General features: G+C 39.0%; 4 protein-coding genes, 1 non-coding gene and 1 pseudogene across 7 annotated transcripts; 5 read left to right on the plus strand and 1 right to left on the minus strand.

The window, feature by feature from the left end:
• The first annotated feature begins 1,207 nt into the window (after nt 1-1,207).
• Nucleotides 1,208-3,822, plus strand: LOC119537035 (annotated as a pseudogene).
• An 8,757-nt stretch (nt 3,823-12,579) lies between these two features.
• Nucleotides 12,580-38,874, plus strand: LOC119537737 (tripartite motif-containing protein 5-like). Of its 3 annotated transcripts, XM_037840276.1 has the most exons (8): nt 12,580-12,624; nt 21,451-21,934; nt 22,524-22,619; nt 23,243-23,473; nt 35,034-35,056; nt 36,301-36,401; nt 36,696-36,722; nt 36,982-38,874. In XM_037840276.1, exons 2-8 carry the CDS (start codon nt 21,512-21,514, stop codon nt 37,575-37,577), a joined length of 1,497 nt encoding a protein of 498 aa, XP_037696204.1. In that variant the 5' UTR covers nt 12,580-12,624; nt 21,451-21,511; the 3' UTR covers nt 37,578-38,874. The 3 variants fall into 3 exon arrangements, 1 of the variants encoding a protein (XP_037696204.1); XR_005217456.1 differs by lacking the exon at nt 36,982-38,874 and having other exon boundaries at nt 33,483-35,056; nt 36,696-36,721; XR_005217457.1 differs by lacking the exon at nt 36,982-38,874 and having other exon boundaries at nt 33,546-35,056; nt 36,696-36,721.
• Nucleotides 38,875-41,057: 2,183 nt separating this feature from the next.
• On the minus strand, nt 41,058-41,162 carry LOC119538900. The gene has a single exon (XR_005217686.1). It is a non-coding gene; the product is annotated as a U6 spliceosomal RNA (small nuclear RNA).
• Nucleotides 41,163-56,379: 15,217 nt separating this feature from the next.
• On the plus strand, nt 56,380-56,997 carry LOC119538280 (olfactory receptor 52H1-like). The gene has a single exon (XM_037841152.1). The coding sequence runs from the start codon at nt 56,380-56,382 to the stop codon at nt 56,995-56,997; it is 618 nt and encodes a 205-aa protein (XP_037697080.1).
• Nucleotides 56,998-66,028: 9,031 nt separating this feature from the next.
• On the plus strand, nt 66,029-66,979 carry LOC119537623 (olfactory receptor 52H1-like). Its single transcript, XM_037840155.1, has one exon. The coding sequence runs from the start codon at nt 66,029-66,031 to the stop codon at nt 66,977-66,979; it is 951 nt and encodes a 316-aa protein (XP_037696083.1).
• Nucleotides 66,980-70,457: 3,478 nt separating this feature from the next.
• On the plus strand, nt 70,458-71,357 carry LOC119537036 (olfactory receptor 52D1-like; the record flags this gene model as incomplete). Its single annotated transcript, XM_037839665.1, has 1 exon — nt 70,458-71,357. A coding segment is annotated over one exon (900 nt), but the record flags the coding sequence as incomplete, so codon positions are not given.
• Nucleotides 71,358-72,089: the final 732 nt, after the last annotated feature.

Genomic DNA, 72,089 nt, shown 5'->3' on the forward strand with positions numbered 1-72,089 from the left:
TTATCTCCAACTGCTTTAGTGATGGTTATGAAAATGAATATGTACATGAATATTATTACCTGCAAGCCGCTGGTATTGTTAAACTAAAGATTAAGTTATAGAACATGAAAGGGCAATGGCCCTGGAAATTTTTATTGTTTTAACTGAACAAAAAGATAATAGTAGTAGGCTCATGGATTGAATGAGCCAAGGGGGCAAATGCACAGTGCATTTCACATCTTCTAAGAGAACCCTGGTTTAAATCGGTCATATCCATCCATACTATTCAGCACTAGGTTGGATGTCCCTTTCCCCATCTGGATGGATAGTATTTACAGATCAGAGGAAGATTCCTCTCAACTCATATGTATGCATGCCACTAATGGTATGACCACAATTATTTACCAAATCCAATTTGAGTCTGCAAAATATTTGGGTTTAATAGGAGGAGTAATTAACTCTGATTATCAATAAGTGTTTTTGCTATTGACCAAATTAAGCGCTACCACACTTTAATGGGGAAGAGACAGCAAATGAGCACAATTTTTTTTTTGTTTTTCAGCCTATGCCCCGTTCATGCTCTGATACTCAGGACAAGAAAGAGAAAATAGAGAGCACATGATTAAATTCATGGATATAAAAGGGAGAAAATGTAAAACCAGGGAAAATTTAGGCCAATGCATCAGTATATATTTGTTGGGCACTGGGTCATGAGGATGATATTTCAGAAGTAACTCCCAAATATAATCTTAGATATAGAGAAGGATGTGCTATGTAATGGGGCAATTGTCATTTTATTAAACATTTAATTTCTCAATATTGTAATACACTGCAGATTTCTTTACTCTGATCTCTTAGTCTTCTCTCCTGGGGCAGAAAACTCATTCCTCACTTCGGTAGACAGTGCATTGGGACTCTTCACAGACTCACCTTTCATTAACGTATCTTGTCGGCAGGTCTGCAGAACATTCCTGTTTTTATTCCTTTAGCCTTAATTCACTGTATTTCCTGCACACAAACCACTTTGTGTTTATGGATAATAAAATACATGTGAATGAAACCTTAATGGGTAGATTGAAATCACCTTATATTGTTGGTAGATTGTATCAGAAAATTAATGTACATTGAGTTATTGCTATTTGGTGTTTGTTGGGAAGGGAAAGTATGAAAGTTATAAATTCCTCCTGTTTAAATTATCACCCTACATTCTATTAGGTAGAAGTCGTTAATGCTGGTAAACTGGATGCAATACCAACAGGATTATTCTGTGTTTGTGGACTTTCTGCTAAGTCTACTAACCAGAAGGCCCAGGGTGGTGGTGTCTTGCTGATATATTCTGGTGAGCGTATGCTCTATTCTGCTATTGATACACTGTGTGAAGTGGGAAACATGTGGCCCCAGTATCCTTTTAAATGTAGCTCCTATGTCTTTTTTACTTTTGCTATTTTTATTATGGAACTTATCTCCATTCCTGGAATGCTATATTCTCCATAGTCTATCAGCATACTATATGTTTATTATCTGCATCATTGAATAGACTTCTTGGGTTATTGTATTGCTAAATCAGGAACTAAAAATGTTAGAAGAATACTATGGACTAACTTGTAATTAAAATGGGTCACCAGGTAAATATTTCCAGCACATGTGCGATTACCACCTAATTGAATCCTCTAGAACAGGAAGATTTGGAACTAAATGAGTAACAATATTATATAATTGCATCTGCAACAGTACTTGAAGCTTAATTATTAGAGTGGTAATTCAACTATTAATAGTCAGAACACTCATACTCTGTACTTGTACCCATGGGATTTTATTTATGGCATTGAGGACTTCCTATTAAGCATCACGCAATAACTGAAATTCCAGGGTACAGTGTAGTGGGAGAAGAGCAACCTACTTGCAGTGGGGAAGCCTGGTTACAGTTCAATTCATTTGTCCTTTACACACATATCCATTCTTTAAGCTACTCGTTGCTTATGATAGAGGGCACATAAATTAAAAAAAACTTATAGTATCTAATGACTTTGGAAGAAGTTGTCCAACTCATACACCTATATTTGGAAGACATCAAAAATCTGTATAATAGTTTCTCTCCTCCTCTCTGCTCTACAGATAGCTGCATCTTTTCATGCATTGCCGGCCACATCCCTGGGACATGATGAAAGTTGAAATAAATGGATTTGACTAGTATAAACTCCAGCAAAATGTAGGCTGCTGCCATCAATGACCCCTTCATTGACCTCAAGTACATGGTGCATGTAATGCACTATGATTCCACCCATGGCATGTGCAAATTCAAAGGCACTGTCAAAGCTGAGAACTGGAAGTTTGTCTTCAGTGGGTATCCCATTACTGTCTTACAGGAGCCAACATCAAATGTGATGATGCTGGTGCTGAATATGTTGTGGAGTCCACTGGTGTCTTCATGACACTGGACAAGGCTAAGACTCTCTTAAAGAGTGGCATCAAAAGAGTTATCATCTCTGCCCCTTCAGCTGATGCCCCTAGGTTTGTGATGGGTATGAACCGTAAGAAGTATGTGCCAATTTGTATATATTATGCCCCCCAGAAAAAGCAATATTCTTTAACGCAGTCATGTGGGGCCAGACATATTAGTGTTGATTAGGTTGGAATCTTTTTATTGAGTGTTTCCATGGAGATGTGACTCAATCAACTGTGGGTGAAATATTTGGTTAAATTATTTCCATGGAGATATGGACCCCACCCATTCAGGGTGGATCTTAATTTTATCACTGGAGTCCTATAAAAGAGCTCACAAACAGAAGGAGCTCAGAGCAGCTGAGAGGAACATTTTGGAGGGCAGCTGAGAGAGACTTTTGGAGAGATACTGGCTGACACTTGGAGATGCTAGGAGCTGCAGACAAAGATGTTTGGAGATGTTAAGCTAAGAGACGAAGCAGAGTTTGACCCACACTATGCTAAGATAGGAACCCCAGGCACTTAGAGAGAAACATTCTGGGAGAAAGAACCAACAACACACAGGAACTGAGGAGAGGAGCTGAAACACAACTTGGGGTCAGCAAACACCAGCCATGTGCCTTCTCAGCTAACAGAGGTTTTCTGGATATCATTGGCCATCCTTCAGTGAAAGTTTTCTCTTGTTGATACCTTAGTTCAGATACTTATGGCTATAGAACTGTAAATTTGTAACCAAATTAATCCCCTTTTTAAAAGCCAACCCATTTCTGGCGTTTTTCGTAATGGCAGCATTAGCAAACTGGAACAAAGATAACAACTACCTCAAGATCATCAGCAATGCTTCCTGCACCACTAACTGCCAGATCCCCTGGCCAAGGTCATCCATGACAACTTTGGTGTTGTCGAGGGACTCATGACTGCTGGCCATGCCATTGCTGCAACCTAGAAGACTGTGGATGGTCCCTCCAGGAAAATGTGATGTGATGGCCATGGGACTACTCAGAACATCATCCTTGTCTCTACCAGTACTGCCAACGTGGTGGGCAAGTTCCTCCCAGAGCTGAAAGGAAAGCTCACTGAATTGGCCTTCTGCATTCCCACCCCCAATGTGTCCATTGTGGATCTGACCTGCCATCTGGAGAAAGAAGCCAAATACAATGACATCAAGAAGGTAATGAAGGTAGTGAAGTCAGAAGGCCCCTAAAGGGCATCCTGAGCTACACTGAGGAGCAGGTTGTCTCCTGCAACTTTAACTGTGACATCCACTCTTCCATTTTTGATGCTGTGGCTGGCATTGCTCTCAGCAATCACTTTGTCAATCTTATTTTCTGGTTTGACAATGAATTTGGTTACAGCTACAGGGTGGTGGACCTTATGGCCTACATGGCCTCCAAGGAGTAAGAGCCCTTCTAGAACACCAGCCCAAGTAGCAGCATAAGAGTAAGAAAGATGCAGGCAGCTGCTGGGAAGTCCAAGCCCAGCTTGGTCCCCCAATGCTGAAAATTGTTTGTTTTGAGAATTGTGCGTGTTTGTTTTTTGTATAGTGTTATTTTCCTTGGCTCACTCTCCGAAAGTAGAATTACTTGTCCAGAAAATACAATCTTTACTTATCTTTTCCCCCTGTTCCAGTTTTCTAAGGCCGCTTAATACAAAACACTAGAAATGAATTGGCTTTCACAAAGGGGATTTATTAGGTTACAAATTTATAGTTCTCAGGGCATAGGCGTCCAACCTAAGGCATCAACAATGGGATACCTTCACTGAAGAAAGGCCAATGGTGTCCAGAACACCTCTGTCATCTGGGAAGGCATGTGGCTGCTGTCTGCAGGTCCTTTGCTCCTGGGACATTTCTCCAAAATATCTCTTGGCTTCTGTCTTAGTGCTTCTCTCCCAGCTCCTGTGCATCCATGCTTCCTTCTCCTAGGGTGTTTCTTTCTAAGCATCTGGGGGTCCTCTCTTAGCTTCTTCAGGGCAAACTCTGGGCAGCATATCTTAGTTTAGCATTTCCAAGCCTCTTTCAGTCTGCATGTCCAAGCATCTGGGTCTGTGTCAGTGCCTGAGCTCTCTTAAGGAACTCCAGCAAACTAATCAAGACCCACCTTGGATAGGTGGGGACACACTTCTAATCAAAGAGTCTCACCCACAGTTGGGTGGGTCACATCTCCATGGAAACAACCTAATCAAAAGATCCCACCCACAATAGGTCTGCCCCCACAAGACTGCATTAAAGAACTTCACTTTTTCTGGGGTACATAATAGATTCAAACCAGCACACACACACCCAAAATTTTTTTCTGATTAGTAGATATTCTTGTTCTTACTGTTTTTTTTTTAAATAGTTTTTCTTGTCTTAAAATGGCAACAGTTTTTAGGAACATATATCCTGAGGCCACAGGCTGGTTTCTCTTAGGGTTGCTATTAACCCACCCATGTCTACTGACTTTCATATTAGTTATGCAAGAAGGCCTAGGTCAGAGATTGGCAAATGATAGACAGGCTTGCAGTCTGTTTCTATACATCCTTCCAGCTAAGAATGTTTTTTACATTTTTTACAAGATTGCAAAGTCAACAAAACAAAGACTAATATGTGACAGAGACAGTAAAATATTTACTATCTTGACCTTTACAATAAAGTTTGTTGACTCCCAATTTATGTTGGTGAGAATTGGTAACTGGTTTGGGATCCCTCAGCAATTTGTAGGTGATGTCTGATTTCCCTGATCACTTATTTTTTTAATTAAATTCAGTTTTATTGAGATATAGTCACACACCATGCAATCATCCATGGTATACAATCAATTGCTCACAGTACCATCATATAGTTGTGCATTCATCACCCCAATCTATTTTTCAACATTTTTCCTTATACCAGAAAGAATAAGAATAAGAATAAAAAAGTTAAAAAGAACACCCAAATCATCTCCTCCATCCCACCCTATTTTTCATTCAGTTTTTGTCCCCATTTTTCTACTCATCCATCCATACACTGGATAAAGGGACTATGATCCACAAGTCTTTTGCAATCACACTGTCACCCCTTGTAAGCTACATTGTTATACAATCATCTTCAAGAGTCAAGGCTACTGGGTTGCAGTTTGATAGTTTCAGGTGTTTACTTCTAGCTATTCCAATACACTAAAACCTAAGAAGGGTTATCTATATAGTGAGTAAGAATGCCCACCAGAGTGATCTCTTGACTCCATTTGAAATTTCAGCCACTGAAACTTTATTTCATTTCATTTCGCATCCCCCTTTTGGTCACGAAGATGTTCTCAATCCCACAATGCCAGGTCCAGATTCATCCCTGGGAGTCATCCTTTGTTGCCAGGGAGATTTACACCCCTGGGAGTCAGGTTCCATGTAGGGGGGAGGGCAGTGAGTTCATCTGCTGAGTTGACTTAACTAGAGAGAGAGAGAGGGCCACATCTGAGCAACAAAGAGGTACTCAGGGGGGAGACTCTTGGGCACAATTATAAGCAGGTTTAGCCTCCTTTTCAGTAATGAGTTCCATAAAGGCAAGTCCCAAGATAGAGGGCTCAGCATGTCAAGCCGTCAGTCCTCAATGTTTGTGAGAACATCAGCAGCAATCCAGGTGAGGAAGCCCAACTCGTCTGCATCTTCCCCCAGATCCTCAGGGGCACCTTGCCTGTATATTTTTATTCTCTGCCCAAATTACTTTGGGATGTGTTGCTATTTCACTCTAACCTATACAAACCTACGATATCTCACTTCCTATTCAAAGTTCCATGCAATTATGGTGTTTGAACAAACTGACTGTAGAAATTATATTGTTAGGAAATATAGAACCTGCACCAAATAAACATCTCTTCCCGTGGTCTCTCATGGATCCCTGATCACTTTTAATCCTCCTTCTTTGAGTATTGGGCATAACTGTGGGCGTCCTCGTTGCCGGACTAATCCAGCCATTCATCAAGTTGTCTTAACTGTTTGAACTGGACATGCCTTTAGCGTCTCTGTATGTGGAGTTGATGATGGTTTGCAAATATGAGTTTTGCCATTTCCTGCTGATCCCCAATCTGAGTTTCCCTCAGTAGTAGTGTTTGGCAAAATTGTAGTATAATATCATAATCAAAATATTGATGTTGATACAATCTACCAACTAATATTATTCAGGTTTCCCCAATTTTACACATACACATTCATTTATGCTTATGTAGGTGTTTGTGTGTGCATGTCTGTGTTGCATTAATTTTTGTACAATTCTGGTAACAAATTGGGTCATGTGTCATGTTATTTAATTTTTAAATGGTTTGTAGAATCACCAGTAAAGCCACTTGGGCCTGAAATTTTCTTTGTGGGAAAGTTAGTGATACAAAATAGATTTCTTAAATACATGTAAGAGTGTTCAGATTCTCCATTTTTTTTTTTGTTTTTCAACACTATTGTAAAGAAATCTGTAAATTAAATTTTCCAATTATTTGCTACTTATTCATAAAATATAATTGATTTTTAGAATCATCTTTGAGTCTTTGACCTTGTTTAATTCACTTATTAATTCCAATAGTTGTCCTCTAATTTGCTCAGATTTTCTACAGAAACTGTACTGTACTGTCATCTGATTATCCAGACAGTATTATTTCTTCTTTTCCAATATATATTTCTTTTTTTAAAACAATAGGCTGTGTTTTTTAGGTTTAAAGAAAAATTGCACAGAATGTACAAAAAGTTCGCATATATCCCTTCTCTCTCTACAGTTTCTCTTATTATGTCTTGTGTTACTGCGGTACGTTTGCTCCAAGTGATGAACCAATGTTCATACATTACTATTAACTAAAGCCCATGGTTTATATTAGAGTTCACTCTTTGTGTCGCATGGTGCTTTGCATATTTTCATGTATCCACCGTTAAAGTATCATCCAGAATAGTTTCACTGCCCTAAAAATGCTCTGTGTTCCACCTATTCATCCCTCCCCATCTTCCCCTGAAGCCCTGACAACCCCTGGTCTTTTTACTGCTTGTTCAAGAATGTCATATACTTGGAATCATACAGATGTAATCTCTTCAGACTGGCTTCTTTCTCTTAGCAATATGTATTTACATTCCTGCATGTTTTTTCATGACTTGATAATTTATTTTTATTGCTGAATAATATTCCATTGTATGGTTGTACCAGTTTATTTATAAATTCACCTATTAAAGGGCATTTTGGTTGCTCCCAAATTTTGAGAAACATGAATAAAACTGCCCTTAATCCATATGCATATTCTTCTGTGGACATAGGTTTTCAAATCATTTGGGTAAATATCTAGGAGCGCGATTACTGGATTACATGTTAAGCCTATGTTTAACTTGGCAAACTTCCTTCCAATGTGGCTCTACCATTTTCCGTTCCCACCAGTAATGAATGAGGGTTCCTGGTTTCCACATCCTTTTCAGCCTTTGGTGTTGTCAGTGATTTGGAGTTAGTTATCCTACTAGATACAGAGTGGTATTTCCTTGTTGTTTGAAGTTGTAATTCCTTAGGGACACATGATGTTTAGCTTCTTTTCATAGTTTGTTTGCCATCTGTATTTGGGTGAGGTTTCTCTTCAGATCTTTTGCTCCTTTTTAAATTTGGTTGTTTGTTTCCTTACAGTTGAATTTAAGACTGCTTTAAATAATCCAATACATATGCCTTTTACTTGTTTCTCTTGTCTTATTCTCAGTCCAGGACCTACATTTCATTGATGAATGTGAGTGGTGGGTGTTGACATGTTCTTTGACATGTTCCCAATCACAGATGGAATGCATTTTATCTTTGACCATTAATTGTGATGTTAGTAGGTTTTACTTTGTTTCCCTTTATCATATTGATATTCCTAATTTATTATTATTGCAAACTGGTATGGGATTTTGTTAAATGTTTATTCTGCATGCATTGAAATGAACATATGAACATATGGTTTTTCTCCTTTTGTTGCTCTTTTTATTTAGTTCTATTTTTTTTAGTGATTATTCTGTGGTTTACACCCTGATATTCCTACATATCATCCAGACTCTCTTCATTATTTTCAGACTGGATTGTTGTTATTGCTCTACCCTTTCATTCATTTAGTCTATCACCAGCCATTTCTGAATCACTGCTCTTAAGCCAATCCTTCTTTTGTTTTGTAATTTGACTTACTTTAGTTTTTAGTTCTAATGTTGCAGGGTTTTTTTGTTTGTTTGTTTCTCCTTTTCTGTTGACATTCCCTTTTTGCTCATTATTATAAGCACACTTTCTCTAAATCTTTCTTCCCAGATATATTGGCTGCTATTATTTCAGAGTTGGTCTCCATTGATGGTCTCTCATCTTGAGTGTGGGTCACGTTTTCTTTTCTTTGTAGGTAGAATAATTTTAGTTTGCATCCTAGGAATGGAAATGATATGCCATAGATACTAGATTCTGTATATTTCTCTCAAGAGTATTAATTTTTTTCAGGCAACTAATTTTATAGAACTCAAATTCTATATTCTCCCCTGCAGGATGCAGCAGCTGAAATCTCTGTTCAGTTCCCATAGCTTTCTGGGCTGCTTTGCATCTGTCTCAAACATGTGTAGTTCAGATATTTATGTAAGGGATGGGATTCCCTCTCTCTGGATTTCTCTTTTAGAGGTATTTTCCCATCAAATACCAGCTGCTGTGCTGGTCCCAAGTCATTCTTCTTGCTCTTCAAGCCAATAAGTCTCTAGGTGGTTAACTGAGTTTCACTGTCTCACCCAGTTCCAACTGAGGTCTGTCCTCCAGTGAAGGCATAAGCTGTGAAACTTATGCCAAGTTGCTCCTTTCTTTCAAGTTTCACTGTCTGTTATCTTGCAGTTTCTCACTGTTTTTGTCACCTTTAGTGCCTTCAGGTGTTGTTGTTTTAAAATTTCTGTCCATAGTTTATAGTGTTGAACTCTGGTCAAGGGCTGTTTTCTTTGTTAAGATGTTTGCCTCCATTTATGAAAGCGGAACCTTGGTTTTCCTGTCATGCATCTTCTTATGAATCAGTCATACAGTATGGACTTCTGATAAGGCTAGTTTCACTTAGCTTATTTTTTAATTTATCGCATTTTGTATGCATCAGTGGTTTATTCATTTTTAATGCTGAGTAGTTTTACATTGTAAGAACAGTTTATTCATTAAATTGTTGATATACACCTGCATGATTTCATTTTGGGGAGATATGAATACAATTGACATGAAGATTCTTATAGAAGTCTCTGTGGATATATGCTATCATTCTTGCTGGATTTTATGGTTTCATGTTATAAAAATCTGTAAGGTTTTGTTATTTTGTTTTGTTTTGTTTTGTTTTGTTTTTTGTTTTCTTTAAAATGGTTGCACATTTTACACTCCTATGTAGATCAGAAAGGAAATGATGGTATTATGGAATATGATGGTGGGTGAATGCAGAGATTTAAAAGGGTAGATGTATTTTTAGGTATATTCTATAATTGAAACTATATGTCTTCTTGTCATTTGGAGAGGAAAGAGGTGCTAGAATGAGAATATGGTTGTGTGGCAAGCACAGGGGTGAGACAGGGGTACTGAGGATGGTGGCCAAAGAAGATGTGCTCCCTCATCCAAAGTCTTCTTTTTGGTCCAGTGCTTCCTTTCCCAGCCCTCCCACATCCGTTTACTCTGCTGTCTTTTGAATCTCTGGAATGACATCATATCCTGGCCTCAGATCCAATGGGTTCCCTGCACACCTTTTGTGTCAGGTGTTTGCCTGAGGTTCAGGAGTTGCTAGAATGTGAGAAAGACACATGTTGGGGGATGGATGTTTTAAGAGCTGACTCCATCAAAATCCCTTATCTACAACTGCCAAGAATTCCCTTCCTTCTATCTTTTTTCTACCAATGGTTCCAGCTTGTGACTGGACACGCTTCAGGTTGATTTTCACAGGTTCTTCTTTGCTAAACATCAGTTTTCTCTGTGCAACTTGTAAATCATGCTGCCTTGGGAGTTGTCTGGAAAGAGAGTATACAAAATTCATCTGGAAAATGTGGTAGGATGATAGCAGTCAGGAGGGACTGGGTTAATGTCCTGGGAAACTTCTCTGATGCATTAGATTTGAGGAAGAGAGAAACCAGTGGAGTAATAAGAGCCTGTGAGGGCACCAGAAAATCTGGGCCAGTAGGAAACCAGAATGTACCATGCTCATATTCACACCACCACACAATTTATCCCCAGGGCTGAGCACCTTGGCATGTTCCATTCTCCTGCTTACCCTACTCTCAGTGACCAGGCAGTACATCCTCCATAGGGCCCTGCATTTTTCATCCAGTTCCCACAACTCTTACTAGAGAGGAATCTAATGAAAGATCTCCGTCTTTGGACTATGCTTGGTATTTTAACATTTCCTCTCTGAGAAAACTGTGGCAGAGTAAGAATTACAAGGTTAGAGTACGGTGGGAGAGAGGAATTCAAAAACAAAGCATTGAGGTAAGTGTCTGATAAACCTTAGGAAGAAAGCAGAGAAGATATGGAATATTGTTCATTGAAATCTTTCAAATGGTTTATATAAATATTAATACTTCTGGAATTTCAATATGTACTGCAGCAACTGTGTTCCCATCACGAACACCGATAGAACAGAAACCTGTGTTACCATCAGGATGTTCAGTTTGATTCAAATGATGTCTATTGCTATATATCTGAGTATCTATCTGTTGAACTATCACTCCCTGTGTGCTAGACTTTGCAATCAGCTTGAGACAATATGAACAAAGAGTCAAGGTCCCTGCCTGCCTTTATGAAACTTGGAGTATGAGGGTTTAGAGTGGGTTTGAGGGATTCTCAATGATAGTAATACATGATTAATAATGGTAATAAAGGAAAAACTGGCATCTCTATGAATGCAATCTGTATAAAATTGAGATAAGTAGTATCTTTAAACTTGAAAAACAGCATAAGTTTCTTAGTTGGTAGAACAAGCTTCACTTATCCTCAAGAAAGTGAAAATGACAATATGGCTCAGTTATGCAAGTAAAGTTACCAGTTCCTGCCTCATAGTTATAAGTGATTAAAAAAAAAAAAAAAAAGTTTATAAGTGAAGATTAGTTTATTATTCTGTGGGTAACAAAAAACACAAAATTATCTATGCTTTGAATCCCCTAAAGTTGGTTTCTCATTCACCTTTCATATCTCACTGTTTAATGTGTGATATGTGTCAGCCACGGACCCAAGCTACGGTTGCTCTATCATCTTGTAGCTGGACCATGGGACACACGCAGTCAGAAAAGGAACAGATGGACAATAGGGCACAACAGTATTTGTAGTAAATGTAAAACCTTTCAATTCTACTTTTTGAATGATGGTATAAAATTACCAAAAGGAGATAAAGGGGGAAAAGCTAGGAAACTATGAGCATAACTAAATAAAAAAATTACTCTTGAATAGTACCAACTATTAACATTTCTTTATCATCTGCTTCATTAGTTGCTGGAACAGGACAGCAACACAGTTGTCCCTCTCCTTGTCCAGGAAAGCCTTCCTCTTCTGGCTTGCTTTGATAAGAAGCAGAAATTGCTTTTCAAAAAATGGACTCCTAAAATACCATGATATTTGGACAAATTTACTCAAAAACTCACAAACCAAAGATGCTTTATTACTTACTTTCCCATTCACACTGACAACTGCTTATGCTACCCAAATATTAGCCCAAATTACACAGAGCTTTATAACTGATTATTTCCTCCATCAGATTCAGTGTTATAAGAGGTCAGATACCAAGTCTTTCTTGATCATTTTATCCCCAGTGACTGGTACAGAGCCTGAATATAGGATAAGCTCAACTAATACTTAGAGGATCGAATTGACATCCTGAGTGTTCAGACAAGGCTGTGGGGATGCTATAATTGTAACTCAGTTTCTTCTTATTCAAATATGCTGTCCTCATTAAAAATAACTAGCTTTGAAAATGTTAACCAAACACCTCTTAGAAGATAGGATGGAGATTTGGGGGAAAGATGGAACCCTGAACCTGAGGGGAGGTTGGACATCTTAGGGATATAATTGGGGCCTGAGAATAATTGGGAAAGGGATAAGAATGCAGTCCCCACCTAGCTGGGCCAGGAAGCAGAAAGCATTACCTCTTCCAGCACCCCTAAATGGCAAGCTCTCATTGGTTCACAAGTTTCTCTTTCAATTTCCTGCTTGTCACTGAGAATTTAACTTTCATTTCTCTTTAGCAAATCTTGGGGAAGTCTTCTGCGGAGATCAGGCTGTTGGTTCTGGTGAGTGATTCCTGACCACATTTGCCCCCATGTCCTGACTTCTGGGAGGTTTGCGGGGGGCACAGATAAGAGAATTCAGGATGAAAACACTGTATGTGCTCAGGTGAGTTAATTTATTGTCCAGAAGCTGTGCTGAAGGGAAAGAGCCAGCTTGCAGGCTGCTGCCGTGAGTGCAGACAAAAGGGCAGCCTCGATCTGGGGGAGGGGCAGCCTTAAAAGAAGCTTATGGAGAAGTGAAGGGCCTTTTTGTTTCTTGGACAGACCATTAGTTCTATAGTTTGATTTTTGCATCTTGCCAGGGGGAACCATAATCCTCCCTTTTCAGAGGCAGAAAGTCCCTTCCCCCTTCGTCTCCAGAGAAGCCTGTGAGACGGCTTTCCTGTTTCCTGTTTGTGAAAGCCCCAGCTCTGCTGACAGCCAGCAGGAAAGGGAGCCCTCTGACTCCACATGGGAGGGAACAGTGTCTCAGGGGCTCGGCCAGGATCAGTTGCTCGAGAAATGGATCCTTTCATTCCCTCTTGACCATCTATCTCTGTGCCGCTATTCACAGCCTTCCTCACAAACTTGAAGCCACTTAGCCTGCTCGGGGCGGCAGCCTGGAAGAACTGACCACTGCCCATTTCTGCAGCCTCTCCTGTGGTCACTTCTCCCTCAGAATGTCTGGACGCAGGGAACTTGCTCTTCCCTGAGTGCTCTGGCTCCCTCGTACCTCAGGAGGCTGGCATGACCCTTGGTTTCTCCTCTGCATTAGAGTTTGTTCTTCATTTTAGGCACGCTTTGCACTGCTTAGTACCTCAATTCCTTGCTGTTTCCCTTCCTCAGACCTAGGGAAAGGAGTTGGTAATATCTCAGAAAAAAAAAAAACAGCCTTTATTTCACCCTTGAGCACTTTGTACCTTGATCCTGGTGTTGTATTATATTCTGATGTGTCCTTTACTTTCCTCCACCTTTTCAGAGGTCAAGGCAACTGCTTCCCCTTGAGTCTGTGCTTTGCACCAGGACCAGGTCCATATATGCTGGACATTGATTGTCTCCTCAGGGGCTTGAACAAGGTCCAATACATTGAAAGAAACAGATTCATTTATTTTGTTAAAGTTTCTGTAAAGTTTAACTTTGTAAGGGAAAAAGCATGCTGCTGAGGTGACCAAATTGTACTTAAAATCTGTTCTGGTTTGCTAAAGCTTCTCTGAGGGAAAGGCTGATGGTGTCCAGAACAGCTCTGTTGGCTGGGAAGGCGCGTGGCTGGCATCTGCTGGTTCCTTGCTCCTGGGTTGTGTTGCTTTCAGTTTCTGATTCCAGCGTCTTTCTCTTTAAGCATCTGTGGGTCCTATCTTAACTTCTCCAGGGCAAACTCTGGATTTCATCTCTTGGCTTCCCTTGGCTCTCTCCAGGTTCTAGCTATTTCTGTGAGTCCTTGCTTAGCATTTTCTGGGGGTATTTCTGACTGCGTCTCCAAAAGTCTGGGTCTGAGTCATCTCTTGAGCTCTTAAGGACTCTAGGAAACTAATCAAGACCCACCTTGAATGGATGGGGTCACACTTTCATGGAAACAACCTAATCAAAAGATCTCACCCCTAATAAGTCTGCACCCACAAGACTGGATTAAAAGAACATGGCTTTTGTGAGGAGCATAATAGATTCAAACCAACACAACATCCTTTCAAAATACAATAAGAGATTACATTCTGGAACAGAGGTAGAGAGAAATTAAACAATAAGTAATTAATATAGAATGTAAAATGGTGGTAATGGCAATGAGATAAAATTAAAACAGCAAACAACAAAACAAAAGGGCTGAATTAAGGTTCTAGTTGCAAAGGGTTTTGCAATCTTAAATAGATTTCAGATTGAGTCTCATTGTAAGAAGGTGATTTTGAGTGGAGTCTTCAAAGAAAATGGATTTAAAGGTTCTCAGGTGGGGTTTTGTCTGGAGCAGTCAGAACCTTGGGGGAGGCCGGTGTAGTTTCCAGAGCAGTGTGCGGGGCATGGAGTAGGGGGTGGGGTCAGATGCAGGAGGCAGTGGGAGAGAATGGGCCATGTGGACGTAATTAGATGATTGCAAAGACAGGCTTCGCTTTGGAGGACATGGCTTTGAGCAGAGGAGTGATGAGATTGATGTTTATTTTACAAACTCACCCTGACTGATGGTGTGTGCACAGCGATGAACGCAGACTGCAGCAGGCCCGTGATATTGTCAGGGTGATCAGTGGGGGCTCTTCCTGGAATAAAAGATTCAGTGGCAGGGAACCAATTAGAAGAGCACCCACAGGATTTTCTGTGAGAGAAGGTGGGGAGACTAGGGGTAGCTTTATTAACATGGACGTGCGTTACAAAATGGTTTCTTTGAAATGTGTTGACCAGAAAGCTGGAGCCCTTGGAGAGAAGGTCAGTCATTCAGGACCAGATTTAGCCTTGGCCTCGGGGGGGCAGCTGCAGAGTGAGCTCTGGGTGGCATGGGGAGGAGTTGCAATGTTTCTGAGTTCTCAGGTCTCTGGATGCCAAGAACAGGCCCTACTTTCCCTCTTGGTAGCTCTTGACCCAGGGGAAGTTTAAAGGATGTTGGCTCAACCCCACACGGGACTGATTTCCTGCACCTCCTACTGCTGCCTGCTTTGTGGAGACATCTTCATTTTACTCAACTGATCTGTACAGGTACCAGATACCTCTGTATAGACAACCCGAATCCAGTGAGATAAAGGAGGCTCAGGATCTAGTTAGTCCTCATCCTACTCGGAACACTCCTACATTTCTACCATGCTCCTGAAGGGGAGCATGCAGTTTCCCTGTCTGTCTGTCTGTCATCAGTGGAGAGGATTTCAGTGGTGTCAATGCAAAGATTCATTGCAAGGAAGGTGAGCTTTAATTGGTTTAACTCATGGCAGAAGCTTATGGAAGAAGTGGTCAGGAACTGTGTATTCAGCACATACACATACTTTCTGTTGTGAGAGTTCCAGGGGTGCTTGGAAGACTCTAGCCTGATGAACATAGAGGAAGCCCAGTGGGATGCTTCAGATCTAAGGGACAGGAGGACACCAGGACACCCTGATGTCCCTGTTTCCTGCCACTCATACCATTCAATATTCTAATTCAGGTGAAACTGGCAGAAGCCTCACAGCTAGGAGGGAGCCTAGTTCTGTGCAAGAATTCTTCTGAATTCCTAGTGAGAGAATTTTAGGGAACCTATGAAGACTCCAAGGGCCCTGGCCCAGGCTTCTGGGTCAGTTGTACACAGGGCCCAGGAGAGTGGAGAGTCAGGCCTGGAGTACTCTGGGAGGAGACAGATACACAGAGGAGGGCAATAGGGACAAAAACTTTGAAGCCTGATAGCTTATTGCCTCTTATCTAATAATTCAGTTTTCTGCATGCCTCTCCACATAAATTATTTGTACCCTGGCCTGTCTGAATTTAGAAATCTTAATGGAATGATGGCTGCCCAGTATGCTGCAGCCTCTTCTCTGTTCACTCCTCCTACTACAGCCCCAAGGCAGACTCAGGGAGCTTCTCCAGTTCCTTAAAATTCCCTCACCTTGTTCATCCTTCTTCTTGGCTCATATCTGCCACCCAGAAACCAAGCTGGACTGAGAGATCAGAAGCAAGAACACTTACGAAGAATGTCGAGTGGTACTTTTACTACCTTATACATTGATTGGTGTTAATGATATGTAAAGGTGTGAGAAGAAGTGGCATGATTACAAGGTTCTGAGACCCCTGAGAGATGGGAGTTGAAACAGGATGCTGTGTTTAACGCCCCCTGCCTTCCCATGGAGGAAGGTGCAGCTGCACAGCAGGCTGACACAGCTATAAGGAAGACATCAGACAAAGCTCTTCTCTGGACTTCCCCTCACCTGAACAGTCATATTACATCAGTGTTGACTTGGTGTATTATCACTTCTGTAACATCTAGCCCATGCCCCTCCTGATCATAAGTCAGTGTGAGGCATCTGTCTTCTGAACACACACAGTACCCTCTGTCAGGCAACTTATCACAAGGTTTTAGAATTGTTTTGCTATTTTATACCTCAGTGTTTATTGTGCTGGTTTATAGAGAGTATACATTGAATAGCACTAGATGAAACTCTCCAGTATGAAATTTATTGTGATTTCATTTCCCCAGTCTATTAAGGAAGTGAGACTTTTGCCCATATATGGTCTGTAAATTGGGGCTTCATAATGTCTGGAAACACAGTTTTACCCTAGTCACAGAAGACAAAAATCTATATCCTTATGGTTGGACCTTTACCAAACCTACTTTTTGTCTTTTATTGTCTTTACTGCTTGTCTTCAGCTGTCACTTCTGGAACATTTTGAGTTGCATCCTCGTTAGCCTACATGCCAAGAGAAGACCCAAGTGCAGGCTGCAATCACCTTGGGCTAATGCAGCCAGCGACCTGCAGATTCCACTGAACTTCCCTTGTCTGTCTTTCAAAAACTGCTGTGGGGCTTTTGGGTCACTGCTTAGGCAGTGGTGGAGTCACTCCCCATGTGTGGGGGTTCTGGACTTCTACAAATCCCCCCTTTTGTGACCTTTGTGGTGGCAGCTACTTTGACATCAGCTCCTATTAGCCGCACTGTGGACATGAGATAAACACAGCCCATGTTCTTAGCAATGGGTGGATACTGAATGGAATGAGAGATAATGGGAGGCCCCACTCGCATGGTTGGCTCACAGCTTGGATCATAAATAGTGTGGACATTTTCACATGAAAAACACTGACCTTGCCAGCCATCTGAGTCTGATCTGCCCATAGTACCTGCAGCCATGAGCTCTCTGCATGTGGCTTTTGCCTGATTGTCACTATCTGAACAATTGGATGCACCCTCCAGCCCACCTTCAGCCTTTTTTCTCATCAGGTTCACTCCTTGAGTGATGAGATGAGTGGACAGTTTTTCCTGGGTCTAAATTTATCCCCCTGTAGGCTTCATAACTACCCCTGCCCTCCCTAAGTAGAGCAAGGGAAAGATTTTTTTTGGTATTTCATCTTTCACCACAAAACCTTGGCAACCATCAATACATTCATATCTGCTGATATCTTCCTTCTTTTTTGCTTTACAATTCCTTGCCTGTATTGAGTATAGGTTCTGACAGTCAGCATCACTGTGTTACCACTCTGTGCTATCCCCTCTGATGGACCACCAGCAGTAGTTTCAGTTTTGCATTACCATTCCTGCCAATGTGACCTAAAAGGGCATAAATTGGCCAGGGTTGCTTAGCCTAGCAGGGTAAACAGGACAAGAGACAGATCTGGGTAGCATGGCTGCTCATGAGCACTCAGTGAGGGTTCTTACAGTGATACAGGAGGTACTTTACCTCTCCCCTGACACAGCTTTGTAAGAAATTTGACTAGGCAGATGTGTGGGAAACTACCATAGCTTAGGTAAGGCTAGTGCTCCATAGGTAAGAACTAAGATCCCAGAGACACAGCTTCCAGGGACCAGCAAGGGTGACATTTGGTTACAAAAGTCATAACCCTCTTTTGGAAGCTGAGGTCTGTGCTTACCAGTTGGCACTGAAAGTCTATTCACAGTCTTCCCTATCCAAATGTACTTTACCCATCAAGGCAATTTTTTTTTAAATTCAGTTTTTATTGAGACACATTCACATACCATACAGTCATCCAAAGTGTACAATCAGTTGTTCACAGTATCATATGGTTGTGCATTCATCACCACAATCAATTTTTGAACATTTTCATTACTCCAAAAACAAAAAATAAAAATAAGTAAAAATAAGTAAAAAGAACACTGAAAACATCCCATTCCCCCCACACACCTTATTTTTCATTTAATTTTTCTCCCCACTTTTCTACTCATCTGTCCATACACTGGATAAAGGGAGTGTGAGCCACAAGTTTTTCACAATCACATGGTCACACAGTATAAGCTACATAGTTATTACAATTGTCTTCAAGAATCAGGGCTACTGGGTTGCTGTTTGACAGTTTCAGGTATTTCCTTCTAGTTTTTCCAATATGCTAAAAACTATAAAGGGGTATTTATATAGTGCATAAGAATACCCTCCAGAATGATGTCTTGACTCTATTTGAAATCTCTTTGCCATTGAAATTTTTTTATTATTATTTTTATTTATTTATTTTTTTATTAAATTCAGTTTTATTGAAATACATTCACACACCATACAATCATCCATGATATACAATCCACTGTCCACAGTATGATAACATAGTTATGCGTTCATCGCCACAATCTATCTCTGAACATTTTCCTTACATCAGAAAGAACCAGAACAAGAATAAAAAATAAAAGTGAAAAAAGAACACCCAAATCATCCCCCCATCCCACCCCATTTGTCCTTTAGTTTTTATCCCCATTCCTCCACTCATCCATACACTAGATAAAGGGGGTGTGATCCACAAGGTCTTCACAATCACACTGTCACCCCTTGTAATCTACATTATTATATAGTTGTCTTCAGGAGTCCAGACTGCTGGGTTGGAGTTTGGTAGTTTCAGGTATTCACTTCTAGCTATTCCAATACATCAAAGCCTAAGAGGTGTTATCTATATAGTGCATAAGAATGTCCACCAGAGTGACCTCTCGACTCCATTTGGAATCTCTCAGCCACTGAAACTATTTCTTCTCATTTTGCATCCCCCTTTTGGTCAAGAAGACTTTCTCAATCCCACCAGGCTAGGTCCTGGCTTCTTTCTGGAAGTCATGTCCCATGTTGCCAGGGAGATTTACTCCCCTGGGAGTCATGTCCCATGTAGGGGGCAGGCAGTGAATTTACCTGCTGAGTGGGCTTAGAGAGAGAGGCCACATCTGAGCAACAAAAGAAGTTCTCTGGGGGAGACTCTTAGGCACAATTTTAAGTAGGTTTAGGCTCTATCAAGGCAATTTTTACCATAAGTAATGTTGCCTAGCAGAGCTGATGACATTCCACTTTATATTAACTCAGTAAGTTTCCAGGAAAAAAAAAAATACAAGAGTAAGCCAGTGTGCTCTCTCCAGGAAGAAAGGACTCAAACCTCATGTTAACCTTTTGTTCCCACAAATCCAATCTAATTCCCAATCCTGCCACTTTTACTGGAATTTATCTCTCTCACCCTCATCTGTTTCTCTCCATTTCTTCCATTAATTTTTCCGGCAACCTCCATAATCTCTCCTTGGACAACTGTGCATGTGTTCTCAGTGATCTCCCAGGCCCTACCTTGCATCCCTCTTACCTTTCACAACTCAGGTGCAGACCTGATTACTCCTCACTCTCCTCTGATTGGAATACCCTGATAATGTCTCCTTCCTCTTAGGAAGGAGGCCATCACTTTTACATCATTTGAGAAGTGTTCCATCTGGACACTGTTGTCTCATGTGGTACCAGAGGCCTAGCCACTCTCCGCACCCAAGGCACTCACAGAAGATGCTGCGCCTTCCCTGTTCAGGGCATTTATATATGCAATTTCTTCTAGCTAAAACATTCTTCCTCTTTCTTATCTCTTATTTCCTTCACATTCTTCACCTTTCAGTTCAGCCTTTACATTTTCAAATTGGAATTCTTGAATAACTCCTTAACTGCCCCATTATTTGATTTCCCCGTAACACACACGACTGTCTGGTAGTGTTTGCCACATCTGCTCTTTTGTACATATATGACTGATTATTTAATTTTGTTGACTGTTCAGGTGACTGTTGTGTACATAATGATTTAAACCCTCTGTTTAAACTCAAATTTATATTTTGGGATTAGAGTCTAGTTCCTAGCATATAAACTATCTTCAAGGATAATTTGTTGAATGACATCACCTTATATTTTGAGACTTCTCTCCAAAGACCAGCAGCTGTCTCATCTTTGTTTCTATTTCTTAGGTCTCTGACATGTGTGATCCTAATACCTCCTTTCCCTACCATCCATATACACACACATTTTTGGGCTCCTGTCAATGTCCTTGGCTTATTTCCCAGACAAGGTGAAATCCTGCCATCTACAAACAGAAAACTCCCCAGAACCTTCCAGCTGGCCTGGATATATCCATTTCCATACCCCCATATATTTGATTATTAATTGGGCTTGTGCATTTGCCTCTGTTTGTGTTTGTTTAACTGTGTGTGGTAGGAGACAGATGTCTGAAGGAGGATCCTGAATACATTCAGTTTATCCCAGCTCTAAATATTGAAAATAAATGATGTTCATGAGTCACTTACCGTCTCTCTTTCCACATTGATGAACAGTTTACTCTTTTCATGTACACATGTATTGTCATGCATTCTGTAATAATAATAATGAGAGAAGTCATTGAAAATGTAGGGCGTATAATAAAACCGGTAATGCTGTAGATAAGGTAGTTAGAACAGGCCCTTCTGACAGGAGACGTGTGAGGGGAGAATATGAAAGGACAAGCAAAGAGGGACTGAAGTGTAAGAGTAAGTCATGATGGTATCAGGGGATAATCATTCCATGCTGTGAGAAGAGCAAGTGCAAAAGTCCTGAGGTAACAGTGCATTTGGTGCTTTTTACATTGAGTATATGTTTTGGTTGTGGAAAAGAAAAAGAAGGATACATGGTGGGTCACACACATTTCTTAATAGAAAGGGCATCAGGGTTTCCTTCTGTCCTGTAAGAGTAAAGGAAAATAACAATCCTTGTAGAAAAGGATGAAATTTGTCATGTGATATGAGCTAGGAAGAAGGCATTTGAAATTACTATGGAAAGCTCTTTTACTCAGCCATGAAACTCCTTTACTTATTTCTCTCTCTCTTATTTTCTATCTTTCAGTATTTTGGTCTTGCCACATTCTTGATTTCTGCACAATCAGTATCCTTTTTATTCTTATCTTTCTTACCCTCTCCCCTTTAATCATCCCAATCATGCAGGAGTTTATGAGCAAGAGGAGCCTCAGAAATCAGGACAGACAGGAGCTGGGCAGTAGCCATTATGGCTGCAGAATTCCTGGTAGACATACAGGAGGAGGTGACCTGCCCCATCTGCCTGGACTTCCTGACAGAACCCGTGAGCACAGACTGTGGCCACAGCTTCTGCCAAGCCTGCATCACAGGGAACAGCAAGCAATCAGATATCAGCCAAGAAGGAGCAAACAGCTGTCCTGTGTGCCGAAGCAGCTACCAGCCTGGGAACCTCCGGCCCAATCGGCATCTGGCCAACATAGTGGAGAAACTCAGGGAGGTGTCACTGGGCCCGAGGAAGGAGCCAGAGTTCACTCTTTGTGCACGCCATGGAGAAAAACTCCAGCTCTTCTGTAAGGAGGATGGAATGATCATTTGCTGGCTTTGTGAGCGGTCTCAGGAGCACCGTCGTCATAAAACATTCCTTGTGGAGGAGGCTGCCCAGATGTTCCAGGTGGGAGGCCAAGATAGAGGGAGACAGGGCAGAAAGTGGTATCTGATGGGAAATTGCTATTTTGCATCCTAATTTAATTATTTTGTCACCATAATACTGAGGCCTGTGATCTCTCTCTATACCCTATGTTCATCTTCCAAGGCCTGAAGGATATTTCTGTGCATTTTACCCATTTAAATAAAGGATAAGCCTAGAGTACAGAGTTTGGGCCAGGCATAGATGATTTTGTACTTTGTCTGGAATTGGTGGAGATTTAGTACCCAAGATTGTCCCCCTGAGCAAGAGGGCAACTGGAGAGCTTGGTGGTGTGAGAGGAAAGGATGTTCCTTACTGCAGGATCAGGTTCCTCTTTAGGACAAGATAGAATCAGGCTACTACTGTTGACAAGAGAAGGGTGAATTTATTGCCTGGGACCTGAAGAAAATATTCACCTCCTCAAGTTTTCTTCCAAGTCAAAGATTCTAATTGCCTGTCATGATTTCTGTAATTTCTTATCTTCTGAGATTAACCTGAATTTGCCCTAATTTATCCTCTATCTGGGTGCTAAGAAAGCTCATAATTTGACTCTGATGTGATTCCTTTCTCTCAGGAGAAGCTCCAGGTGGTCCTGGGGCTGCTGAGGAAGAAATGGCAGGAAGCAGACAAGTTTGAAGCAGACATCAGACAAGAGACAGCTCTCTGGAAGGCAAGAGGGGACTGTTCCTGGGGGAGTCGGGGCAGTACCTTGGGTCCTAGTCATAAGGAGGCCACTTCCTCTTTGTTCCCTGATGGTTAATAGGTCTAGACATAATCTGATTCGTCCTCTTCTTAATCCCTTCCCTGATGGGGGCTGGAAGCTGGAAAATGAATATGTCACAAATGTTATTTTGGGGGTGAATTTATCGAGGGGCTCCATAGGCTGGTAAGTCCTGTGCTCTATTCCTGTGATGGTGTTTGATCCTGGGTGGTCCAGGATTCTTTCCTCAGGGTTCAATATTGAGCAGAGGATAAAGGCGGGAGGTGGTGGAGAGTAAAGCTGGAAGGCATGAGTGTCCTGGACAGCTGCCTGCCAACCAAGCCTCACCCAGGAATCCCATTTTGTGTCAGAATGGAGCCCAATGAGGCAGACTGGAGGCCATTGGTTTGGAATGTGAGAAAAAGAAAATAATAGGAAGAAAACAGCTTCCCCAAGAAGTGCTCCCCTGCTGCTAAGTCCCTTCCTGTGAGAACTCCCCAGAGCAAATACTTCCCTTCCTGGCTCCCAGCCCATTGAAAACTGAGCCTTCTGCCTGATAGACTGACTGGCTCTCTCTCTTCTTATCCCTGAAGAAGCAGATAAAGGATGACGATCAACATATCCAGGCAGAATTTACTAAATTGATAGATATCCTGCAAAGAGAGGAGCAGAAGGAGCTGCAAAATCTGAAAAGAGAGGAAAAGGAAGTTCTGGATAAGCTGGCAGAGTCTGAGAATGAGATGGTTCAGCAGAGCCAGTTTGTGAGGGAGCTCATCTCAGATGTGGAGCATCGGTTGCAGGGGTCAAGAATGGAGCTGCTACAGGTAAGACTTGGGAAGGAGCCTCTGCATCTGAGACCAGGGAAAAAGGAAGATTTAGTTTTCTTCTCTTATTTGTTGCTGGACTCATTCTAATGGTGACACTAAGGTTTCTTTGGCCCTGCAATGGCCCTTCTCTGCATCTATTTCAAAGGTTAAAGGAATAATTGAATGCATGAACAGCAAGGAAAAATTTCATTTTTATTAACTTATAAAGTGCAACACAAGAATTTGCCCTTGGAGAGAAGCTCCATTGTACCCAGTAATATTCTACAGGCCCCTGTTACCTATGATCTGGTGTTGAGCATTTGTCAGGCACCTCTTAACTTGGCTTAGGCAAATACATACACTTTGGGTTGTAAGAAGTGTTATTGTGTTTTTCTTTTTGTACTTAAAGAATGAGGTAGAATTTTTCTCCTCGTGGATTTTCTGGAAAATATTTGTGAGGGATTAGTATTATTTCTTCTTTAAATATTTAGTAGAATTCACTAGTGAAACCAACTTAATCTTGGTTTTTCTTTTCCAAAAAAGTTTAACAATTTTAATTGCTTTACTTGTTTCTTTAGATTTTTATTTCTTCTCGAGTCAGTTTTTGGTAATGTGTATCTTGGTAGACATTTGCTCATTTCATTTAAATTGTCTAATTTGTTGGCTAGAAAGAGGATCAGAATATTCCTTTCAAATAGCTTTAAGTTCTGTAACACCCATAGTAATGTCTTCTCCTTCCTTCCTGATTTTGGTAATATTCCTCTTGTCTTGTTTTTCTTGGTCAGTTTAGTTAATGCTTACTAAATTTTTGATTTTTTCAAAGAACTAACTTTTTGATTTCATTGATTTTATCTGAATCTTTCTACATCATTTATTTCTGTTGTCCCTTTTATTATTTCATATATATATGTATAATATATTTTATATATATATATATATATATACACACATACATATTTTGCTTTGATTTGTTTTGTTGTTCTTTTTCTGGTTTCTTAAAATGGAAGCTTAGAGTACTAATTTGAGACTTCTTTTCTGTGATAGTTGTTTAATGGTATAACTGTATTGCTTTAACTACATTCCAGGCATTTTGACTGTTGGAGTTTCATTTTCATTTAAACCAAAATATTTCTTAATTTCCACTATGATGTCCTTATTAACCATTGGGTTATTTGAAAGTGTGTTGCTTAATTTCAAAATAATTCAAGATTTCTCAAATTCTGCTGTGGATTTCAAACTTAATTCCAGTGCTATCAGAGAATAAATGTTGTATTATTTCAATACATTTAAATGATTTGAAGCTTGTTGTATGGCCTAGCATATTGTGTGTCCAGGAAAATATTGTATGTGCATTTGAAAAGAATGTAATTTATTGGGAGGAATATAGATGTTACTTAGGTCAAGTTGGTTGATAGTGTTGTCTCTGTCTTCTATATCCTTGATGGTTTTTGTACTGGTTATTCTATTCATTATTAAGAGTGAGTTATCATAATCTTCAACTATTATTGTTTAATTGTCTATTTCTCCATCTAATTCTTTCATTTTTGCTTTGTGTATTTTAAAGCTCTGTTTTAGCCCCCTTTGCCTTTTGTCTTTTGTGTGTGTGTGTTAAGGCAGATGTTCTAAAAGCTGTTGTTTGTCAGTCATCTGGAAAGCTAATAATGACCTTGAGGCCCAGGCCCATTGAAGGCCTATTTTCATTTTTAACCCCTTTCACAAAGTATAATTGACATAAACTACATGTATTTAAAATGTACAATTTTGAAAGTGTTTTTTTAATCTCTCTCTTTTTCCACCCATGACTCTGTCAATCACTGATCTTTTAGATCTCTCCATAGGTTTGCCTTTTCCAGAATGTCATATAGTTAGAATCATTCAGTAGGTAGCCTTTTCAGACTCACTTCTTATATTTAACAGTGTGCAGTTAAGGTTCCTCCATGTCTTCTCATGGCTTAGTAGTACATGTATTTTATCACTGAATAATGTTCCATGGTACTGATGTAGATTGTTTATCCCTTCACCTATTGGGAAACAGCTGGTTACTTTCAGTTCTGGGCAGTACTGAATAAAGCTGTCATAAACAGTTTTCTGCCTGCTTTTGTGTGGACAGAAGTTTTTAATTGATTTGGGTAAATACCTAGGAGTTTGATCTCTGGAATATATGATAAGACTATGTTTAGTTTCATAAGAAGCTGTCAAGCTTCCTCTAAAGCAGCTGTACCATTTTGTATTTCTATTAGCAATGAATGAGTGTTCCTGTTGCTTCCATTCTTGACAGCATTTAGTATTATCAGTGTGGCGGGTTTTATCCATTCTAGTAGGTGTGTAGTGGCATCTCATTGTTTTAATTTTCAATGCCCTAATTGAGCATCTTTTCATATTCTTATTTGCCACCTGTGTATCTTTAGTGAGATATCTGTTCAGATCTTGTGCCCATTTTTTGACTGGGTTGTTTGTTTTCTTACTGTTGATGTTTGTGTTGTTGGTATATTCTGAACACAAGTCCTTTATCAGATATGTGTTTGCAAATAATTTCTACTAGTCTGCAGCTTGTCTTTTCATTCTCCTTACAGTGTCTCAGAGCAGATAAAGTCTATGAGATATATATATATATATGTGTGTGTCATAGAATGTGCTTTTGTCATTATATCTAAAAACTCACTGCCAAATCCAAGTTCACCTAGATTTTCACCTATATTATCTTCTGGAAGTTTTATCATTTTGTGTTTTACATGTAGGTCTGATTTACATTTAGATATGTTTTGAGTTAATTTTTGCGAAAGGCATAAGGTCTGTATCTACATTCATTCTTGTGTGTATGGCTGTCCAGTTGTCCCATATCATTTGTTGAAAAAACTATCCTTTATCCACTGAATCACCTTAGCTTCTTTGTGATAGATCACTTGACTGTTTTTGTCTGGATCTATTTCCAGGTTCCTCATTGTTTCATTGGTCTATTTGTTTCTTCTTTCTGTCAATACCACACTGTCTTGATTAAGTTTTATGGTACATCTTAATATTGGGAAGCATCAGTTTTGACTTTCTTGTTCTTCTTTAGTATTGTGTTGGCTATTCTGGTTTTTCTTTTCCTCTCCAAATAAACTTTAGAATGGGTATTTTTTTCATGTCTGTAAATAATTTTCTGGGATTTTGATTGGAATTGTTTTGAATCTATGGATCAAAATTGATGTCTTAACAATATTGAGTCTTCCTATGCATGCGCATGGATGGTCTCTCAATTTATTTAGATTTTCTTTGATTTCCTTCACCAGAGTTTTGTGGTTTTCCTCAAATAGATCTTGTAAATATTTTGTTGTATTCTTTCATAATTATTTTTTATGGTGCTAATATAAATGACATGTGGAATTCCAATTGTTCATTGCTGCCATATAGGAAAGCATGTGACTTTTGCATATTAACCTTGAATCCTGCAACCTTGCTATAATCACTTATTATTTCTTGGAGTGTTTTTGACAATTCTTTGGGATTTTCAAGGTAGACAATCATGCCATTTGTGAAGAAAGACAGTTTTATGTTGTCTTTTTCCATATGTACATCTTTAATTTCCATTTCTTGTCTTATTGCAGCAGCTAATATTTCTAGTAAATAGGACTGATGAAAGGGGACAGTTTTGCCTTGTTCCCAATCTTAGAGAAAGCATCCGATTTTTCACCATGCAATTTGATAGCTGTAGGTTTTTGAGATGTTCTTTATTATTGAAAAAGTTACCTACTATTCCTAGTTTGTTGAGAGTTTTTAACATGAGTGGGAGTTGAATTTATTAGATGCTTTTTCTCATCTATTGATATGTTCATATGATATTTCTTCATTTACCCATTGATATGATGGCTTACCTAAACTGATTTTTAAATGCTGATGAATCTTGCATACCTGGAATAAATCCTACCTGGAGTGTAGTTCTTTTATATATTGTTGAATTTGATTTGCTAATATTTTGTTGAGGATTTTTACATGAGAGATATTGGTCTCTTCTTTTTCTTTCTTGTAATGTTTTTAACTGGTTATGTTATTAGGATAATGCTGGTCTCATAGAATGAGTTAGGAAGTATTTCCTCTGATTCCCTTTTCTGGAAGAAATTGTAGAGAATTGGTTTAATTAATTCCTTAAATGCTTGACAGAATTCACCAGTGAAACAATTTAGGCCTGGTGCTTTATTTTGGAAGGTTATTTATTGCTTATTCAATTTCTTTAATAGGTATAGGCCTATTCAGATTATCTATTTCTGTTTGTGTGAATTACAAAATATTGTATCTTTCAAGGAATTGGTCCATTTCATCTAATTTATCAAATTTGTGGGCATATAGTTGTTCATGGACATTACTATCCCTTTAACATCCATGAGATTAGTATTGATGCCCTATATTTCATTTATGATATTAGTAATTCTTATCTTCCCTCAGTTTTTTGGATAGTCTGGCTAGAGGTTGACCGATTTTATTGATCTTTTCAAAGAACCAACTTTTTAGTTTTGTTGATTTCCTCCATTGTTTCTCTATTCTCTATTTAATTCTTTTCTACTATAATTTTAATTATTTATTTTGTTCTGCTTGCTTTAGGTTTATACTGTTCTTCCTTATCTAGTATCCTAAGGTGGGGGCTTAGATTATTGAATTTAGATATTAATTTCTATTATGTGCATTCCATGCTATAAATTTCACCCTAAATACTGTGTTGGCTACATCCACAAATTTGGCAAGTCATATTTTCATTTTCATTTAGTTCAAAATGTCTTTAAATTTCTCTTGAGACTTCTTTTGTACCCATGTGTTATTTAGAAGTGTGTTGTTTAATCTTAATCTCCAAGTATTTTGGAATTTTCCAGCTGTCATTTTGTTATTGATTTCTAGCTTAATTCCATTGTGGTCTGAGAGCATACTTTGCATGCTTTCTATTGTTTTAAATGAGTTAAGGTGTGTTTCATTGCCCAGAACGTGGTCTATCTTGATGAATGTTCCACGTAAATTTGAGAAGAAAGTGTATTCTACTGATGTGGGATGAAGAATTCTCTAAATGTCAATTAAATCCACTTGATTGATGTTGCAACTGTATCCTTACTGATTTTCTGCCTCCTGGATGTGTCAATTTACTGGTAGAGATGTGTTGGGGTCTCCAACTATAAAGTGGATTTACCTAATTTTCCTTGCATTCTATCATATTTTTTTGCCTCACTTACCTCGATGCTCTGTGATTAGGTGCATACGTTAAGGATTATTATGTTTTCTTGGAGAATTAACTCTTTTTTCATTACATCATGCTTCTCTCTATCCCTAATAATTCTCCTCTTTCTGAAGTCTGGTTTACCTGAAATTAATATAGCTACTCTTGTTTTCTTTCACTCACTTTAGCATTGTATATCATTCTCCATTCTTTTACTATTAATCTGTCAGTGTCTTTATATTTAAAGTGGGTTTCTTGTAGATAATATACAGTTGAGTCTTGCTTTTTTTATTCACTCTATAAATTTCTGTCTTTTTGTTGTTATATTTACACCACTCACATTTAAGGGATTATAGATATAGTTGACTTAATATCTCCCATATTTGTAACTATTTTCCATTCATTGATTGCATTTATTCTTTGTTTTTGTCTTCCCTGTTTTTCTTCTGTCCCAGTTTTAATTGACAATTTCATATCATTCCATTTCCTCTTCTTTCTCAGCATATCAGTTACATCTTTAAAAAAATTTGCTTGTTGTCTTAGAGGGTGGAAAATACATTTAAAACGCTGTTCTCAACCCACTTTCAAATAAAACTGTACCACATCTTTGGTAGTATAAATACCTTATACAAGAGTGTTCTCACTTTGTCCTGTCCCTCATAACATTTCTGTCATTCATTTCACTTATCTATAAATTTTAATCTTCTATTACATGGTTGTTGTTATTACTTTGAACAATTATTTATTATATCAATTGTGAATAAATAAAAGTTTTTATTTTACCTTCCATTATTTCCTCTCTAATGATTCTCCTTACTTCACATAGATCTATGTTTAGAACCTATATAATTTTCCTTATCTCTGAAGAGCTTCCTTTAACATTTCTTGCACTGCTGGTATACTGGCAACAAATTCCCTCATATTTTGTTTGTCTGAGAAAGTCGAGATTTCCCCTCCATTTTTCAAAAATACAGTTTTATTGAGATATATTCACATACCCTACAGTCATCCACAGTGTACAGTCAGCTATTCACAGTAGCATCATATAGTTGTGCATTCATCACCAAAACCAACTTTTGGACATTTTTCTTACCCCAAAAAATAAAAAATAAAAATAAATGTAAATAAGAACACCCAAAACATTCCATCCCACCCCACCCATTTTTCATTTAGTTTTTGTCCCCTGTTTTCTAATCATCTGTCCATACACTGGACAAAGGGTGTGTGATCCATGAGGTTTTCACAATCACATAGTCAATCCTGTAAGCTACATAGTTATGCAATCATCTTCAAGAGTCAAGGCTACTGGGCTGCAGTTCTGCAGTTTCAGGTATTTCCTTCTAACTATTCCAATACACCAAAAACTTAAAAGGGATATCTATATAGCACATAAGAATGCCCTCCAGAGTGACCTCTCACTGCCATTTGAAATCTCTTAGTCACTGAAACTTTGTTTCATTTTACTTCCCCCTTTTGGTCAAGGTTTTCCTAATTCCATGATGCCATGTCCAGGCTCATCCCTAGAAGTCATGTCCCATGTTACCATGGAGATTTATACCCCCAGGAGTCATGTCCCACATAGGAGGGAGGGCAGTGAGTTTACCTGCAGTGTTGGCTAAGAGAGAGATACCACATCTGAGCAACAAAAGAGGCTCTCTGGGGGTGACTCAGGCACAACTGTAAGTAGGCTTAGCCTCTCCTTTGCAGTAACAAGCTTCACAAGGGCATGCCCCAAGATAGAGGGCTCATTCTACCAAACTGTCAGTCTTCAATGTTTGCAAGAGCACCAGTAACAACCCAGGTGGGGAAGTCCAACATTTCTGCATTTTTCCCCAGTTCCTCAGGGGTCCCTGCACATATATTCTCATTCTTTGCCCAAATTACTTTGGGATGTATTGGAATTTCACACTAACTTGTACAATCCGACCAGATCTCACTTCACATTCAAAGTTCCATTTAATTATGGTGTTTGAATAAACTGACCATACAAGTTAAATTATTTAGTGTGCTACAGAAAATATAGATCCTTCACCAAATAAACATCTCTTCCCTTGGTCTCACACAGAAGTTGAAGTTTTAAAACATGGTCAATATCATCCTTTACCCTTTGGTCTGATTTGCCTTAGTCCTAACCAGATCCACTTCATTCTTATCGCTAATTGATGTCTGAGCTCTTTGTTAGCTTTTTGAACCATTGCTGTATGAGGTAATACTGACATTCATAGCTGCCAAGCTCTAGCTCTGAGTTTCAGGTTTCACACAGATACCCAAAGTTCCAGAGACTGACCAGGTTATACACAAAATGCTCAGCATCTCATAGTTTAGAGATAAACATTAGGAATAGATCAGGAATAGATGTGGCTGCTGTAAGAGCTTACAATCTAGGAACCATTACAGTAAGCATTCCTCTGATAAGCTGTGCTCTAAGATTCAATTCTCAGAGTTTACACATTGTAGTTAGTCCATATTAGTGAGGCATTATAATGCTTGTCTTTTCATGTCTGGTGTACTTCACTCAAAATGCTGTCCTCAAGATTCATTCACCTACTTGCATGTCTCACAGCTTCATTCCTTCTTGCAGCTCCTCAATTTTTGATTGTATGCATACACCACAGTTCATCATTCTGTTCATCAGTCAACGTACCCTTAGGCCACCTCCATCCATTGCAAATTGTGAATACTGCCTCCATAAACACCAGTGTGCAAATGTCCATTCGTGTCCTTGCTCTCAGAACCTCTAAGTATATACCCCATAATGAGGTTGCAGGACCTTATGGTACCTACATACTAAGCTTCTTGTGGAACCACCACACTGCCCTCCAGATAGGCTACTGCATTCTACTTCTCTGTCATCAGTAAATAGGTACATCCCTCTCTCCATGTTTTCTCCCGCACTTGTATCCCTCTGTTTATATTTTTCCCTGCAATTTTATTGAGATATATTCACTTACCATACAATCATCCACAGTGTACAATGAATTGTTCACAGTATCATCATATAGTCATGCACTCCTCACCACAATCAGCACTTGAATGTATTCATTACTTCAAAAAAATTTTTAAAGATTAATAAAAAAGGTTAAAAATATTAAAATATCATACAATACAATATAATAATAATGTCAGACAATAACACCACTACCAAGAATCCCATACCCTTGCATCCCCCTCTCACAGACATTTAGCTTTTGTATATTGCCTTTGTTACATATAAGGGAAGCATATTATAATGTTACTGTTAACCATAGACTCGGGTTTGCTTGGATTATATTTTTCCCTCCCCTTCATTTTAGGAGGATACTTTTGCTGAGTACAGAATTCTAGTTTGGTGTTTTGTTGTTGTTGTTGTTGTTGATTTTTTCTTTTCAACATTTTAAATATTTCATTCTACTCTCTAGTTCCTTGCAGGTTTCTGAAGAAAAGCCTAATATAATTATTATCCTTATTCCTCTACAGGAGAGGTTCCTTATCCCCATCCCCTGGCTTCTTTCAAAATTTTCTCTTGGTCTTTGTCATTTTCTGTTGAATATGATATGCATGTGTGTAGATTTACTGGGATTTTTCCTGCTTGATGTTCTCTGAGCTTTTTAGATATCTGGTTTCTTGTCTGTCTTTACTTTTGGAGAGTTCTCAGTCATTACCACTTCAAATATTTCTTCTGCTCCTTTCTCTCTATCATCTCCTTCTGATATATCCTTTACACATTTTACATACCATTTGTTATTGTCTAACAGCTTTTGTATGTTGTGCTCTAAACTTTTGATTCACTTTATCTCTCTGCATTGTAGTGTTAGAAGTTTCTATGGACATATCTTCCAGCTCACTGCTCTTTCCTCAATTGTGTGCAGTCTAATGATGATCCCATCAAAGGTATTCTTCATTTTTTTTTATAGTGACTTGGTTTCCAGCATTGCATTTTGATTCTTTCTCAGAATTTCATGTCTCTGCCTATACTACCCATCTGTTATTTCATGTTGTCTGCTTTTCCCATTAAAGCTCTAGCCTATTAATCATAGTTACTTAAAATTAGATGCCTCCAGAATCTCTATGACATCTGATTATCATTCTGTACTTGCTTTATCTATTTAGATGGTGCTGTGTTTTTGCCTCTTAGCATGACTTGCAAATTTTCTTGAAAGTTAGTTATGATGTACCAGATTATAGGAACTGAGGTAAATATGCCTTAGTATGAATTTAAAAACAAAATTTTTTTCCTTGCTGGAAGATTTCAATTCCCTATGGGGTCCTTGTTTTTTGTCTTCCCCCACTGTCTTTGGATTGCTTTCCGAATGCCTTCTTGAATAGAGTCTGGGTCTTGTAGCACTCTCAGTTGTGATGCACAATTGTTATACTGGGGCCTTGTCAATGTGGTAGTGAGTACTGGGGAGGGAAAACATTTATAATTGTATGATTATATTTCAGGTTTTTTAGTGAGCCTGCTCCTGGGCTGTGATATTCAGAGGAGTTTCTTAGCCTTTTTTTAAGGTTACAGTACTCTAGAGTTTTAAAATTGTTCCTCTCCTAGATTGGATAAGGCCTTGATGAAGTAGTTTCCCTGAAATGGCATATGGGCACTTGAAATAGAAATCATGCTAAAGAATTTTAAAACAATTACTTGGAGTTGGGATGCTGTTAATGAAAGGAAGGAATAAAGCGCCTCTTATACAGTCACTGGTTTTATACTGGGACTTGAACTTTGTTTTTAATAAGGCTTGAAAATTTAAAGTCTTGGTGTGTGGCTATATCATTTTGCTTTTGCAAAGGACATGTAAGATAGACGTTTCAATCAAAATTGTTCTTTTAAAACAAATGCAACTTTGCTAACAGTGCTCTTTTCTCCCTTAAAAGACTCCAGGTCTTCTGCCTGAAAGTAGAGTTAATGCAAACCCAACATCCATGTCCTTCTTTTAGTAACAACACATGAATTTACCTTTAATTGATGAACAACCATCCACACCTCACCTTGGCCCATGGAGTTGGGTGTGACCAAGAAACTCAGTAGCATGAAGGATGGATTTATCACTGAATCCTAGTTAAGTTAATATTTGCAATTCCTGTATTTTCACGAACACAGTGGTTCCTTTAAGATAAGTACCTGATCCATTTTGTTTCAATGCCAAGCAGGCCTCATATTTTTTTATTGTTACAACTTGGAAGGCCTCCTTTCTGCTGGAAATTATATCAAGATACTCAAGTTTCCTTCACATTTTGTCTGAATATGAAGTCAACAGGCAGGGAATAAACAGAATTTGGAGAGGGGCATAGAGCAGATCCTGAAGACCAGCTCGTAGCTTCAAAACTTAGCTGTGACTAAAGTCATAACTCCCACTGTAAATCCTTTTCTCTACATAATCCATCTTTATTTGGTTCATGTCCTATACAACCAAAAAGGCCAACTACAGAGAGTAAAACCATTTTTGTATCTATAGACCCAATTGTTGGCCTAGTCTTTGGTGACACGGAAGAGCAAAAGGCTGGAGTAAAGGAGACTAAATATACTGGTAGATATCGGCTCAGACAAATGAGCAGCTTCTATGATAAGGAAGAAGAACACATGGCTGAAAGAAGTTATGGATGTGGACTTATTGGCTTGGTAGAGACTGGAATTTAGGTCACGATATTTTAGTTTTCAGGAAAATGTCCTAGTGGATATCGGTAGCATTATGGACATGAGATATAAAAGAGCAGACAATGTGGTTGTTTAATAGTAAGTTATGTATTAGACAACTTAAGTTGCTGGTTCCTGTGGCTTCATCACTAATGAATATATTAACCTGCATTTGAAAGAAAAATACGACTAAAAATACAGTTGGAAGTTGATAGCACATATATGTATATTGAATTTAAGGGAGGGGATGAGGTCACTTATAGTTAGTGTATAGAATAAGAAGAGAGAGACTTGTGAAACACGTTAATATACTTATTTCTTTGTATCTCTACAAAAATAATGTAAACTTCTTGAGGACTGTATTAATTGCTCATCTTGGCTTATCCAAAGCCTGGGATAATGTTTGGCAAATAATAGTGTATCACTTTACATACATTTGAATAAACGAAAGAAGAGTGAATTATTCAAATCAGTTCATGGTGAACCATATGCATTTGGGAGAAAAAAAATATGGGCCTCTTCCTTGTAAATATATCCCATGTCCATTCTGGAAGCCTCTTATTGTACTTCCACAAGATTCAAAGCTGCTTCTACCTTTTAGGGAACTGACAACCTCACGTGAATCTTCAGTCATTATTGGTCTGGGTCTTGTGTTTACTTTTTTGCCCTCACTCTGGGATCATCTCTTTATTCCAACCACATCAGGGGTTGGTCGTGGGGATGTAATGAAGCTTTGTAACTGGGGAGAGGGTCTATCCATCCTTGACTCATGTTTTCTCTCTTTTCCCTAGGATGTGAATGGCATCATTAAAAGGTAAGTATAGAAGAACAGAGTGGACCTTTAGTGTTGTGCAAAGTAGTTTGTATCCATGAGAGTTACCCGGTGATCATTAAAATGAAAAATCTTTCAGGGCAGGAAAATTCGGATGTCATTTTGCCTTAAGTTTCTGGTCACAAATCAGTGTGTAAGTGTTTCTGTAACTATTGAGAATGGACCAGATTCATGGTAAGGAATTAGGTTTGGGGAGGTCCCATCACTGGGGCCAGTAGGGGTATTAGGAATGAAATGTTGCAACACCAGACCTCTGTGATGTCATAAATTTTATGGTGTGCCTTCTTCATCCAGCATTGGTGTTCATATTTCATAGGTGCTTGCCTTATCGTGGGGTTGGGAGGGGGTGTCCTGTCCTTTTCATCTGCCAAGTCCACAGAATTTTCCATAGGGACAACTCCTTTTTTATTTATATTTCTTCCCTGGGAATAGAAGAGGCCAGAACTTTCTATATGATTCTTCTTAGATTTCCACAGACTCATATCTCAGGGAAAAATATTTTGGCCCTAGTACAACAATTGATCCATCTTGGTTCACATATGTTAGAAGCATGTATAGAAAGGTGGCATCTGTGTCTAAAATTGCACATCTACCTGGCAGCATCAAGCCCTTTAAAGCACGTGACATTCAGGTTTGTGTTACTCTGGTGTTCATAACTTCTTCTTTACCATGTGTTTGTAACTTTTTCCCAGAGGACATGAAATCTCAGATGTTATTCTGAGGCCTTCCTACTGGGGAAACAGACTTTGAAGACTCCTGGGCTTCTCCAAATAGGATTCCCACACTTAATATGTCTCAAACCACCCACCTGCCCCCAGTTCAGGTTGGGCAAACTCACTTTCTTCCTGCAAACCCATCCATGGCAGTGACTTTTCTACACATCCTTTTGTTTTTATAGGTACCAACATTTTTCTTGTAAATCCATTATTTCATTTAATTCCAAATGATTTCTAGGAGTTAGAGTGGTAATGGATAATTAATTTATTTTAGAAGAAAGAAACTGCTTCTGAGAGCTCAAGACTTTCCCAAGGTCAATCAGAGGGTAAATGGGAAGGTGGATATGAGCACATATCTTCTGGGTCCAGTGTCAGGAGGTTCACTTCTCCCCTCTCACTGTCTTAAGGGAAAATGGTTCAAGTGCATCAATGGGGTATAAAGAGAGGAACCCAGTGGTGTTGGAGGGACACCAGTTCAGAGGTATGGTGGTCAAATTTTGTCATCCCTAGGAGTGAGAGTTTGACCCTGAAGAAGCCAGTAACTTTTCAAAACAAACAAAGGAGTGTATTCCGAGCACCAGATCTGAGTGAGCTGCTACGAGTAAGAGGAGGTGAGGAGAATCAGGGGAAGGGTGTGGCTGTGGGATTCTTGTGGGGTAGGGGCTAAATAGGAAGAGGGTGCAGGTTCTTGTTGAGGATAGAGGAGATGAGGGGAGTCAGAAATGAAGGGATATCGTGTGCTGGTGATATAGTCATATTTATGGGAATGGTCAGAAGTCTGGTTTATTCTCTGATTCACCACTTCACTACAGTCTGCTCTTCTTGCTCAGTTTGGAGAGGAAATAGATTTCAGGACTGACTCTTTAGTGTGAATTTAATATTATGGAATCTTTTTGTCGTTTCAGAGCTGAATGACGCCCAGTGCTACTGGGGTAAGGAAAAATCACTGTATCTTCAAACCACCCTGTTTTCATCACTTTTCAGAATTTTATCTTCTCTAGTAGGCCTCATGCTTTAATGTCCCCCCTTCTATCACACATATACATAATGTTTCTCCAGTGTTCCTCTCTCCCTATGACCCCTGAGCAAAGTTCTTCTTGGCTCCTTCTCAAATTATCTCAAAATCCTTATCAAAATGTCAACAAATAAAACTCCTTAATATCCTTCACATGCTCTGTAATTTTCCTACAGTTCACATGACGCTGGAGCCAATCAAGCCTAATTCAAATATTGTCCTTTCTGAGGATCGGAGACAAGTGAGATATGCACCTAATTGGATGAGAGAACAAAATTTCTATTCCACCAGTGAGGACATCACTGTTGACCTTATGGGGTCTCACCCGATTACCTCAGGGAAACATTACTGGGAGGTAGATGTGTCCCAGAAAGTTACCTGGGTCTTGGGGGTATTCTGTGGAAGACATATCGAAGCCCTTCCAAACTTTGGTTTTCAACAATACGAAGTTTATGAAGAAAATGATTACCCCACATATCATCCTCAATATGGCTACTGGGTTATAGGTTTACAGGCGCAGAATCGGTATACAGCTTTTCTGGATTCTTCTTCCTCAAATCCCTCCCTCTTCACCCTGTCCTTGGCTGTTCGTCCCCATCGTATCGGAGTTTTCCTAGACTGTGAAGCTAAAACTGTGTCATTTTTCAATGCCACAAACCATGGGTTTCTCATCTATAAATTCTCTAATTGTCACTTTTCTAACACTGTTTATCCATATTTCAATATTACAACTTGTAGAGGTCCCATGTCCCTGTGTTCACCAAATTTGTAAACTTTCTTATGCCCTAGCTCACTTCTGTGCGCTGTGCCTCGTCCTGGAGTACATCTCTCATACCCAGTTCATTTTCACCATCCTGACCATCTTTTCCTTGCTCTTTCTCTTCTTTCCTTTTGAAGGCCCTTCAGTTATCAATAGGGTGTACAATTTGCCTCATGTCTTATTCTTCCAATATCTTGTTAGCATTAGGAGAGAAGCCTAATTCATAATTTTTTATATTCCCAAGGAAAAAATGACTGATTCCCTCTGGAAAATAAAAAAAGGCCAGCATTGGGGTAACACCCTCTGCCAACACTTTACTCCCTCATTCTCTCTGCTACTGGCCTGAGAAGTTGAGGCAAAGCTTTTCAACACCTTGTCTGTTAGCTAAGACCTTGCGTAAGAGTCGCTTGCTAAAAAATGAGTCCTTAGGGGTGTGTCAGTTTACCCTTGATGCCCACACTTACCAAGGAGTTAGGGAGAAAATAATATAAATCATATAAACCACGAGTCTAGGTTTGTGTCCAGACTGTCTGAATTCAAGTCCTTCCTCCCCACATACCAGCAGTGTAACCTGCAATAAGATATTTAAGTGACTGTGCTTACTTTCTTAAAATCATTTTGGGCTAAAAACTGTTAACTAACAACTGAAATCATTGTGAGGAACTCACTATTATTAAATGTAAAGCAACTATCTAAGTGTCTTGACTTAATAATTATTTGTTCTACTTTTTACTGAAAAAATGTAAGCTGTCCCATAGAACAGGTTTGTACCTTCAGGGGAACTAGACAAGGATCTACTGAAGTCTCATTTTTCAGGTCCCAGATAACTGTCAAGATTACTCCAAGTCTTCTTTGATTAACAGTTTTTATCCTAATTCAGATCTTGCTACATACTAGCCCTTATGAGGTAAACTAAATTCTATGGGATTCACTTTCTTATTTGTAAATAGTATAATGAAACTTACCCAATGGAGTATTGCGAAAATTAAGTAATACATTGTTTTTAATAAGTTCTGCTATTTCCTAGCATGCTAACACTAATCCATAGTGGTGTGTATTGATTTTTTTCTGACTCCCCTTCTCTATGACTTGAAACAACTGATTTTAAGAAGACATATTAGTTTATTTTCAAAATTACTACCTTACTTTGTTTTAAGTAATAGAATAACTTGATTAAAGAATCAGTTTTTGTAAAAATATTATCTAATTGTAAAATAAATACTTCAGCTTTGTAAAACAATCTTTCTTCTTAATCTTCCTAGCCATGTGGACCTTAATCTGATTATATTAAAAGTTGATTTGCTATTCATTCCTTTTTCTGCAGTAATTTCATTTCATTGGAAATAATCGTCACTTTCACCCAAGTTTTTTTTTTTCTTATTTGAAGTTTTTATTATTTTGGTTACATATACATGTTTTTTTCCAAATGCAATTTTATTGACATATATCACATACCATACAATCATCCAAAGTGTACAATGACTTGTTTACAGTATAATCACATAGTTGTGCATTCATCACCACAATCAATTTTTTGAACATTTCCATTACTCCAAAAAATAAGAATAAGGATAAAAATAAAAATAAAAATAAAAAAGGACAACCAAAACATCTCATACTCTGTGCATTTAGTTTTTGTCCTCCTTTTTTCTACTCATTTGTGCATACACTGGATAAAGGGAGTGTGAGCCACAAGGTTTTCACAATCACACAGTCACAGTGTATAAGCTATATAGTTACATGATTGTCTTCAAGAATCAAGGATCCTGGATTGCAGTTCAACAATTTCAGGTATTTCCCTCTAATTTTTCTAGTACAACTAAAACCTAAAAAGAGACACCTCTATAATGTATAAGAATAACTCCAGAATGACGTCTCACTCCTTTGAAATTTCTCAACCACTGAAACTTATTTTCAATCTCACTTCCCCCTTTTGATCAGGAAGGCTTTCTCAATCCCATGATGCTGGATCCAGGCTCATCCCTAGGAGTCAATGTCCCAAATTGCCAGGAGATTTACACCCCGGGGAGTCATGACCCACATAGTGGGGGAAAGCAGTGAGTTTACCTGCTGAATGGGCTTAGAGAGAGACAGGCCACATCTGAGCAACAAAAGAGGTTCTTTGGGGGTGACTCTTAGGCACCATTATAAGTAGGTTTAGCCTCTCTTTTGCAGTAATAAGCTTCATAAGGGCAAGCCTCAAGATCAAGAACATGGCCTATTACAGTGGTAGTCCCCAATGCTTGCAAGAATATCAGGAATTTCCCAGGTGGGGAAGTTTAATATTTCTACATTTTTCCCCAGGCCTTCAAGGGGGCCCTGCAAATACTCCTTAGTCTCTGCCTGAATTACTCTGGGATGTATTGGGGTTTCACGCTAACCTGTACAAACCAGTCAGATCTCACTCCCATTCAAGTTTCCATGTAATTATGGTGTTGGAATAAACTGACCATACAAATTAAATTACATAGCGTGATACAGAAAGTATCGATTGTGTATCAAATAAACATCTCTTCCTTTGCTCTCACACAGAATTTAGGTTTTAACAGTTAATACCCTTTAGTCTGGTTTACTTTAGTTCTAATCAAGAAGTCTGATCTCTTTTTCAGCTTTTCTAACATTTGCTTTATGGGGTAATACTGACATTCAGAGCTGCTAAACTCTGGCTCTGAGTCTCAGGTGTCACACACAGATACCCGAAGTTACAGGCACTGACCAGATTATACACAAACAACTCAGCATCTCAGAATTTAGAGATAACCACTGCATCTCATGAATAGATGTGACTTCTGTAAAAGCTTACAACCTAGGAACCTTTACCATAAGCCTTCCACTGTTAACCTATGCTCTCAGATTCAATTCTCAGAGTTTGCGTATCGTAGTTAGTTCACGTTACTGAGACGTTATAATGTTTGTCTTTTCAGTTCTGGCTTATTTCACTTAACATACTTTCCTCAAGGTCCATTCACCTAGGTGCACACCTCACAACTTCATTTCTTCTTGCCACCGTTTGGTATTCCATTGTATGTCTGCATCACACACCTCACATGAGGCTTTGCAGTTCAGGCCATAGAGGGAGGGGCCTCCCATCTTGGATCCACAGTTTTTACTTACAGATTTTATGCTGTGATCTTGGACATTCCTCCCAATTCAGGTTGGTGTATGATGAGTGGACAGTCACACTTTTCCCTCTGCAGTTATTCTGATAATTTACTGGTTTTCCTGGTTGTTTATTAGTTATTCCAGGGAGACAAACTAGCTTCCACTCCTCTCTATGCCATCATCTTCTAGCCTATGTGGGCTGTCTTTTAATGAATTTTAAAAGTCCTTTATATATACTTTCTGCTAATTTTTGGCTTGTCTATTGAATTTAATAGTGAACTTGGAGAAAGCAGTATTAAATTTTATTAACTCCAGTTTATCATTATTTATGATAAATTCATAATTTTGAAATAATTTCAAACTTACAGAGAAGCTGATAAAATAATACAAAAGTACATGGTACACTTCACAAATCTGAGTGTCACCCTTTTTCAGGGACCATAAAAATCATCTCTATCATTCTCATTTTTGTAAATGTACTGCCAAAATGAGCATAGGTACTTCTTTTTTTCTTAACCTAAGAAGGCTTTGCTTACCCCAATATCACAAAGCTTTTTAAATTACATTTTCTAGTTGTGTTATTTCACCTTACAGACCACATTTAGGAGTTAGATTCATTTCAAGTTAAACTGTATGTGTTGCATGAGGTAAAGTTTGATGTTTTTTGCTCCACACGATATCTAGATTTTCCAGCAAGATTTATATAGAAGATTCTCCTTTCTCCATTGAATTGCCTTTGTTAAAAATATATTGAGGGTGGGGCAAGATGGCGGACTAGTGAGCTGTATGTTTTAGTTACTCCTCCAGGAAAGTAGGCAGAAAGCCAGGAACTGCGTGGACTGGACACCACAGAGCAATCTGACTTTGGGCATACTTCATACAACACTCATGAAAACGTCGAACTGCTGAGATCAGCGAAATCTGTAAGTTTTTGCGGCCTGGGGACCCGCGCCCCTCCCTGCCAGGCTCAGTCCCGTGGGAGGAGGGGCTGTCAGCTCCGGGAAGGAGAAGGGAGCACTGCAGTGGCAGCCCTTATCGGAAACTCATTCTACTGATCCAAACTCCAACCATAGATAGACTGAGACCACACACCAGAGAATCTGTGAGCAGCCAGCGCAGCAGAGAGGAGACAGGCATAGAAAAAAAACACGAAAAACTCCAAAATAAAAGTGGAGGATTTTTGGAGTTCTGGTGAACATAGAAAGGGGAAGGGCAGAGCTCAGGCCCCGAGGCGCATATGCAAATCCCGAAGAAAAGCTGATCTCTCTGCCCTGTGGACCTTTCCTTAATGGCCCTGGTTGCTTTGTCTCTTAGCATTTCAATAACCCATTAGATCTCTGAGGAGGGCCCTTTTTTTTTTTTTTTTTTAATCATTTTTTCTTTTTATAAAACAATTACTCTAAGAAGCCCAATACAGAAAGCTTCAAAGACTTGCAATTTGGGCAGGTCAACTCAAGTGCAGAACTAAGAGAGCTCTGAGACAAAAGGCAATAATCCAGTGGCTGAGAAAATTCACTAAACACCACAACTTCCCAAGAAAAGGGGGGTGTCCGCTCACAGCCACCATCCTGGTGGACAGGAAACACTCCTGCCCATCGCCAGCCCCATAGCCCAGAGCTGCCCCAGACAACCCAGTGTGACGGAAGTGCTTCAAATAACAGGCACACACCACAAAACTGGGTGTGGACATTAGCCTTCCCTGCAACCTCAGCTGATTGTCCCCAGAGTTGGGAAGGTGGAGCAGTGTGAATTAACAAAGCCCCATTCAGCCATCATTTCAGCAGACTGGGAGACTCCCTACACAGACCAGCAGCCCAGAACTGCTCTGGGGGAACGGCACTCACCTGTGACATAGCACAGTCATCCCTCAACAGAGGACCTGGGGTGCACAGCCTGGAAGAGGGGCCCACTTGTAAGTCTCAGGAGCCATACGCCAATACCAAGGACTTGTGGGTCATTGGCAGAGACAAACTGTGGCAGGACTGAACTGAAGGATTAGACTATTGCAGCAGCTTTAAAACTCTAGGATCACCAGGGAGATTTGATTGTTACGGCCACCCCCCCTCCCTGACTGCCCAGAAACACGCCCCATATACAGGGCAGGCAACACCAACTACACACGCAACCTTGGTACACCAATTGGACCCCACAAGACTCACTCCCCCACTCAACAAAAAGGCTAAGCAGGGGAGAACAGGCTTGTGGAGAACAGGTGGCTCGTGGACGCTACCTGCTGGTTAGTTAGAGAAAGTGTACTCCACGAAGCTGTAGATCTGATAAATTAGAGATAAGGACTTCAATTGGTCTACAAATCCTAAAAGAACCCTATCAACTTCAGCAAATGCCACGAGGCCAAAAACAACAGAAAATTATAAAGCATATGAAAAAACCAGATGATATGGATAACCCAAGCCCAAGCACACAAATCAAAAGATCCAAAGAGACACAGCACTTAGAGCAGCTACTCAAAGAACTAAAGATGAACAATGAGACCATAGTACGGGAGACAAAGGAAATCAAGAAGACCCTAGAAGATCATAAAGAAGACATTGCAAGACTAAATAAAAAAATGGATGATCTTATGGAAATTAAAGAAACTGTTGACCAAATTAAAAAGATTCTGGACACTCATAGTACAAGACTAGAGGAAGTTGAACAACGAATCAGTGACCTTGAAGATGACAGAATGGAAAATGAAAGCATAAAAGAAAGAATGGGGAAAAAAATTGAAAAAATCAAAATGAACTTCAGGGATATGATAGATAATATGAAACGTCCGAATATAAGACTCATTGGTGTCCCAGAAGGGGAAGAAAATGGGTAAAGGTCTAGGAAGAGTATTCAAAGAAATTGTTGGGGAAAACTTCCCAAATCTTCTAAACAACATAAATACACAAATCATAAATGCTCAGCGAACTCCAAATAGAATAAATCCAAATAAACCCACTCCGAGACATATACTGATCACACTGTCAAACACAGAAGAGAAGGAGCAAGTTCTGAAAGCAGCAAGAGAAAAGCAATTCACCACATACAAAGGAAACAGCATAAGACTAAGTAGTGACTACTCAGCAGCCACCATGGAGGCAAGAAGGCAGTGGCACGATATATTTAGAATTCTGAGTGAGAAAAATTTCCAGCCAAGAATACTTTATCCAGCAAAGCTCTCCTTCAAATTTGAGGGAGAGCTTAAATTTTTCACAGACAAACAAATGCTGAGAGAATTTGCTAACAAGAGACCCTCCCTACTGGAGATACTAAAGGGAGCCCTACAGACAGAGAAACAAAGAAAGGACAGAGAGACTTGGAGAAAGGTTCAGTACTAAAGAGATTCGGTATCGGTACAATAAAGGATATTAATAGAGAGAGGGAAAAATATGACAAACATAAACCAAAGGATAAGATGGCTGATTCACGAAATGCCTTCACGGTTATAACATTGAATGTAAATGGATTAAACTCCCCAATTAAACGATATAGATTCAGCAGAATGGATCAAAAAAAATGAACCATCAATATGTTGCATACAAGAGACTCATCTTAGACACAGGGACACAAAGAAACTGAAAGTGAAAGGATGGAAAAAAATATTTCATGCAAGCTACAGCCAAAAGAAAGCAGGTGTAGCAATATTAATCTCAGATAAAATAGACTTCAAATGCAGGGATGTTTTGAGAGACAAAGAAGGCCACTACATACTAATAAAAGGGGCAATTCAGCAAGAAGAAATAACAATCGTAAATGTCTATGCACCCAACCAAGGTGCCACAAAATACATGAGAGAAACACTGGCAAAACTAAAGGAAGCAATTGATGTTTCCACAATAATTGTGGGAGACTTCAACACATCACTCTCTCCTATAGATAGATCAACCAGACAGAAGACCAATAAGGAAATTGAAAACCTAAACAATCTGATAAATGAATTAGATTTAACAGACATATACAGGACATTACATCCCAAATCACCAGGATACACATACTTTTCTAGTGCTCACGGAACTTTCTCCAGAATAGATCATATGCTGGGACATAAAACAAGCCTCAATAAATTTAAAAAGATTGAAATTATTCAAAGCACATTCTCTGACCACAATGGAATACAATTAGAAGTCAATAACCATCAGAGACTTAGAAAATTCACAAATACCTGGAGGTTAAACAACACACTCCTAAACAATCAGTGGGTTAAAGAAGAAATAGCAAGAGAAATTGCTAAATATATAGAGACGAATGAAAATGAGAACACAACATACCAAAACCTATGGGATGCAGCAAAAGCAGTGCTAAGGGGGAAATTTATAGCACTAAACGCATATATTAAAAAGGAAGAAAGAGCCAAATCAAAGAACTAATGGATCAACTGAAGAAGCTAGAAAATGAACAGCAAACCAATCCTAAACCAAGTAGAAGAAAAGAAATAACAAGGATTAAAGCAGAAATAAATGACATAGAGAACAAAAAAACAATAGAGAGGATAAATATCACCAAAAGTTGGTTCTTTGAGAAGATCAACAAAATTGACAAGCCCCTAGCTAGACTGACAAAATCAAAAAGAGGGAAGACCCATATAAACAAAATAATGAATGAAAAAGGTGACATAACTGCAGATCCTGAAGAAATTAAAAAAATTATAAGAGGATATTATGAACAACTGTATGGCAACAAACTGGATAATGTACAAGAAATGAACAATTTCCTGGAAACATATGAACAACCTAGACTGACCAGAGAAGAAATAGAAGACCTCAATCAACCCATCACAAGCAAAGAGATCCAATCAGTCATCGAAAATCTTCCCACAAATAATTGCCCAGGGCCAGATGGCTTCACAGGGGAATTCTACCAAACTTTCCAGAAAGAACTGACACCAATCTTACTCAAACTCTTTCAAAACATTGAAGAAAATGGAACACTACCAAACTCATTTTACGAAGCTAACATCAATCTAATACCAAAACCAGGCAAAGATGCTACAAAAAAGGAAAACTACCGGCCAATCTCCCTAATGAATATAGATGCAAAAATCCTCAACAAAATGCTTGCAAATCGAATCCAAAGACACATTAAAAAAATCATACACCATGACCAAGTGGGGTTCATTCCAGGCATGCAAGGATGGTTCAACATAAGAAAATCAATCAATGTATTACAACACATTAACAAGTCAAAAAGGAAAAATCAATTGATCATCTCAATAGATGCTGAAAAAGCATTTGACAAAATCCAGCATCCCTTTTTGATAAAAACACTTCAAAAGGTAGGAATTGAAGGAAACTTCCTCAACATGATAAAGAGCATATATGAAAAACCCACAGCCAGCATAGTACTCAATGGTGAGAGACTGAAAGCCTTCCCTCTAAGATCAGGAACAAGACAAGGATGCCCGCTGTCACCACTATTATTCAACATTGTGCTGGAAGTGCTAGCCAGGGCAATCCGGCAAGACAAAGAAATAAAAGGCATCCAAATTGGAAAAGAAGAAGTAAAACTGTCATTGTTTGCAGATGATATGATCTTATATCTAGAAAACCCTGAGAAATCGATGATACAGCTGCTAGAGCTAATAAACAAATTTAGCAAAGTAGCGGGATACAAGATTAGTGCACATAAGTCAGTAATGTTTCTATATGCTACAAATGAACAAACTGAAGAGACACTCAAGAAAAAGATACCATTTTCAATAGCAACTAAAAAAATCAACTACCTAGGAATCAACTTAACCAAAGATGTAAAAAACCTATACAAAGAAAACTACATAACTCTACTAAAAGAAATAGAAGGGGACCTTAAAAGATGGAAAAATATTCCATGTTCATGGATAGGAAGGCTAAATGTCATTAAGATGTTAATTCTACCCAAACTCATCTACAGATTCAATGCAATCCCAATCAAAATTCCAACAACCTACTTTGCAGACTTGGAAATGCTAGTTATCAAATTTATTTGGAAAGGGAAGATGCCTCGAATTGCTAAAGACACTCTAAAAAAGAAAAATGAAGTGGGAGGACTTACACTCCCTGACTCTGAAGCTTATTATAAAGCCACAGTTGCCAAAACAGCATGGTACTGGCACAAAGATAGACATATAGATCAATGGAATCGAATTGAGAATTCAGAGGTAGACCCTCAGATCTATGGCCGACTGATCTTTGCTAAGGCCCCCAAAGTCACTGAACTGAGTCATAATGGTCTTTTCAACAAATGGGGCTGGGAGAGTTGGATATCCATATCCAAATGAATGAAAGAGGACCCCTACCTCACCCCCTACACAAAAATTAACTCAAAATGGACCAAAGATCTCAATATAAAAGAAAGTACCATAAAACTCCTAGAAGATAATGTAGGAAAACATCTTCAAGACCTTGTATTAGGCGGCCACTTCCTAGACTTTACACCCAAAGCACAAGCAACAAAAGAGAAAATAGATAAATGGGAACTCTTCAAGCTTAGAAGTTTCTGCACCTCAAAGGAATTTCTCAAAAAGGTAAAGAGGCAGCCAACTCAAAGGGAAAAAATTTTTGGAAACCATGTATCTGGCAAAAGACTGATATCTTGCATGTATAAAGAAATCCTACAACTCAATGACAATAGTACAGACAGCCCAATTATAAAATGGGCAAAAGATATGAAAAGACAGTTCTCTGAAGAGGACATACAAATGGGCAAAAACACATGAAAAAATGTTCAGCTTCACTAGCTATTAGAGAGATGCAAATTAAGACCACAATGAGATACCATCTAACACCGGTTAGAATGGCTGCCATTAAACAAACAGGAAACTACAAATGCTGGAGGGGATGTGGAGAAATTGGAACTCTTATTCATTGTTGGTGGGACTGTATAATGGTTCAGCCACTCTGGAAGTCAGTCTTGGCAGTTCCTTAGAAAACTAGATATAGAGTTACCATTCGATCCAGCGATTGCACTTCTCGGTATATACCCGGAAGGGTCGGAAAGCAGTGACACGAACAGATATCTGCACGCCAATGTTCATAGCAGCATTATTCACAATTGCCCAAGAGATGGAAACAACCCAAATGTCCTTCAACAGATGAGTGGATAAATAAAATGTGGTATATACACACGATGGAATACTACGTGGCAGTAAGAAGGAACGATCTCGTGAAACATATGACAACATGGATGAACCTTGAAGACATAATGCTGAGCGAAATAAGCCAGGCACAAAAAGAGAAATATTATATGCTACCACTAATGTGAACTTCAAAAATGTAAAACAAATGGTTTATAATGTAGAATGTAGGGGAACTAGCAGTAGAGAGCAATTAAGGAAGGGGGAACAATAATCCAAGAAGAATAAATAAGCTATTTAACGTTCTGGGGATGCCCAGCAATGACTATGGTCTGTTAATTTCTGATGGATATAGTAGGAACAAGTTCACAGAAATGTTGCTATATTATGTACCTTTCTTGGGGTAAAGTAGGAACATGTTGGAAGTACAGCAGTTATCTTAGGTTAGTTGTCTTTTTCTTACTCCCTTGTTATGGTCTCTTTGAAATGTTCTTTTATTGTATGTTTGTTTTCTTTTTAACTTTTTTTCATACAGTTGATTTAAAAAAGAACGGAAAGTTAAAAAAAAAAAAAAAGAAAAAGAAAAACAAGGAAAAAAAAAAGATGTAGTGCCCCTTGAGGAGCCTGTGGAGAATGCAGGCGTATTCGACTACCCCACCTCCATGGTTGCTAACATGACCACAGACATAGGGGACTGGTGATTTGATGGGTTGAGCCCTCTACCATAGGTTTTACCCTTGGGAAGACGGTTGCTGCAAAGGAAGAGGCTAGGCCTCCCATGGTTTTGTGCCTAAGAGCCTCCTCCCGAATGCCTCTTTGTTGCTCAGATGTGGCCCTGTCTCTCTAGCTAAGCCAACTTGAAAGGTGAAATCACTGCCCTCCCCCATACGTGGGATCAGACACCCAGGGGAGTGAATCTCCCTGGCAACGTGGAATATGACTCCCGGGGAGGAATGTAGACCCGGCATCGTGGGACGGAGAACATCTTCTTGACCAAAAGGGGGATGTGAAAGGAAATGAAATAAGCTTCAGTGGCAGAGAGATTCCAAAACGAGCCTTGAGGTCACTCTGGTGGGCACTCTTACGCACACTTTAGACAACCCTTTTTAGGTTCTAAAGAATTGGGGTAGCTGGTGGTGGATACCTGAAACTATCAAACTACAACCCAGAACCCATGAATCTCGAAGACAGATTTATAAAAATGTAGCTTATGAGGGGTGACAATGGGATTGGGAAAGCCATAAGGACCACACTCCACTTTGTCTAGTTTATGGATGGATGAGTAGAAAAATAGGGGAAGGAAACAAATAGACAAAGGTACCCAGTGTTCTTTTTACTTCAATTGCTCTTTTTCACTCTAATTATTATTCTTGTTATTTTTGTGTGTGTGCTAATGAAGGTGTCAGGGATTGATTTAGGTGATGAATGTACAACTATGTAATGGTTCTGTAAACAATCGAAAGTACGATTTGTTTTGTATGACTGCGTGGTATGTGAATATATCTCAATAAAATGATTAAAAAAAAAAAAGAAGAAGGGAAAGTTAAAAAAAAAAGTAAAAAAGAAAAACAAGGAAAAAAAAAAGATGTAGTGCCCCCTTGGGGAGCCTGTGGAGAATGCAAGGGTATTCGCCTACCCCACCTCCATGGTTGCTAACATGACCACAGACATAGGGGACTGGTGGTTTGATGGGTTGAGCCCTCTACCATAAGTTTTACCCTTGGGAAGACGGTTGCTGCAAAGGAGAGGCTAGGCCTCCCTATGGTTGTGCCTAAGAGCCTCCTCCCGAATGCCTCTTTGTTGCTCAGATGTGGCCCTCTCTCTGGCTAAGCCAACTTGAAAGGTGAAATCACTGCCCTCCTCCATACGTGGGATCAGACACCCAGGGGAGTGAATCTCCCTGGCAACGTGGAATATGACTCCCGGGGAGGAATGTAGACCCGGCATCGTGGGACGGAGAACATCTTCTTGACCAAAAGGGGGATGTGAAAGGAAATGAAATAAGCTTCAGTGGCAGAGAGATTCCAAAAGGAGCCGAGAGGTCACTCTGGTGGGCACTCTTACGCACACTTTAGACAACCCTTTTTAGGTTCTAAAGAATTGGGGTAGCTGGTGGTGGATACCTGAAACTATCAAACTACAACCCAGAACCCATGAATCTCGAAGACAGTTGTATAAAAATGTAGCTTATTAGGGGTGACAATGGGATTGGGAAAGCCATAAAGACCACACTCCCCTTTGTCTAGTTTATGGATGGAGGAGTAGAAAAACAGGGGAAGGAAACAAACAGACAAAGGTACCCAGTATTCTTTTTTACTTCAATTGCTCTTTTTCACTCTAATTATTATTCTTGTTATTTTTGTGTGTGTGCTAATGAAGGTGTCAGGGATTGATTTTGGTGATGAATGTACAACTATGTAATGGTACTGTAAACAATCGAAAGTACGATTTGTTTTGTATGACTGCGTGGTATGTGAATATATCTCAATAAAATGAAGATAAAAAAAAAATATATATTGACCAGGCCAAAAAGCACATGAAAAGATGCTCAACATCATTAGACATCTGGAAAATGCAAATCAAAACCACAAAGAGATACCATTTCACACCCATTAGAACGGCTACTATTTAAAAAAATGGAAAATAACAAGTGTTGTTAAGGATGCAGAGAAGTTGGAACACTCATTCATTGCTGGTGTGAATGTAGAATAGTGCAGCCGCTGTGGAAGACAGTGTGGAAGATCCTCAGAAAGCTAAGTACAGAGCTACGGTATGACCCAGCAATCCCACTACTAGTCATATACCCAAAGTAACTGGAAGTAGGGAGTAGAACAGATATTTGCACACTGATGTTCACAGCAGCATCATTGACAAATGCTAAAAGATACAAGCAACTCAAGTGTCCACCAACCAATGAATGGATAAACAAAACGTGGTATATACATCCAATGGAATTTTATTCAGCCATAAAAAGGAATGATGTCCTGACACGTGCAGCAACATGGAGGAACCCTGAAGACATCCTGTTGAGAGAAGTAATCCAGGCAAAAGGACAAATACTGTGTGATCTCATTGTTTTGAAACAATATGAATAAGCAAACTGACAGATTCAGAATCTAGAATGTAGGTTACCAGGGGATGGGGTGGGGATAGGGAATGCACAGGGTTCCTATTTGGAATGATGGAAATGTTTTGGTGATGGATAGTGGTGATGTAACACAACATTGTGAACCTAAGTAACAGCACTGGAATATATATCTGAACGTGATTAAAAGGGGGAAATATTAGATTGTGTATATGGTAACAGAATAATTTTTTTAAAATCCATTGAACTACACTACACAAACAATGAACCCTAATTTAATCCACGGCTATAGTTAATAGTAGAATTATAGAAATGCACAGTCAACAATTGTAAAAAATATTGCACATCAGTGCAAGGTATTGGTGGTGGGGTGGTATATGGGAATCCTGTATTTTATTCATGATTTTTCTGTAAACCCACAACTTTTTAAATAAATAAATAAGTTATAAATCAGACTCTGCCCTGATCAAGATGGTAGCGTGAGACTCTCCACGACACAGCCTCCTCCACAGACACTTTGAACAACAAACAGGAACTGGCAGAAACTTCTGAAAACAGTTAAAATATTTCAGGAACGGGGTGAGCAGTGAATCAAGAATGATACGACAAATGTGATAAAAAGTTACAATTGACAGGGTGTGGGGTGGGTATGTTGGAGTTCTTTGTATAAGGTTTAAATATTTTGCAACTCTCCTGAAGTTTGAAATTATTTCAAATAAAAAGTTTAAGAAAGAAATTAATGGACCATATATATTGATGGAATAATTTTCGGGCTTTCTATAATGATTTATTGATTTTTATGTCTATTTGTACACCAGAATGGCTGAATACACACACACACACACACACACACAAATATTTTCCTTCAGCATTTAAAAAGTGTCATTCCACTGCCTTCTGGCCATCTCAGAACTGCCAGTTGTAATGGATCTCTCCCTTTCTGTGCTTTCAAAGCACTGGGTCTCTGCCTGGCTTGTCCAGCCTTTACTGCATTTGTCATTTTGTAAAAGCTCCTATACATGGAAGAGTACTCTAAGACATAGAACGGGGGTTCAGATCCGGCTCTACCTCTGCAAGATGTTTGATCTTGAGAAGTCATTTAAAATGTCTCTGCTTCAGGAATACTCTCACTTATTTCAAGGTATTTATATGAGGAATAAATGAAATCACAGGTGAAATAATTTCTAAATGATAACTACATGTAATTCTCTCTAGGGTGAATATTGTTAGTGGTTTTCTCTGAGAAGATAAGTGTGATGAATCGGAAGGGTCCGGTGTAGAGATGTATTAGAAGATGAAAACTTCTTCACAGGAAATCATATCTGTGCCCTTGAAGCTTGACTCTTGGTGAGCAATGACAGTTTGAAGGCAAGGAGAAGAGAGCCAATCAAAAAATTTCTGCTCACCTAGAGAGAGGTAATAAGGATGTAGCTTTGTTTCTTACTCATCAGAGAAGTGTTTGGTAACCACCGTGGGCCCAGCTTTATTACTGCATATCATGCACTGTTCTAGGAGATGGAATTACAGCTAGAACAGTGGAAAAAAGTCTCCGATCTCAAGGACATCCAATTCAAGTGCAAGAAATCAACCAGTTAAGCCAATATATTTGGCAGTCATCAGAACAATAGTCCTAACATGATATAATGGAAAGATTTAACTAAGAGAATGAGCCTTTCTCTCAATTTCGTGCTGTTCCCAGCAAACACCTGTCCCCCATTCATGTCTACATGCTAAGATCTCAGAATTTTATACTGATTTGACATTTTTCTCAAAGGAGAGATTTAAGCAGCTCAAGAGTACCTGAGGAAATAACAGTAGAAAGTTGGGATTATGGAAGCTGATGTAAGAGAAAAGATATCCCAGAAGGCAGGAGAAGGATAAGAGATCTTTGAATATTTCTCCGCAGCATCCCTTTTAAGTAAGGCCATTGCCCTTGTGGGGGAAGATAGCTGAGAAGTTTGATGAGCACAAGGACTATCTCTTTAGGCCCTAAGAAATAAATGGTACAAATGAAAGTTGTTCTTTCACCTTAAACAAATAGAAACTGGATAAAATAGATTGAAATCTGGTTTCAGTGTCTGGGAAACAAGTAGTGTGGGATTGTGATTCCTGAAACACTAATGACATCTTTGTGGGTCAGAAAAGGATAAAACAATAAGAAGGAATATGGTTCAGAAGGTCTACAAATCCAGAGATCTTCTACTTTCCAGATCTAGAAAAGAGAAGGGGTAGCTTAGAAAGAAATTTAGCTTCCACAACATAAGAGAATTTTAAAAAGTTCTCTAATATAGAGATAAAAAATCCAAGGTCACTGCTTAAAGTCAGGAATAGGGGAGAGGGTCCCTGATCAAAAATATAAGCTAAATACAGATGTGCATACCGCACAGACACACATGCGAGCACACGTACATACACCAAAATCTGCTATCAAACCAATTCTCTGAATTGAAGTTTATAAAAAGTTGCTTGCCCAGAGATACAGAGAATATAGACACTTCCTGCACCTAATAACTCTTACTAACTGAATCAATCTTCTTTCTATCTCAGAGATTGGACATAACAATATTAATGAAATGGACCAGAATCCCAAAACATTGCATTAAACTTGTGTTCAGAATTGAGTCTCTAGGAGAATAGGCCAAGGTAACTGGAAGGATAAGCAAAGGAAGAAAGTGAAAAAGAAAGAGAGTAGTTAGAGGGAATCTCCCACAGCAGGCACAGGAAAACAGATGATGTGCATGCACATCACAACACACACACACACACACACATACATATAAAGAAAGCAAGGAAAAAGTAATAAAACAACAAAAACAAAAAGGAACTAGGAAGCAAGGCAAAAAAAAAAAAAAAACCACAATAATTTAAGTGAGATTTTTAAATGCATCTATTATTACTGATATATCTAGCAGATTAAAATTAGTCAAGTGCAGTGAATTTGAAAGTAATAATTTACAAAGTTTGACACTCCGTCTGGTAGGCAAAATAAGATTCACCCCAAAAATGTTCTTGTCGTAATTCCCAGAACTTGTGAAAGAGGTAGATTACATGGCAAGGGTGAATCAAGGTTGCAGATGGAATTAGGGTTGCTAACCATTTGACTTTAAGACACAGCAACTCTCCCGAATCATCCCTATAATCACAAGATTCCTTAAAAGTAGAAGAGGGAGGCAGAAGAGAACAATCAGGGAGACAAGACTATGAAAGAAAGGCACAGAGAGATGTAACACTGCTGGCTTTGAAGAGGGGGGAAGGGGGATCTCTAGGAAAAGCAAGGGAATTAATTCTTTCCCAAAGCCTCCAAAAAGGAAAACAGTTGATGAAACCATGATTTTACATCAGGTGGACTTTCAGAGAGACATTCTAGATATTAAATTTGTATTGTTTTAAGTGAGAAAGTTTATAGTAATTTGTTACAGCAGCTGTAGAAAACTGAAACATTCTGCCTCCAACAAAAAGAGTATTTGTACATTTTTTTTTAAGTATCCATAGAATATACGGACATCTCAACCCATTATTGAGGAAAATAAAGGAAGGCTACATTAATGGAGGTCTATGTCATATTTATATTTCTAGAATGAAGATACCATATTATAAAGGCATCAAGTGACACCATATTTATATACAGATTCATTGCAACCACAGTCAAACCCCAACACTGTTTGTGAGTGTACAAATTGAAAAGCTGATTCTAAAACGTTCATGACCAAACAAAGTGCCAAGAATAGATAAGACATTTTTGAAGAAAATGTTGGAGGACTTACACTTCCAATATAAAGACTTATTAAAAACTATAGAAAATTTTAATTTAAGTATTTAAGTGTTAGTTCAAGGTTATAAAAATAGACTAAATAAAGACTCCAGCAAGCACGGGAAAATTCTTAGGCCTGCAAGAATTCTGTCTCAGCTGACTATGTCCAACTTGTTTAGGTCTGAATCTCCTGGGGATCCGATGTCCACAGCCTTCTAGAATCCCCAAGCACACTCCATCTCAAGGGAAAAGGAGTTAATATGGTTGATTTCATCCCTTCTGTAGGACTGGGAAATACATGGGCCCAGATAACCCATATACTAGCTCCTGGATGTATATAGAAACATATAAATGTTTTCAATTCCCCTCTAAACTGGAATTTTTCCTAGCAAGTTTTCTCGCTTCCTTCTAAGTAGAGACTTCCCACTAATCCTAAAAAACAAGAGACCAGAAGACGATGCCGGTGAGTTGAAAGCTGCAGTCACTTAGGGAGGAGCAAAACTCTACACTGGCTCTACAGTTTTATCTGTTAGCCTAGCCTTGGGTTTACTCAGGGTCCAAGTAGGGGCTGTGCCCTGAAGGACATGAACTCGAGAGGAAGGGGTCCTGTTAGCACCAGAGATTCTAAAATAAAGAGACACACCCTGGTGAGACACTATTGATTTAACAGGCATACCAGCTGACTTAGGAAGAAAGAAGGGCTCTTTGGATAGACAAAGTGAGGTCAGAGTAGGTTTTGACTGAAGCAGCAGACCTTGGTTTGGATATTTCCTTTTCACCTCTCTTGGCAGACTCAATGATTAGTGGTAATTTTCCTCCCTGTTAAACATACCTCCTGTAACCCTGAGGAAGAGGGGTCCCTGACAGGAGGCAGTGAATCTGTGCTCCAAGAGACTGAGCTGGAATCTAGGCTAAATTATAGAGACATTTTGGAGCTCTACCTTTTTATTTAAATCAGTCTACCTGTTTTTCAGGTCACGGGGAGTAAGGTGGCCATTGTTTTACAGAGGACATCATGAAGACTCTCTGTTGCTATACATTATTCTTAGAAGCCTGGTTTCTAGTGCCTGTAGGAGTTCAGCTTGCATCGGACCTTGGGATGTAACTTAGAACATTCATTCATGTGGAAGGCTGCTTACATTTTTCCTAAGGCAGATGTAATGTGTTCACCTTGACTAATTAAGGATTCTGTCCATGACAAAACTGTCCCCTAAATGAGAGAAGCATGTTATGTAAAGTTTTGACTAGGGTCCTGGCAGAGATGTCACAAGCCTCTCCTTGTCCATAAGACTACTCCTACTCCTGTCAAATGGGATAATATAAATAAATCTGCCTTAAGAAAGGAACACATCTATTTAGGTTTAATATGAAATTGCTTATTGTCAGCTCCTCTGATTTGCAAAAATTACAATTCCATTTGGTTCATTAGTAAATATAAAAAGAAATGAAGTGGGGCCAACAGCTAGTCAATTCTGTAAGTGCCACTTCCTTGAGGGGATAGGAGATACTTCTTATGTAGGAAATCTGAATGTAACAGTTGCAGTCCCCAACTGCCTTCAGCACCAGAGTGGAATTTGTTTTTACATCCTGTTCTCACATTTTTGTTGTCCTCAGGGCTCAAGAACCAGTGGATCCCAGACTGAAGAGGCCATGTAAAATTGAGCTGTTATAACCCCAGGTCCTTTATCCTTGTTGGGATACCTGGCCTGGAGAAGTTCCACATCTGGATTGGGATTCCCTTCTGTTTCATCTATGTTGTGGCTATGGTGGGAAATTGCCTCCTCCTGTACCTCATGCAGTTGAACATAGCCTCCATGAGTCCATGTTTCATTTCATCTCTATGCTGGCCATGACTGACCTCATCTTGTTCACTACTACAGTGCCCAAACATCTCAATAACTTCTTGCTTGGCTCCCAGGAAATAAACTTCCCTGGATGTCTCACCCAGATGTTCTTCCTCCACTTCAGCTTTGTTGTGGATTCAGCCATCCTATTGGCCATGGCATTTGATTGCTACGTAGCCATCTGCTTCCCCTTCAGATACACCACCATCCTGGCTCCGCAGGAGATCGTTAAGCTTGTGGTGAGCCTTGTTGTGAGAAGCTTCTCTGTCATTCTTCCAGATGTTTTCCTGCTGAAACGGTTGCCCTTCTGCAGAACACGCATTATTCCACAGACATACTGTGAGCATATAGCTGTTGCTCAGCTTTCCTCAGCTGACATCTCTGTCAACATCTGGTATGGATTTGCTGTACCTCTCATGACAGTCATCTCAGATGTGATATTTAATGCTGTTTCCTACACCTTCATCCTCCATGCTGTCCTTCAACTCTCATCCCAGGGTGCCTGCCAAAAGGCACTGGGTACCTGTTGCTCCCATGTCTGTGTTATCCTCATGTTTTATACACCCGCTTTCTTCTCCATCCTCACTCATCGCTTTGGGCACAGTGTCCCTTGACACTTGCTCATCCTATTTGCCAACCTCTATGTGGCCATCCCTCCTGCTCTAAATCCTATTGTTTATGGAATGAAGACCAAGCAGATCCAAGACAAATTTATTCTCCTCTTCTGTTTGAAGATCAAACAATAAGAGGGAAATGCTGCTGAAGAAGAACTTTATGTAAACTTGATTTGGTGAAATTTTATTACGCAGAGAGATATGAAAAGAAAGTTGTAACCCCTATTAATTTGAAATTTCGGGGTCCTACCCATGTGTAATGAATAGGCAGAAGGGAGGTGGGAGAAAGAAGATCTAAATTTTTAGAAAAACAAAGATTTTCTTGGGCTTAAGTGTTTCTTACTATGTGGAGATGACGAGCAGGAGGAAAAGAGAGCTAAGACTAGACTTACTTCTTTCTTATTGCTAATTTTAAGACATTTGAAGTCTAGTTATTTCCTAATATGCAGCCCACCTCTGTTTTTCTTGGATTCTGCATTTGAGCCCACGGAGCTGATTGGTAATACCATTAAGGAATGAAGACAGCACCCCACCATACTTTCCTTGTTCAGTTTCTTTCTCAAATGCCCCAAGCTTCTTCTTATCCTTTCTGCCCATACCGAGCTCTTTACTATCCCTGCTTGGCTACCTCCTACTATGCCTTCAGGTAAAATTCCCTCCTCAGATATTCCTTCTCTAATCCTGCTTTCTAGATTAGTATTCCATTGCATAACATACTTTTTCTTTAGCACTTATCACAACTTTAATAAAGTCATTATTTCATAATTAGTTACTTTCTGTCTATCCCCTCCATTAGGTAACTAAGGATCAGGTCAGCATCTGCTTTGTTTGTCATTGTATTCCCACCACCTGTAAAGTTTCTAGTACATTAAAGGCACTCAGTAAGTATTTACTGAATAAAGAATTTGAAACATATGATTTTTAATGAATGAATGAAATTCATATTTTGCCCTGTGGGAATCTGCCTGGACTTACAACTCAGCATGATCTGAAGGACTATTCTGGAGAGTCATTGGGAAAGACTTATATTCTCCATAGTATGGTTATAGTTGTTACCCCATGTATTCCTCAGAGCTCTTCTTTAAAAGAAGCATTTCCAAGTTATTCCTTTTTCACAGATGTGGAAATTGATTTTCAGTGTCTTTTTGGAGCACAAAGGAAGGGGGATGTCAAAGAATAGATTCCAGAATCCAGATTTTTAACTACAAATATACCCTGAAACCTGACTTCTTTGTTGGAGTGACAGGAGGTTTGTGAAGGCAGATTTTCTGTTGGAAGGATTGTACTAAGTACCCAGGGTGGGTATCTATGATTTTAAAACCTGCAGTATTTTGTGCTAGAGATTCACTCACACATAAATAGATTACAGCCTGTACTATAAACAATGAACTAAACCCAAAGTTAATGTTGAGTCACCCCTGAGAGAAGTTGGGGAGAACTGCCAATCAAGACTGAACATGGAAGAAAGTATCTGAAAACAGAGACCTTTTCACATCTGGGGAGATGGCAGCAAATGAGAGCAATGTCTCCAGGCTTTTCTCGTGTAAGATTAGATGGAGACCTATTTCAGATAAAAGACATCTCCGGAACACGCATTTGTGAAATAAGCTCTGCCAATGATTCAGAGGAGGATGAAACAGTCCCTATACAAGCAGTTTTAGGAGTTCTAGACTGGGCCTGGGTACATGGTAGATCTGTTCCCAACCCTTCATCAAATTGCTATCAAACTAGATAAGGACACTGCTAAGATGCAGGTGTCCTACATTTCTAGATCCTCAAATTCCTAAGCCACCACTGGCAAGAGAGGAGGCATAGGTTCCTAGGTTGGTAAAGTGTTAATGTGGTTGAATCTTTGCATATGTGCTAGACTGAGACTTGGAGCCATGGGATCTGAGGCCCATAGGACCCCATGGCTCATAGGCCCTCTCTGGAGAGGACTAGGAATGAATATTTAGCTTCCACTCCTCCAGGATCTGTGTTTATTCTTCTCTGTCTCTCCATTTTGTCCCTGTGCCTGTCCTTCCTGGCCCTGGGATTGCCCCTTCTGTCCTTTTGTCTGTCTTTTGCCTGCTGTGTTTCTGCACTGTCTGGTTCTTATGCTGCCTTTGCAAAAGAGTTCCAGGACCAGGACCTCCGAGGTATAAACTGATGAGGAGTAAAGCTGCTGTGGAGTAGAGCTTACAAAGACGGAGCTGGTAGTGAGAAGAGACAGAGGTGGGAGAAGGCAGGCTCCAGGAAATAGGAAAGTCCAAGATCAGAACTTTGGATACAGGTTCTTAAGGTGACACTGATGATAAGAGAATTAAATAAATGGGGAATGTCTATTAAGAGATGAACTCTGAGCCCCTCTACTACTCCACACAAAACTCTTGTTGGTTTTTCTGGGGGCCAACATTTCTACCCTTAAGGGTATAAGAAATGTCACAGAGAGTAAGTTTGTTATGACAGACTTAGTACTGGCCATACCAGGCTAGGGTGTGACCTCTGGAGATTACAGTCTGGTATGCTACCTTTTAGGTTCTCTTATGTGTGCACACATAGGTTTTTATATATAAATGTGTGCATTTGTGAATGAGTGTTGTGTTGTCCTTTTGCAATAATGGGGGCAAGCACTAAGATATCCACCACAACCCACGTCCATGAGGGGCACATTAACATAATGGAGTAGAACAATTGCCTTCTGGAATGGATGTCACTACTGTCCTTCTTTGACCCATGGGCCAACCATGGACATTCCTATCCTTAAAAGAGGCAGAGAGAAGAATTGGCTATACTCAACATAAAAAGAATAGGGACAAGGCATAGATTGCCACAGTTGTGATCAAGATATTGGTGAAAAAATCTGTCCTGTGTTTAGCTTAGTACTGGGGGAGACTGTCTGTGGAGAGATACAGGATGTGCCATTGCAATGAATTCCTAGCTTTAGTGGAGAAGAGAGAAATTTTCAGCAGTCAATCAGAGACTAGTATATAAGGCAGGAGAATGTTCACTAAAGACAAAATCCTGGTCAGATACAAAGGAATTGTGAACAAAGACAGAGGGATAGTACTATTAGATTAAATAGAAGGTAGAGTTATTGACTCCTGGGAAATATGAATACAGAATAGTAATATAAAGCCCAGGATCTTACTATTGTATTTAAAACTCTAAAGGTGAGTGGGGAAGGAGCTACTCATTTCTCATATCTGTGCCCTTCCTTCCAGATCATCCTTCACTGCTATGTTATGGCTATGGATTCCCTGGATTTTTTTTGGTAGGAGTCTTTATCTAGTTCAGTTTTCATGGTCTTCCAGATTTTCATTTCCTAGAGTCTAAATGTAGGAGCCTATCTTGTGGTATTATGGTAGGCCTTAAGTGTGCATTGAGGGAGAGGTAGGAGAATGATAAGGTAGGGAACATGAGTAAACTGTATGCAAAACACATCAAATGATCAGCTTATTAGTGTGAAGTCCCAAGGACTTCTGTTCACTAATTTAATCCACAAGTATTGATTGAATACTCTGTACCAAGTACTGTCCTAGGGAAACTACAATGACATAAGCAGAGGAGAGTTCTGCCCTCTAAAAGTTTACAGTTTACTAAGTGATAAAAGTAATAAAATAGTGTGGTGACTGATTAGATAAAGCATGATACTATGACAGCTTATAGGAACACTACCTAATTTAGATATTGGTTACAAAATCTTGCTGGGGAAAATTGATTAGCAGAAGTTAGTTGGGAAAGAGGGAAGATGGCCTAAGTTGAAGAAATGTTAAGAAATCAAGGGTGGGTGGAGAATAATTTCAGACGACAGTATTCCCAAGAGCTGAAAATCAAAGTGGGTTGACTCATTTACTGGAATAAAATAATCTCACTTTTGACATGGGAGAGGGCTGTATGGCCTCTTCCCCATTGATGTTCTCATCTGGGGTCTGGTGTGTGTTAAATAATACTTGTCTAAGACTGGACAATGGTAATGATGGAGGGTTTTTAATGTGGCATCTAGAAACTGCATGCCTACAAGGACATCAATAAAGCCATTGGGGCTGGTTAGGTAGAGAGCCATGAATTGTATGCAGAGTCTCCGGTTGTGAGGTATATATTCCAGGTATGATGGATACTATACATACATCCAGGTAACGTATTGGCAAGTTAATGTGTATTTGCTTTACTTTATAGGTAGTAAACAAATGAACATGTTTCAAAGAAACTTTCAAATTATCCTCTAAAATCAGGAGTGAAACTGGGGCTCCAAGAAAACAAAAACAGAAACAAAATACTTGGTTTAGAGGATCATTGATGTGGAATGAACCTTGACTCTCCTCCTTCCATCACCGATCTCTGTCAATTGTCAAGTCCTACCTGTTCTGTGTTCTTGAATTTCAGAAATCTAATCATTATTATCCATTCTCTCTTCTGTTACATTAATTCTGGCTGGCATTGTTGATCTTACTACAGTAATCATCGTATTTTATTGCTTGTTTACTTGTTTTCCTTCCTCCCAGTTCGGGGTGCATATTAGGGCTCAAAATAAATACTGTTGGAATGAATGAATGCATTTAAGTTTTTACAAAGTAGTTGTAGTAGCCTTTCAAATAAATCTAGAAATTTTTTACATTTCTTATTTGCCCCGGAATCAATTACAGTACTGTTTAAATTATTTGTTCTTTAAAAGAAAATAGAATTGATTGAATTATCTTGTTAGATACCATTTAGTGAGAGTTAGGTCCCTGACAGCCTTTTCAATTTATTTCATATAAATTGTTTTTTTTTTTTAGGTTTTCTGATTATTGTTGAATCATATTTGATAGCTTATATCTTCCCAAATACAATCAATTTTACTTTAATGTCAAAACAGAATTGATTTTTAAATGTTTTTATTGTTAGAAATATTCTTTTATCATTGGAAATTTTACTTTTTTCTTTTGATCTTGGTTTGAATCATCATATTAAAGTATTTCACTTGTGACTTCAGAGACTCAACTCCACATTTACTACTTTTTTCTTTCCTAAAATTATTGATTTTCAGATTTTGGATGCTTAATAAATTTGTATTACTTATTTCTTATTATTTTGCTTATGACTAAAAGTTTGCATCTTAAAACAGCTTCCATTATTTTTCAAGTTTTGCCATGTAATGTGGTCCTTGGTGCTTTTTCTAATCTGTATTTGCAGGTTTGTCTTCCTCCTTTACTTAATATTTGTTGCTTATTTATTCACTGAAATAAATTTCCTAAAATCTTTATTCCCATACAGATTTCAGATAGATACTTATTTATATAATTTGGGGGTTTTCTTGTGATTAGATTTACCATTATTTTGATTCATAAGTAACTTTATTTACTTAGTATGATTTGTGGATCTAGGCACATTTTTTTTTAACAATAAATAGTAAAGGATTTCCAAACCATTTATGGAATAACCCAGTAATTTCTCACTGCTTTTAATTCTTCCTGTTTCATAAAACATTATAAAATTTCAGCCAATTCAGGGCTATAGATTCTGCTGAATGGCTATATTTATTCTTGAACAAGCAATACACTATGTAGTAATTTGTTTGTGTGTTTAATTTATTTTATGGGTCCATGAATTTAACAAATGTAAGTTAATTATCATATCTTTAACTCATTAAGGGCATGATCCACTTCTTTATTGTTAAAGAACTTTGCTTACATACCTTTGTTAGTTTTTAAAATGTGTTTTAAAATTATGTTAAAAGTTATTTAAAAATCCAAGGTGGATGTTGATTAATGTTGCTTACATGTATAAAATGACTTGGGGATTAATTTTTAATATTTTGTTTTACTAAAAACATGTTTGGTAAAACAAATAAATTGCATATGTATGAAGTTGAAAGGTAAAATATCCTTCCCCATCCACGCCCTTAAAAATTCTCCCCATAAATACCACTCTGAAAGTTATTGCATATTCTTCCAGGCTTTTTATGCAAATACCAAATGTGAATAACTAATCAACAATAATTGCAGATACTACCTTTGAACTATAATTTTATTTTTTAACAATGAATTTATTTTGGCATCCTTTGATTCCCAGACACATAGCTTTGCCTCATTCTTTTTAATAGCTCCATACTCTTCCACTGAATATACAAACTGCAAATTTAAAAATCATTCCCCTATTAAAATTTAAGCTGATACCAGCTTTCCAATATTAAAACAGTTGCTTCAAAGAAAATCCTATGTCTTTGTTCATTTGTATGACTGTATCTTCAGAAAAAAGTTCTGTATTTGGAACTGCTAGGGCAATGGGTATGTCAGTTTTATGTTTTGACATGTTATTGGCCAAATTAGTCTCTAAGAATGCTGCAGTAAACCCTTTTGAAATAGCCAAAAAAGTTATTTCCTCAGACCCTTAACAGAACTGGTTATCATCAATGGTATCATCAATCTTTTTAAGTTTTTGCCAGTTTGATAAATAAGGCATCTCATTTCTGTTTCATATTAAACTTACTTATTTATGAGCTTGGTAATATTCCAGATACTTAATAAAGATTAACATTTCTTTTTATATGATTTACTTGTTTACATCCATTTTCTTTTCTTTTTTTTTTTTTTTTTACTGAGTCAGAGGGCTTTACCTTAGCAATCTATAAGAATGCTTTAAAGATATATTAAGAGAATTATATATTTTTTAGTTTTCATTTGGATGAGATTTTGATTACAGTTTTTTGTCATGAAATTTACTGCCTCTGGTTTAATTATTCTCTCATACTAGTTTGCCCTTCCAATTTCCTATCTTTCCTTTTTTCCTCTCACTTGTCATCTGGGTGCATATGTGATAGGTGCTGTTGGGTGAGGAGAAGGTAGCTTACGGAAAATTATGTGCTAAGGAGTAGGGAGCCTTGGATCTTGTATCCTGAGCCCCAGTTGAGGTTTCTTTATGCATTGGCCTCTGCACTAACTGAATCTTTTGATAATGAAATGGACCTTGCCTAGATATGAGTACAGATTATATCCACTGCTACTGATTGCCAGCCATTGAAGTCCCCAGTCTCAGCACCCTTGACTTCCTGATCTGTTCAGCATCCCTGTGTCTTCTCATCAGAGCTTGTGAAAAATCCTGGATTCCCTGAGTTACAGGTGCAGGTCACTGGGAACAAGTTGTATTTCAGTTTACATTCCTTAGCACATGGCTTTGTTGGCATTAAACTATTATTAACCAACCTGTATTAAACATGGTTGAAATCAAATGTCTGAATTTTCCTATTAGCTGTTAGCTTATCCCAGTCTCTCCTCCAGGTAAGCAAGCCTTTACCTTGTGGGGTTACATGTTACCCCAAATCCCTCTGAAGGCTTCTACATCCCAAACACACATGAATGTTCTCTCGAAGAATTAAGAATTTAGCATCTGCTCTCCTCTCCATAGCCTGGTCTCTCTTCTCACCATTCTTCCATCTGAAAGTGGTGAGCTTTTGCTTTCTTTTTCCTTTAGTTGTGCTAACCTGTGTATCACCATTTTCTGGGAGCACTAAGCCTCCAGACTCAGCCTTAATGGCAGGTAAATAATAGGAATACTTTTGGAGATAGTAAAAAAAATATTCTTTTTCTGTATACATTTCTGGTTTTTTTTCTGAACTCTAAAATTGCACAAGGAAAATGGATACACTTGAGTTAGGAGACCTCTGCAGGGGTCTTGGTGAGAGATGAAATTATCTAGGGTAGAGCAATCAACATAAGGGTAGCAATAAACGAGTGATGCAGAGATAGTTAGGGGGTGTCAATATGGTACTTGTTTAGAAGATGAGAAAGATGTCTGCATGTGGAAGAGATGTGATTAAGATAGATCAGGAGACTGAGTGTGTTGTCTTTTCATTTGCTACATTAGAAACATTGTAGGAAAAACAGGTCTGGGGTAATGGAAAGAGAAATGATTTAGTTTGGAACATGCTGAGTTGTATGCACATGTGGGAAGTTCCAAGTGACGATGACAGGCATGAAGTATGAAACCTGAGGAGAAAGGAGTATTTTAAAGATTATAAACTTGAGGATTTTTGGCATAGAGCTGGCAGTTAAAGCCATGGCATTTGTGGACATCACTCAGGTGGAGTATGTTGATCAAGAAAGCAGAGGGCATGGACAGAAAGAACACTGAAAAATTTCAATAATCAAGGGATAGAGGTAGATAGGAAAAATGAGTGACTACTAAGGGTTGGAGAGAAAGGGTTGTGTATCACCTCAGAAAACAGAAGAGTTTCACAGGAAGAGTTCAACTGTTTCAACGGGGAGGAGCTCAATTGTTTGAACTCTGGGAGACAAGAATATCTTTGTATAATGTTGCAAGGAGGCCTGGTTCTTGAAGAATATGTCTTCTTTAAAGGTTGCAAGGAAGGTTCTATCTTCTTTCCATTGGACAAAGCTATCATGGTAAGTTCTGGGGCAGTCTTTCCTTGAAACATTTCCCACCTAGGAAGGTCTGAAAGGGCAGATCAACCACTCAACTTAGGATTTTAAGGAGGAATACTCTTTGTCTCCTTGTTAACTCAGTGAACTTATCTATACAAGTGATGAGAACCAGTGGGGATGCTTTCATGTGGTGAGAGGAGTAAATAAGAAGAGACTGGGTCATCTGATTAGGTTTCAGATATTGAGCCTGCCTTCATTTGACTACTCATGAACCTATACAGTATTTATGCCAATTCACCAGGGCTGAGATTTGGCACTGAACTTTGCTCCAAAACCCTGACTAGTAATACAGTGTTCCTCTGCCTAATATTAACATTGCGCACACATTTTGTTAGGAAACTTTCTGAGTTTCTGGAAGCTAGGAGGTACTGAATTAAGAGTTAAATGACTTGTGTCTCTGGGAAAATATTATTTCACTACCACTTCTATTATAACTTAAAATTGTGACCTAAAGTTTGACAAACATTCATTGATAAAAACAAGAGTAGAGGGCTCATTTATCATTTTCTGGAACTTATATTGAGATGATGATATTGGGTAAGGCTCAGGGGCAGATGTCTGCAGAGAACTGTAATGATTAGCCATGAAATCTTTATTTTCAATTTATAAGACAGATCCGATCTGAGACCATGATGGCCACATTCAACTTGAGCAGCTTCAATCCAGGCCCACTCATCCTATTGGGAATCCCAGGACTGGAGAAGTTCCACATCTGGATTGGAATTCCCTTCTTCACTAGCTACCTTGTGGGCCTTGCAGGCAACAGTGTCCTTCTCTACCTTATCTTCAGGGAGCACAGCCTCCATGAGCCCATGTTCTTTTTCCTCTCCATGCTGGCTGTGACTGATCTCAGCCTTTCTAATACATGTGTACCCCAAATTGTCAGCATCTTCTGGCTGGGTCCTCAGAAAATCACCTTTTCTGGATGTCTTACGCAGATGTTTTTTCTCCACTACAGCTTTGCCATGGATTCTGCCACCCTGCTGGCCATGGCATTCGATCGCTATGTTGCCATTTGCTTCCCCTTAAGATACAACACTATTCTCACCCGTCAGATTATTACTAAGATTGTGCTGGCTATAATCAGCAGAAGCTTTTGTATAATCTTCCCATGTGTGTTCCTATTAAAGCGACTGCCTTTCTGCCGAACACTCATCATCCCCCACACATACTGTGAGCACATAGGCATTGCCCGGCTGGCCTGTGCCGACATCTCCATCAACATCTGGTATGGATTTGCTGTGCCCGTACTGACTGTCACGTCAGATCTTATCCTCATTGGTGTCTCCTATGCTCTCATCCTCCGTGCTGCCTTTCACCTTCCATCCCGGGATGCCCGCCAGAAAGCCCTCAGCACGTGTGGTTCCCATATTTGTGTCATCCTTATATTCTACACACCAGCCATGTTCTCTGTCCTCACCCACCGTTTTGGTCACAATATTCCTCACTCCTTCCACATATTGTTTGCCAACCTCTATGTAGCCATCCCTCCTGCACTCAATCCAGTCATCTATGGGGTAAAGACCAAGAACATTCGGGACAAGATTATCCTCCTGCTCTTCCCTAAAGGGACCCAGTGACATAAGGCTGAGAGCTTTGGAAAGGGAGAGGTAACCTTATTGATTTTGAAATATTTCTCATTTTTTTAAGAGCTGGAAATCCTACAATGTTGACTTAAGTTTACATGAAATTTTGAAAGTCCATTATAGATATAAGAATCAGTGAGAAAAGATAAGCAGATAGACAAAAGACAGGCAAAAAAAAAAAAAAAAATGAAGACATGTCTGTATTAAAAGATAGTGCAGAGGAAATTTTCCATCTCATATGAGATGAGATTTACAAGACTTATGGAATAGAGTGATGATCATATATAATGCGAATAGAATATTATTCTTATAAGCAGGTTGAAGGAGATGAGTAAAGGCCTAGCAATTTGAGGTACCTTTGATAAGAGTCAGTAACATGAGCTTGGTTAACAATACATCATTCCCCTCTTTTAAGAACCCACCCCCCTAGGAAACTCAATCCTCTATGACAGTAGTTCTCAAAGTTTTGTGAGTTTCAGAATCACCTAAGGGAAAAAAGAAATAAAGGATTGCCTGGGGAGCTTGGTAAAATTTGAAAGGCCTAGACTCTATTCTACTGTGAGAGGTCTCTGTATTTGTTATTATTTCTCAAGATGATTCTGATACCTAGGAAATATTGGCTCCTTCCAGATCAAAAAAGGCCTAACCCTTTGAAAAACCCAGGGTCTTAGTTATTGTATTATTTCTGGGTCTTGAGAGTAACTCTGCTATCCTTTGTGCTGAACATCACTGCTTCTAGAACTATATTATTCCCCCACGATAAAAATTCCCAACTTTAAATCTCATGTCATATAAATATATTTTGAGTTATCTCAATTTAGTATAGTCATCTGCCCAGACTGGCTAATTCTTCCTTCTATGAGTAATCCTAGCTTCTGTCTCTCAATGCCATTTTCTCCAAAACTGTTCCTGTCATGATTGTTGATTATTTTACTGTCCACATAAATGACCCATATATAACTTGGTGTGGTAAGGTATCCAAGGACGGCCACAACACTGTCTCCCCCCCCACACCCCCCAGGCTTTTCTGCCATGTGAACTGTCATTTCCATATCAATAGGACACTAATTCCCCTTCTACTGATTCTGGGCTGTCCTCAGGGATTGCTTAACAAATGGAATGTAGTGGAAGTGATAATCTGAGGCTTCTGAGGCTGTCATAAAATTATTTATGGCTTCTGTTTGAAATGCCTGATCTTATTATACTTCATCTTAAAACCAGATACCATGCTGTGAGCATCCCAAGAGATACGGAGAGGTCATGTCTAAATATTCTGATGGATGTCCCAGCTGAGCTCCCAGCCAACAGCCAGCAACACCTGCCAGCTTTTCAGTGAGCCATATTGGACAAAGAGTCCAGTTAAAACTTCAGATATCCTTAGCCTTAGCTGACATCTCACTGCAACTGCATGCGAGACCCAAAGAAAGAACCACCCAACTGATCAAAGCCATGGAACCATAAGAAGTCATCATTTGTTGTTTTAAGCCACTCAATTTTGGGATGGTTTTTTATGCAGCAATAGATAAGTGATGCAAAAATTGGTATCTGAAAATTGAGTGTTATTGTAATGAAACTCTAAGACATTAGTGTTGGCTTTGAAACCAGGCAGCAGATAGAAGCTGAAAGGGCCTTGAGGAGACTCTTAGTGAAGACTTGAAGGACATTGAGATAATTATTATATGAGACAAAATAAAAGGTATTAGTGCTGTGCCATCATAGAAAGTTGGCACCTTGTCACTTGCAGTAATATGGAAAATAGAAAATGTACCTAATGAACTGATACATTTAGCTAAGGAAATTTTTGAGGTTGAGTGACAATACTTTTTATGCCATGTATGATAAGGTAAAGAAAAAGAGTTAGATAAAAATGAAACTGTTCAACATTGAAGCAGAATTTTTTTGAGGAAGTATAAAGGACTAGGTGTTGGCTAGGTTAAAATTCAATCTTTCAATCATTTTACTCATTAAACATTGGTGGTCCTAATAAAACATAGATGCTAAATAGAGAGAAAAAATAAGACTCAGATATTTCACAGTATACTGAAAGACATACACATAACTATAATAAAATGTATTTTCCAAGGGAGGTATGTTGAAAGTGTAGAGACACTATAGGATTGTTGAAGGGTTTCATAGAGGAAATATTTATCTGACTTTTTAATGACCTTAGAATTCTTCTGGAACACCAAATGGAAATAGCCACTCTGGGCATAAAAAGTACCACAAAAAAATCATGCAACTAAGTGTGAGAAAGCATAGTTTCCTACATTTTGAAACATTTAGATGTGGCTGGAACATGAAGTATGTAGTGGTACAGGATGTTAGATAGGTACCCAAGAGCAAGATCAAGAAACCGTGGCATGCCTTTAAACCCTTATCATTTGGGATCCCAGCAGGAGAGAGATTGCCTACTCAAATTGGGTAATTTGAGGAGTGTAATAAGGAAGCCATCTACATAAGTGTGGGTAAGTGTAGGGAAATTAGGAGTTCTTGTGTGGCATCCCTAGATTAGTAAGAGCAGGCACTATTTCAACCCCTAGTCCTGATAGGACAAGGGGAGGACACAGTGACCTGAGGAAACCAGACCAGAGAAAGCAGTTTACAGAGGGATCCAGTCAGCTCGCAGCAACCTAGATCCCACTGTTCTTCCTCCAGTCTCCTGTTGGTGTTTTCCATTGCCAAACCCAGTCAAAAGTGATAAGGGGTCTGTAGATGTAGCCCATTGAGGTCAGTGTCCGTGCACAGGCATGGTGGGAAATGGTGCAGGTAGACCCGCGATAGTTCATGCAAGATACTCCATACAACATTTACTAAGTAAGAGGTAACCATTTAAAGGTTGTATTTGCATTATAGCTGACTATGTTGCATGTTAGAATATTTAGGCAAAAGCCTTCACTGGAAACCTTGTGGCTCACACTCCCTTTATCCAGTGTATGGACAAATGAGTAGGAAAATGGGGACGAAAACTAAATGAAAAATAGGGTGGGATGGGGGGGTGGAATGCTTTGGGTGTTCTTTTTTACTTTTATTTTATTCTTAATTTTATTCTTTTTGGGGCAAGGAAAATGTTCACAAATTGATTGGAGTGATGAATGCACAACTGTATGATGGTACTGTGAACTGTCAGTGTACGCTGTGGATGATTGCAAGGTATGTGAGTACATATCAATAAAACTGAATTTTTTTTTAAAAGCCTTCACTAGAAAATATAAACCCTGGAAGTGAGCATATTAGTTATAAAGCTATTTTGATAACCCAGGCAATAAATGATGAAGGCATGAATTCCAGTAGCATTGGAGGAAATAAATGAAAAGCAAGAAATTGCATGGATATTTAAGAGGAATAAATGGCATCTAGGATGACTCCATTTCATTTTCTAACCAATTTTAGGAAGATTTAAGCCTTCTGTTCTCTGCGTCATTATGCACGCTGCATCTGTTCCCAATGATACTGCCTTCCACCCTTCTACATTTATCCTACTGGAATCCCTGGGATGCAAGACCAGCCTGTTTGGATTGCCATCCCTTTCTGCTCCATGTATATCCTTGCTCTGGTTGGCAATGGCACCATTCTCTACATCATCATGACAGACAGAGCTCTGCATGAGCCAATGTACCTCTTTCTGTGCCTACTTTCCATCACTGACCTGATACTTTGTTCCACCACATCACCCAAAATGTTAACAATATTCTGGCTTAGGTCCCACATAATTTCCTTCCATGGCTGCCTCACCCAGATGTTTTTTGTTCACACCATCTTTGCCACCGAGTCAGCTGTCCTGCTGGCCATGGCTTTTGACCACTATGTTGCTATCTGCCACCCACTTCATTATACGTCCATCCTCAATGACACTGTGATTGGAAAGATTGGTCTGGCATGTGTGTCCCGTGGCCTTCTCTTTGTTTTTCCCTTTGTCATCCTCACTGAACGCTTACCCTTCTGTGGACATCATGTTATCCCCCACACTTACTGTGAGCACATGGGCATTGCCAAGCTGGCCTGTGCCAGCATCAAGCCCAACACTGTTTATGGTCTCACAGTGGCACTTTCAGTCACTGGCATGGATGTGGTCCTCATTGCTACCTCCTATGGCCTGATTCTGTGGGATGTGCTGTGCCTGCCCTCTAAGGATGCCCAGTTCCGAGCATTTAGCACTTGTGGAGCCCACATTTGTGTGATTCTTGTTTTCTATATCCCTGCCTTTTTTTCCTCCTTCACTCACCGCTTTGGCCACCGTGTACCTACCCAGGTCTACATTGTACTTGCAAATCTTTATCTCCTCATGCCCCCTGTTCTCAACCCCCTGGTCTATGGCATTACTACGAAACAAATCCGCATGAGAATATTTGGATTATTTATGGAAAGGAAGTAGCTCTACTCTCTATACACCCCAAGGACTAATGAGAAAAGTTATAATTAATCTCCCACCTTTTCCAGCAATTCATACCCTTGGACTAGAGGTTACTGTTTCTGCTGTCCTAGCTAGCCAATGTCATATATTATCTGAGAGTTCTATTTTTTTTTTAATTAAAGTAACATATATACAGCTCAAAATTTCCCATTTTAACCACTTTCAAGTTTTAAAATAACTCATCTAACCTAAAATGTACAGAATACCATTTTCATGTAAAGCCATTATGTGGTCTAGGCCCTGAATCTTCCTAGGAAAGGTCAGGAGACAATACTGGACATTTGAAAGTAAGAGCCAGGGAGAGTTACTTTGTCTCTATGGACATCAATCCTATGTGCTGGAGGTAGAAGAAAAATGACCATAAAACAACTATCTACATACCATTCCAGGAAGTTGAGAATATGAACACATGCACACAAACCCTTTCATGTATACGTGTATATATGTATTTTTTTTTATTTTATGTATTTCTTAATATGCAACCAGAAATTTCTTAGATCAAAATTGTTTGCAGTAAGAGTTGCAGGTCCTAGGCCACTGACAACTGTGAGACCTGAGGATTCTCTAGATCTGGGATTAGGTTTGCCTACCTTCCTAAAAAATATATCAATCTTCTCTACAGTCAATTTTTTGTTATATAGTTATATATTGTGTATTGCCAAAAACTCATGATCTTCTAAGGCATTCATTCTA

The sequence above is a fragment of the Choloepus didactylus genome, chromosome 6 (assembly GCF_015220235.1).
Source record: "Choloepus didactylus isolate mChoDid1 chromosome 6, mChoDid1.pri, whole genome shotgun sequence".
In the NCBI taxonomy this organism is placed as follows: domain Eukaryota; kingdom Metazoa; phylum Chordata; class Mammalia; order Pilosa; family Megalonychidae; genus Choloepus; species Choloepus didactylus.

Bases quoted from the DNA above. Each gene is read 5' to 3' on its own strand.
- LOC119537623 (XM_037840155.1), top strand. From the start codon at position 66,029: ATGATGGCCACATTCAACTTGAGCAGCTTCAATCCAGGCCCACTCATC.
- LOC119538280 (XM_037841152.1), top strand. From the start codon at position 56,380: ATGCTGGCCATGACTGACCTCATCTTGTTCACTACTACAGTGCCCAAA.
- LOC119537737 (XM_037840276.1), top strand. From the start codon at position 21,512: ATGGCTGCAGAATTCCTGGTAGACATACAGGAGGAGGTGACCTGCCCC. The intron at 21,935-22,523 runs GTGGGAGGCCAA...CCTTTCTCTCAG, and splicing joins AGGCTGCCCAGATGTTCCAG to GAGAAGCTCCAGGTGGTCCT. The intron at 36,402-36,695 runs GTGAGGAGAATC...TTGTCGTTTCAG, and splicing joins GCTGCTACGAGTAAGAGGAG to AGCTGAATGACGCCCAGTGC.